This window comes from Aegilops tauschii, chromosome 6 (genome assembly GCF_002575655.3).
Source record: "Aegilops tauschii subsp. strangulata cultivar AL8/78 chromosome 6, Aet v6.0, whole genome shotgun sequence".
In the NCBI taxonomy this organism is placed as follows: domain Eukaryota; kingdom Viridiplantae; phylum Streptophyta; class Magnoliopsida; order Poales; family Poaceae; genus Aegilops; species Aegilops tauschii.
The window spans coordinates 120,749,978-120,822,066 of NC_053040.3; the positions used below are offsets into that span (position 1 = coordinate 120,749,978).

Consider the following 72,089-nt stretch of genomic DNA (forward strand, 5'->3'; position numbering starts at 1 on the left):
GGGACATGACTCTCTTGTGTCTTGTATGAATTGTTTTTTTACACGTTAAGTTTGTTCTGCCGAACAAGGAATCCGCACCTTGTTATCCCGAAATTTTCAAGCTCGAATATCTTTTGTCTCACCTGCTTTGAAACTCCCGCTTCTTCAACCCGCGCCGCGCCTTGTTATCCCGAAATTTGGACGCGCGCGAGAACTCCCTCCTCATCCGAAATCGCTCCCATAGCCCAGACACGCGAAATCCCCCTTCTACCCCTCAACCGGAAATGAAGCTCCACGTCGCGGTGTCAAAACCGGTGGGGGTACGCTGGTAACTTACCCTACATTTCAGACAAGCACGTCCCTAAGCTTGGCTCCCCCTCCCCCTTCGCCCCCCCCCCCATTCGTACACCGAGGCCGCCAAAACCCGCGAAACCCCACGCTCCTCCGTCGGCCTCCCGACCGCCGCCCAGCCGGAGACTCTTCCCCGACTACGTCGTCCACCGCCACAGCTCGCCGTCCCTCATCCATCGCATCGGATGAGGATCCGTTGTCGATCTCGTCGTCCCGCCGGATCAGCCGCCCCGTCCTCCACCTCCAAGGAGCTGCCCCGACGTTCGCCTCGTCTATCGCGCCACCTCAATCCCCACAGCGCCATCTTGACCTGCCCCACCGGAACCGCAGCACCCTCACCAATTCCTCTGATGAAGCCGAGGCCAACTCGGCGCCACCAAGGAGGTTCTGCACTCACCACTGCATTTTATCTTTTATTCGATCTCACGGGGCTGCCGGTGCTCGATACCGAGCAGACATGGCGTGTCTCCATCGATGGCGCCGTCGCCGGCCACATCATCCACGGCGTCTCTCCCCCATGTCGTTGCTTCCTCGGCGGCGACTTCCACAACGGCACTAGCTGCAGCTGCTCTGGCTCTCGATCCCATTGCGGCTCTGTTCTTGCTGTCGGCCACGCTGCTGCACTGCTCCTGCTTTCGTTCGTGCTGCTGCTCTGCTCTTGCTCTCGCTTGCGCTGCTGCTGCTGCTGCACGACCTCCGGCAGCTACAGGAGTTGCTGCTTTAGCACTCGCTCGCGGTGCTACTGCACGACTTGCTCTCTGCTAGTGCGTTCCTTGCTCGAGCGTCTGTTGATTTAGATCACTGCTTCTCTGCTACTAGTGCTCGAACGCCCTAAACATCTATTGCAATGCTCTGTTACTAGTTCAACCAGTTTTGACAGTAAAATTCAGTTTCGACTGTGAAGTTCATTTTCTTCAGTTAAGTTCAGAGTGAACAGTACTTACAACATCTGTCGGAGCGGCCGTGGCGCGGCTGATGCATTTTACATCTAGCACTTTTTGGTGATGTATTTTACATCATCTATTGCAGATGATATTAGGGTCCCACTTCAGATTAACGTTGTCTGTCTTGTCATGCTTCAGCCTCGTCGCCGTACACCTTAGCGGAGCTTCTCCAACGACGGAACCGTCCATCACAGCGGAGCAGTACCCTCGGCGCCGTTTCCAGAGGCCTCGGATCTTCTTCCCCACCTCCGAAAGTCACACCAGCATCATCACCATCCTCCACGTCCAACCCAATGATGCTGAGGTCCACAAGGCTATGCCAAAGAGGTTGTACACTCGTCGCATCACTTTGTTTCTCCATTCCTCTGTTCTTCCAATTCATGTGAGCCAAACACCCAGGTTGACTGAAATCCTATGTTTCCAAATGCTCTGTTTTGCACGTGCATTCCTATCCTATTCCTGTGTTTTTCCTGTCCCTGCATTTATAGAATCCTCCCATTCTAAGGAGCCCTTACAGATTTACTTCATTTTCAGATAGGCGTCAAAGAAAACTCTGTGTGTTATGTCCTGCTCCTGTCGTGCCGTCATCCACCCCACCTGAGGTGCACCATCGACAGAAGCGTTCACTGCAGCAGAGATCTCCCCTGTAGACTTCCTTTCGCCGCCTCAGATCATCTTCCCTGTTGCTGGCAGCCACGCCAACTGCATTACCATCATCGACTGAGCAGATGAACCTGAGGACTACATAGTTCCGGAAGAGAGGTCGCAGTCTTTCGTGTTTGCTTACGTTATACATCGGTTATTATTACCTGCTACTTTATCGTTCAATCTTGAGTTTTGAATTGCCCATGGGTCTCATATCGAGCCAGCAACGAATAGTATCTGTCTACTATCTGGTTCATCTGGGGTCTTCTATGTGGTTCATGTTGGGTGGGCAACAAACAATAGATGATCCATTGTCTATCTTTTTAAACTGAAGCTATAATCTACCTGCTATCATTAGTTTTGGATCCATCCACTCGTTTGCTACCATCAGTCTTGATTTTCGCATGCACCCCTTAGGCCTTACAAAATCTAACTATTTTTTTTATTATGCATGTCAGATGTTGTACACAATCGTACTGAACATGTAGAGAAAAAGAGAAGACCGTTGCGTGCGAATATAATGTCATGCAGACGCCGCTCCATGGTGGGCGAAGTGACCCCCCCCCCTCCTGCATTTCCAGATTGTATTCCAGAGGAAGATAACTGTTCAGATGGAGATTCAGAAGGAGTCGACCACGCCTGTTTACCACCTGAGGTGTTTGCTCTAACCTGGCATGTTGATGTTGGTCATATCATGCATATGGCGCCTTGCATTGCTTACATTATACATCTTATATGTCATCAGCTTAGTTTAGATTTGCTATGTGTGAATGCCACCTGTTTGGTTTCTATATCATACTCCCACCATTCCTAAATATTTGTCTTTTTAGAGATTTCAACAAGTGACTACATACGAAACAAAATGAGTGAATCTACACTCTAAAATATGTCTATATACATCCGTATGTGGTAGTCCATTTGAAAACTCTAAAAAGACAAATATTTAGGAACGGAGGGAGTATATGGGAATTACGCAATGCCATCTTCTTTAGCCAGGCATCATATACGTGAATCATGCAATGCCATCCTGTTTAGCCAGTCATCGTATATGTGAATTGTATTGTGCCATATTTTTTTCCATAATGTATTCCATTTGTCAACAATGTTTATACATTCATCTACTCTTCCTGTGCATCAGCCATTTGAGTCGGTCATGGGAAAATCTGGAGTGAAAACAAGGTCTTCTGAGAAGTCAGTGCTACCTGTCGATGCAGATTTCTTGCTGGTTACACATAGCTCCTCAGAGGAGGATTCAGAGAGAGATGACCAGTCGTATTCCCCCCCCCCCCCGAGGTGCATGCTCTAACTTGGCTGGGTTATATTGCTCATATCATGCATATGGTGTCTTGCATTGCCATGCCATCTGCTTAGATTAGACATGCTTTGTGTGAATGCCTCATGTTTGCTTTCTATATCAGATATGTGAATTATGCAATGCCATGTTTTTCAGCCAGTTATCATATATGTGAATTATGCACCGCCATGGAGCCAGGCATCATATGTGTGAATTATCTCATGCCATATTTTTTTATTACATATTCCATTTGTCGACAATCTGTGTATATTGAACTACTCTTCATGTGTATCAGCCATTTGAGCCGGTTATGGAAAAATCTGGAGTGAAAACAAGGTCTTCAGAGCAGGCAATGGTACCTATTAAAGCATATATCTCGATGGTTACAGGTAGCTCTCCAGAGGAGGATTCAGAGACAGATGACCAGTCCTATATCCCACCTGAGGTGTATGCTCTAAGTTGCAATGTTTATATTTCTCATATGGTGCATATGGTGTCTTGCATTGCTTAGTTTAGACATCATATGCACAATATTGAATTCTATCTGCTTAGTTTAGAGATCATACATGCGAGTGCCAGCTGCTTAGTATATGAATCAATTATGTCAATTATATCATGCCATCATGTATACTTAGACAACATGTATGTGAATTATTTCATCCCAACCTATTTTAGAAAGACATCATATAGTTTTGTCATGTCATCCTGTTTAGGTACTCATCATATGTTGAATTATGTCATTATATCCTGTTAAGTTATCCATCATATATCTGAAACTGTGTCATGCTATCCTGTTTAGTTACGCATCATATATGTGAAATTGTGTCATGCTGTCCTGTTTGGTTAGACAACATATATGTGAATTACCACATTTGTCTATCATACAATGTCTGTACGTTCAATTTCTTTTCTTGTTTATCAGCCATTTGAATTGGAGGGGGTGATGGCAGTATCTAAGGGAGCAAAAACCCGTTCTTCACAAAAGACAGTGCTACCCGTCGATGCAGATAGAACCATGGTTGTACTGGCCCACAAACTAGCCCCACCACACATAATCGAGACTCTTCCAGATTGCACACTTACACCGTTGGGCAGAGACCAGCTACAACCCATCTAACCGCAACCCCAGCGGATAGTAACCCACTTATAGTTGACAAAGCACCATGTCCACCACAGAGTACCCCCACACGAGCAGTTTGTAAAGCTACTGCAGTGCCCAAAGCACGAAGACCACCACAGCTAACCCAAACTCCACGTTTAAAGCAGAAGAGCAACTGTTCTCGGGTCAGATTCCATAGCTATGGTCCATACCCCTTTGCTGTTGCATCACTGTATTTACTCATACCAACTACTTTTGAATTTGAAGGATCCAATTGAAACTCCAATGGCGCAACAGGTATGTTTTAAACCTATTTCTTTAACTGGATTGTTGTTCTAACTTCTTGCTCTATGTTGATTTCAGTTTAAGTTGTATAAACAGTTATGTTCTCATGTGATGCACATTACAAGTGCTGCCAATGCTGTGTAGTTTCTCACACTTATATTCTGTCTATGCTGTTGTGTCTTAAAAATATATGAGTTGAACTGTGTCTCTATCTTGATTAGGGAACATAAACTAGAATGATATGGACAATACAGTGACCATAGTACATAGATATATGTTTGTTTCATGCTGTTATCCTGTCCACCTTACTACTGAACCGGTTTACCAAAATGAGTTTCGTATACTACAAGCTAAACCTGTGATGTGTCTGCTTGTTTCTCTTGTAGTATGCAAATAGAATATTGGAGAAGAGCACCCCACTATGCAATGGTAGAGAAAGTAATGCAGATAAGGTTCAAGATAGTGAGACAACCCTATTGGTCTCCAAGAAGGTGATAAAAACGATCTTGTAGACAGTGAGAAAACCCCACAGTCCTGCGTTGATGTAGTGTTCGAGTTACTGGCCAGTACCGCTGGCACAAGCTCTTCGAACTCGCTGCCTGAATCACTTCGGCTTCTTCAGTCTCAGCTACAAGCTGAAAGGCATCAGTCTGCTGTGCTCCGGCAAGAAGCCGAAGGACTGAGGAAGTCCCTGCAGAATTCAGATGCATACTTTCTTGTGCAACAGCAAGCGCTGGAGGATTTAAGCGCCAAACAAGAGAAAGTTAATAAGCTTGCTAAGCATCTTGCCAGCATTATGGGTACCCAGGATATTGTTTCTTGAACTCTTCTGAAGTGGTTTCAGTTATGGACTTGTTTTGCTGCGGCGTTTATATGCTGCTTTGTTCCCTATATTTGCACTGGTGGCGAACTTTGATGCCCAGTGGATGTAATATGTGTAATAGCCGTGATAGCCTAGCATAAGTTGCTTGCTTATTTATTTCCTTGTTGTCTTGGTTATTTGTTTGCTTGTAGTCAGTGCAGTTCTTTTCCCGCGGTTTGCTAGTGGCTGCAATAACCTATTTTTTAAAACTAGGCCACAATAACCATGGGCTAATATTTACTGTAGTGACACTGGGCCTCCTACGGGCCGTAGAAACAGTGGGCCTTCTACGGGTCATAGAAACAGTAGGCCTTCTATGGGCCGTAGAAACAATGGGCCTTCTACGGGCCGTATCATCAATGGGCCTTATACGGGCCGTATGATCGATTAGCCAAACATGGGCCAATAACAGGCCGCATTATGGCCGTAAACGGGCTAGAGTTCGAATCGTCCGTTCATGGACCGACCATAACGGGCCATCGTTAATAGGCCGTATTTGATGACGCTATGAAAACGGCCCAACATATTAACGGACCACAAACGGGCCGACTGTAACCACGGGCTAAATTTGGCCCACAAGCAGAAAATGACAGTAACGGGCCGTAAGTAAACGAATGCTGGAAATGAGCCCAAGAATAAATGGGCTCTGAGAAGGCCGAAAGATAACATGGGCTGGAAACGGCCCAACGGAATAACGGGCCGTTAATGGGTATAAAGTGATACACTGTTCATTACGGGTTAGTTTCACCACAGGCCGTTAATGGGTGTAAAGTGATACACTGTTCATTACGGGCCAGTTTCACCACGGGCCGTTAATAGGCCAAGAGTTACATAGGGCCTCATATGGGCCGAAAGACGTCATGGGCCAGAAGTGAAAACGGGCTGGAATCATATTGGATGGCCCAGATGACGCTACTGGGCCTAATTCGGATAGGGCGTAATGGGCCTTGGGTTAGCGGGCTGTAAATGGGCTATATGCGAACAGGCCGTTAACAGGCTTTCCATGGGCCGGGCCGCCACCTTTTGACCAAGTCAAACGGGCCGGCCTTTTCACAGGAATGGGCCTCTGTTGGGCCGTGCCACGTGTCGACGTATCATAGGCGCCTTCTGTCGAATGAGTGGATGACATCTGTCCCAATGATGAGCTGACACGTGTTTCCTCCAGCCAATGATGATTTTACACGTGGAAAATCCCCATTGGTCGGGGCTGTTAACGGGTTATCGGATCCAAAACCCGACCCGATAGCTTAACGGTGTTCCGTTACGGTGGATGCCACGTGTCGGTCACCCTTGACGAAAGCACTTCTATGACGCGCGATTTATCATCATGGAAGTGGACACTTCGATGATGATAATTTTGGTAATGTCATGGAACACTTCTACGACAGCACAGGTATGACTATCTTGATTCTGTCATAAATTTGTCATGGATGTACATGCATGACAAAAAACGCGACCTACTGTGACAAACACGTATCATCACGGAAGTGTATTTTTTTGTAGTGCAACACAGAAAACCCGTCAAGCAAGCCGGAAAGTAAGATTTTCTCACCCTCTAGCTCACTTGGATCCAAACTTTCTTTTGAAGAAACAGCAACATGAAGCTCGCCGCACGACCCGGCATAGCGGCAACGTGATCACCTCTGCCGGTTTACCAAACACTCCACTTCGCAAACGCCGTCCAGAGGTCTTACATATTTCTGACATACTTTACCCCAAGGCGGGTTATTTTCGACAACCTCTTAACCCGTCTGATTCAAACTATCAGGGGACCTCTCATTCCTCCTCTGGCGAGTCAACAGGAACACAAATTCTAACCCTCAAAATTGTTCCTGGGTAAACATATTATTTTGACTCCTTATGTCTTATACTTGATCATTATACTGACCTGATCTATACTTATCATTTTCAGGGCCCAAGCCAGAGCCAGTAAAAAGGCCAAACTGAATAAACCGACTGATGACAGCATTCCAACTGATCCGGAACAAACCTCGGAACAGTCTAATCCAAATACTGAAGCTATTCTTGATGATCCGCCACCGCAAGATCATGAAACCTTAGTTGAACATATGAAAGTTGATCCGATGATTCATGTTGATAAACCGCCGAGCCCAACTAAAGCTGCTGATGATAAAACTGACGATGTTGTAGTCACTGGTGTCAACTATACAGCCCCATGCAACCCCACTGCTCTGTCAAAACATAACGCCAAAGAAGAATTTTCTGCTGTTGACAAAGGCAAGTGGAAAGTAGACTTGGAAAGCTATGCCCACCTCAGCGCCCAAGATATTCATTCTGGGTTTTTAAACCGTTTGTACACAAGCCGTGACTATGAAGCCGGTTTACTTAATCTGATGAAGGATCGATATGAGGTAAGTGTTGTTAACTCTGCATGAATATTCTTCCCTTAGCCGCCAAGTTTATTGGACATAAAAGAATAGAATGTTATGTAAACTTCCAAGAACCCTGTAGATGAACTCCAGTAGCCCCCAAGGTCCGATTTATACTGTCAATATGAATCGGGGCTTGTAGAATAACAACTCTTCAATTTTGACTGTGTAGCCCCCAAGGGCCGGTTTATGCTTTCAAGATGAACCGGGACTTTAGAATAACAACTCTTCAATTTTGCCTGCGTAGCCCCCAAGGGCCGGTTTATGCTTTCAAGATGAACCGAGACTTTAGAATAACAACTCTTCAATTTTTCCTGCGTAGCCCCCAAGGGCCGGTTTATGCTTTCAAGATGAACCGGGACTTTAGAATAACAACTCTTCAATTTTGCCTGTGTAGCCCCTAAGGGTCGACTTAACAAATATGTTAAGTTGGGACTAATTATGCTGTAAGGCTCAAAATTCTTGTTTAGGACCTTTGTAAACCGGTTAACCACCGAACTGATAGTGGAAGAAAAATCCATAGCCTTAACTGGAGCAAATATGCATTAGCCCCCAAGTGCCAAGAATAATACTTGTATTGAGCTTGGGACTTGTAAAAACTTTTGATAAGAAGCAATAGACATTAGCCCCAAGTGCCAAGTATATTACTTGTTATGTGCTTGGGACTTTGAATATGCACTGTCATCTCATAAATTGCTTATCTCTTGCAGGCTGAGCTTATCAAGAAGGAATCCCAAATCACGGACCTTCAAGAAAATATCAAATCGCAACAAGCAGAGACTTCCAAGGCCAAGGATGAACTGACCAGTGCCTTAGCAGCAATGGAAAAACCGAAGGAAAGCTTCAAAAATGAACGGGCAATTTGGGATACAAAAAAATCAACTCTGCTGAAGAGGGCTGAGGACGCTGAAGCGGCCCTTAGTCTGGTAGCGGAGGAGCTGACTGGCTTGAAACAGCAAATAAATGCCATGACTGCTGCCGTTTTTGGTAAATAGCTTCTTCATAAGCTTTAAACATGTATTATCTCAATAAACTGCCAGTTTGCAAACGTTTTTGATGATGTAGGAACCCGCATTGCTCATCTTGGCTCAGATATGCGGCAAAAACTGAAAGCCGCCTATACACTTATAGAGCAATTATATACCGGCGTACAACGGGTTATCTGCACAACTTCCCATAACAAACCGCCCCCAACTTTGATCAAGGAGACGTTGGAAAGGCTGACGATGATGCCTGCCCGGTTTGAAGAACAAAAGAAATCAGCTGCCAGGGTGGGTGCTCTTACTGCACTAACTCGGGCCAAAGCATGGATATCTGATCTTGATCCAGCCGATTTGGCAAACGGCTACCCGAGCATAAAGGAGGATGGATCAGACTTTAATACTGATGACCTCGGAGCCCTGACAAGGGAAATGCGCCCATTGGCTAGCAAATTGGCTGAAGAGACCGATCTTTCATATTATCAGTCGATTTATGATGCCAACAACAAGAGAGTTAAAGCGCCAACTTATGATGCTCCAAATCTTATTCCTCCAATCCGTAAGCATACCTATGCCCCCGATGTTGATCCCTCCACACTTATAAGTGATGAAGCGCTATTCAAAGCCTTAACTGGGATCGATTGGACAACCATTGACTTCCAGCCACTGGGTAGAGAAGAGGAAGATGAACCGACGCTGGATGATCCACACACAACCTTCAAGTCAGCCAGGCCAAGATTCATAAACCGGGGGCCAGTTTAGCATCTGCTTTCTACAATACTTTGTTGAAAACAATTATTCTTTTGGGCACCAAACGCCTTGTAATAGGCTAGTTTAAACTCTTGATCTGCTATGCCATCGCGCATATTTTGCTTTGCATGACACTGATGATTCGCCATGTTAAGATATGCCACGTATGCTTATGATATTAGCAATGTTGAATCTGTTCCTACATACAACAGATTAAAAGTGTCCTGGCGGTTTACCGCTGGACGGGTCATAACGCCCAATATAAAGCCATGGGAAACTAAAATAGTTTATAACCAAGGTTGGCCTTAATTATAACCATACATAATTGAAAATATACCATACCTGTTATATTTGATAACACTGGTGGTTTACCAAACCAGTGTAGTAAGGGTGATAACCCAAATTTTGAGCACTGGTAATTATCATATATTGCCGGTTGATGAACAAGCCAGGCCGGGTTAATAAACACCGGATATTATTTTATCTCATACTGGCGACTTATAGTCAAAAACCAGACCGGGTTAATAAACACCGGTGAATTGTAATCATAAAGCATTATAAACCTCATTGGATAAACCTTAAAAAATCTGTTGAACAAAAACAAACAAAAAATGAGGCTTTTCATAGGCTGCCAGGCCGAAAATCGAGTGCTTTCACAGGCTGCACAGGCCACTGAGTTAAACCTATATAGAAACCTTATAAGCCGGACCTCACACAACCAATCGTCGTTTTAACTTTGACAAGTTCAGGGTCTGTATAAGATTGACTTGTCAAAAGTACGGCGGGTCGTTCCAGGATTACCTGGGCGGTGGCAGACTTAAAAAGGCAGGATAACCCAGGGTTTTAGGTGAATACACCTGGCTTCCAAGCCTGGCTTTTAAGCCTATTACAAGGGTTATACAAACTCTTTGTTCTTTAGAACAAGGAGCCCCCGAGCAATATTTTTGAGTTGTGCTCAAGGGGCACCTATGTTTGAGCTGTGCTTTTGCAACAGACTCTCTTTGGTCCCTTTAACCGGGGTAGCAAGCCCCCAAGATTTTTTTTTCAATTGGCTTGTAAGCTGGTTCAAAGGGTAATCATAACTTTGCCCATAAGCCGGAAGCCCCCATGTAATCAAAGACTCATTAAGAAAAAACGACAGAGGCCCTACTTTAGCAGGGATGGCGGTTTATTATACTGATCATAATATATACATTGTCAAAAATATGTACATCAGAAGAGCCAGTAGCTCAAGTATAGTAGGGCCGAAGATGAGCAATATTCCACGGCCGGTGGGTCTCCTCCTCCGACTTACGTGAGTCTTTGTGCTCTCGAACGTCGATAAGATAGTATGACCCATTGTTCAGATTCTTGCTCACCACAAAGGGTCCTTCCCAAGGTGGGGATAACTTGTGCGTATCAGTCTGATCCTGGATAAGCCGGAGCACCAGATCGCCTTCTTGGAAAGTTCTGGTTTTAACCCGACGGTTGTGGTAACGGCGCGGATCTTGCTAGTAAATCACCGAACGAGCCACCGCGATGTCACGCTCCTCATCTAACAGGTCAAGTGCTTCCTGACGTGCTTTTTCATTATCAGCTTCAACATAAGCCGCCACGCGGGGCGAGTCATGAAAAATGTCACTAGGGAGAACCGCCTCTCCTCCGTAAACCATGAAGAAAGGCGTGTAACCCGTAGACCTGTTGGGGTGGTATTAATGCTACATAACACGGAAGGTAAATCCTCCACCCAACAACCCGGCGTCCTTTGCAGGGGAACCATAAGCCGGGGCTTGATGCCTCTCAAGATTTCTTGATTGTCTCTCTCAGCTTGACCATTAGATTGGGGGTGAGCCACTGACGATACATCAAGCCGGATGTGCTCACGTTGACAAAATTCTTTCATAGCACCCTTGGATAGATTAGTGCCATTATCAGTTATGATACTGTGGGGAAAGCCAAAACGGAAAATCACCCTTTTCATGAACTGAACCGCCGTCGCCGCGTCACATTTACTGACCGGCTTTGCCTCGACCCACTTTGTAAATTTGTCAACCGCCACAAGGAGGTGTGTCTTTTTGTCTTTGGACCTTTTGAAAGGTCCAACCATATCTAGCCCCCAGACTGTAAATGGCCAAGTAATTAGAATCATCCTCAATTCTTGAGCCGGCACATGGGCGCGTCGTGAAAACTTCTGACAACCATCACATTTACTGACCAGATCCTCAACATCAGCATGAGCCGTCAGCCAATAAAATCCATGACGAAAAGCTTTAGCCACAAGAGACTTTGAACCGACATGATGACCACAGTCTCCTTCATGAATCTCACGCAAGATCTCACGACCCTCTTCTGGAGGAACACAACGTTGAAAAGCCCCTATAACACTGCAGTGATGCCGCTCTCCATTGACAATTTTCATTGACTTAGACCGCCAGGTTATCTGCCTGGCTAAGGTTTCATCCTCAGGTAACTCGCCCCGGGTCATATAAGCCAAATAAGGGGCTGTCCAATCAGGAATAGCATGAATGGCCGCCACCAACTGAGCTTCCGAGTCAGGAATGGCCAAATCCTCCTCTGTAGGTAACTTGACCGACGGGTTATGCAAAATGTCAAGAAAGACATTAGGCAGCACCGGTTTACGTTGAGAACCCAACCGGCTTAAGGCATCAGCCGCTTATTTTTTCTCTGATCAACATGCTCAACTTGATAACCCTTGAAGTGACCAGCAATAACGTCCACCTCTCGTCAAGCCGCCATGAGTGGGTCCTTAGAATCCCAAGTACCAGAGACTTGTTGAGCCACCAAATCTGAGTCACCAAAGCACCTTACCCGGCTTAAGTTCATCTCCTTAGCCATCCGAAGACCGTGGGGCAAGGCCTCATATTCAGCTGCATTGTTAGTGCAAGGGAACATCAAACAGAGAACATAACAAAATTTATCACCTCGAGGGGAAGCGAGCACAACTCCAGCCGCCGAGCCCTCCAATTGCCTGGACCCATCAAAGTGAATAGTCCAATACGTGTTATCTGGCTTTTCCTCAGGCATCTGCAGCTCTTCCAGTCATTGATGAAATCCACCAGCGCTTGAGACTTGATGGTTGTGCGGGGCACATACTTCAAACCATGAGGTCCAAGCTCAATGGCCCACTTGGCTATCCGACCTGTAGCTTCTCTGTTTTGAATAATATCCCCTAAGGGAGTAGAACTAACCACAGTGATGGGATGACCCAAAAAATATTGCTTAAGCTTCCGACTGGCCACAAACACCCCATATACAAGCTTCTGCCAATGCGGATACCTCTGCTTGGACTCGATCAACACCTCACTGATGTAGTAAACCGGCCTCTGAACCGTGTACTCTTTGCCTGCCTCCTTCTGTTCCACCATAATGGCTACGCTGACAGCCCGGGCATTAGCAGACACATATAACAATAACGGCTCTTTATCAATAGGAGCAGCAAGAACGGGCGACTCAGCCAACTGTTTCTTCAGATCCTCAAATGCTTGATTAGCAGCATCACTCCAAACAAAGTGATCCGTCTTCTTCATCATCTGATAAAGAGGAATAGCCTTCTCACCTAGCCGGCTTATGAATCGGCTCAGAGCCGTAATACGACCCGCCAGACGCTGAACATCATTAACACATGCCAGTTTAGCTAATGAAGTAATGGCCTTGATCTTCTCCGGGTTAGCTTCAATCCCTCTGTTGGAGACCAGGAAACCCAAGAGCTTGCTTGCTGGTACTCCAAAGATACATTTGGCCGGGTTAAGCATCATATTGTAGACCCGGAGATTGTCAAACATCTCCTTCAAATCATCAATCAGGGTATCCTTCTCTCTTGACTTCACATGCCATCTACATAAGCATGAACATTGCGCCCAATCTGATTATGAAGACAATTCTGCACACATCGCTGGTAAGTCGCTTAGGCACTCTTGAGCCCAAAAGGCATAGACACATAGCAGAAGGCTCCAAAGGGAGTTATAAAAGATGTCTTCTCCTGGTCCTTAACTGCCATCTTGATCTGATGATAACCAGAATAAGCATCCAAAAAACTCAAACGCTCACAACCCGCCGTAGCATCAATAATCTGATCGATACGAGGGAGAGAAAAAGGATCAGCCGGACAAGCCTTATTTAAATCCGTGTAGTCCACACACATACGCCAAGTGTCGTTCTTCTTAAGTACTAGCACCGGGTTAGCCAACCACTCAGGATGAAAAACTTCAACAATAAACCCAGCTGCCAAGAGCCGGGCTACCTCTTCACCAAAGGCCTTACGCCTTTCTTCATTAAAACGACGAAGGAACTACTTGACCGATTTAAACTTAGGATCAATATTAAGAGTGTGCTCAGCGAGTTCCCTCGGTACACCTGGCATGTCAGAAGGCTTCCATGCAAAGATGTCCCGGTTCTCACGGATGAACTCGATGACTGCGCTTTCCTATTTCGGATCCAGATTAGCACTGATGCTGAACTGCTTGGATGAATCGCCAGCAACGAAATCAACCATCTTAGTATCATCTGCCGACTTAAACTTCAAGGCCGGGTCATGCTCTGTGGTTGGCTTTTTCAAAGATGTCATGTCAGCCGGGTCAACATTATCTTTGTAAAAATTTAACTCCTATGTTGCACAAACCGCCTCAGCATATGCTGCATCACCTTCCTCGCACTCCAAAGAGATCTTCCGGCTTCTGTGCACAGTGATAGTTCCCTTGTGACCCGGCATCTTGAGCTGTAGGTAAACATAACAAGGCCTGGCCATGAACTTAGCATAAGCCGGCCATCCAAACAGAGCATGATAAGGGCTCTTGATTTTCACCACTTCAAAGGGCAACGTCTCCGACCTAGAGTCATGATCATCTCCAAAAGCAACTTCCAAAGCTATCTTACCAACTGGGTACGCCGATTTACCAGGCACCACGCCGTGGAAAACAGTGTTCGACGGGTTAAGATTTTTATCTGTCAACCCCATGCGACGGGAAGTTTCATAATAAAGGATATTGATGCTGCTCCCTCCGTCCATGAGTACCTTGGTGAACTTATACCCTCCAACCTGAGGTGCGACCACCAATGCTAAGTGACCCGGATTATCAACCCGGGGCGGGTGATCTTCCCGAGTCCACACAATGGGCTGCTCAGACGAGCGCAAGTAACGGGGAACTGCCGGTTTAACAGCGTTCACCGCCCTTTTATGAAGCTTCTGATCCTGTTTGCATAAACTTGTGGTGAAAATGTGGTACTTCCCACTATTCAACTGCTTTGGGTTACTCTGATACCCAGATTGTTGCTCTTGATTCCCCTGACCTGATTGTTGATGGTAGCCACCCTGATTGCCTTGATTGCCTTGATTACCTTGGAATCCAGAGCTAGAGCCGCCACCGCCAGAACCCAGTTGTTAAGGCATATCTCTCTAGATGTAGTTTTGGTGATTGATGACAACATGTTTGCGGACTAATCGTGTGCTTTGAGCATTTCAGAGATTCATCATTTGGCACGAAACGATTTCTTTCCCCTCGGAGTGTCATTCAAGACGGTGTAGCTCTTTCGCTTCTTTTCTGGTGAACTATTTTCGTAGGAGTCACCGTACTATCAAGAGGGGGTCCGTTTTGGTAAGGCTAGGGTGGAATCAACACGTACACATCCTCTTTACACCCTCTGAGCCTTTCCGCTTCTTTGGAGGTCTCTTTCCCCCTTCTTTGGGCTGAGTTTGGTCCCAGCGGTAGTACCGCTTAGGAGTCACAGGCGGAAGTACCGCTCCACAGCGGTAGTACCGCCAGTGGGTCCTCAGCAGTAGTACCGCTGCGGTACCAGGCCTCTACCGCATCGACTCGAGGGGTCTTTTTCGTGTCGGATTGTGTGGTACTTCGCAGCGGCAGTAGAGCGGCAGTGCCGCTCATGAGCGGTAGTACCGCCCTACCACCGCGGCAGTACCGCCCGAGTCTGTATCTCCCTTGCCCTCCAATCTCCACGGTAGTATCGTCGGGGCAGCGGTAGTACCGCTGTTCTCAGCGGTAGTACCGCTGCCTTATGCGGTAGTACCGCCCTCTGCGGGGCTGTTGTGGGGGGTAACGGTTGGATTGTTCCCCCCACTATATAAGGAGGTCTTCTTCCCCATAGTTGACCTACCTCTTCCCCCAAAAGCTCCATTGTTGCTCCAAGCTCCATTTTTGCCCGATCTCTCTCCCTAGCCAATCAAACTTGTTGATTTGCTCGGGATTGGTTGAGAAGGCCCCGATCTACACTTCCACCAAGAGAAATTTGATTCCCCCCACTTATCCCCAGCGGATCTTGTTACTTTTGGGATTGGTTGAGGTCACCGCGAAGCCATAGTCCATTGTGGTGAAGCTTTGTGGTGTCGTTGGGAGCCTCCAATTAAGTTGTGGAGATTGCCCCAACCTTGTTTGTAAAGGTCCGGTCGCCGCCTTCAAGGGCACCAATGGTGTAATCACGGCATCTCGCATTGTGTGAGGGCGTGAGGAGAATACGGTGGCCCTAGTGGCTTCTTGGGGAGCATTGTGCCTCCACACCGCTCCAACGGAGACGTACTTCCCCTCAAAAGGAAGGAACTTCGGTAACACATCCTCGTCTTCACCAGCTCCACTCTTGGTTATCTTGTCCCTTTACTTTCGCAAGCTTACTTGTGTTAAATACCTTGCTTGCTTGTGTGCTTGTTGTCATTGCATCATATAGGTTGCTCACTTAGTTGCATATCTAGACAACCTACATTGATGCAAAGTTTAAATTGGTAAAGAAAAGCTAAAAATTGTTAGTTGCCTATTCACCCCCCCTCTAGTCAACTATATCGATCCTTTCAATTGGTATTAGAGCCTCGTCTCTTTATTAAGGACTTTACCGTCCGAAGAGTATGGTTGACGTCGTAGACGGTGTGGAGGAGCACTCCGGTGCGAATCCGGTCTCTTCTACGGGAGATGGGGGTACCGCGGTTTCTCGTGAGGAATTCAATATGGCATTGGACACATTGAAAACCTCCATGACGATCGAGGTCGAAAGCATGTTTAATAAATTTCTCGAAGGGCTTAAACTTTCCACCGCACCGTTGAAAGTGGGTGATCCCGCTAACAAGGTGACGGATGCTACCTCCGACAAGGGGGAAGCTACTAGCGAGAAAGCTCCTTCTTCTAGTGGTAAAAATGGCACCGGTATCTTTGCCCATGTGGAACCTCCACTTGTCTATGGTGGACCGCTTCCTTCCACTCATTTGAATCATGCCGGCCCGGCCCCTAAGATCGAGAAGAATGTGGAATTTGATTCTTGGGTCTATCGTTTTAAGCGCCATTTAAATCAAGTGAACACTAATCTTTGGAGAATCATTGAAGAAGGTTTCTATCCGCATGACCAAAGCAACTTCACTCCTAGAGAAGTCGTGGACCATCAATTCAATGAGAATGCTCTCTTCATCATCCAAGAAGCAATCCCACCCGAAGATCTTCCTCATCTCCGGCCCTACACCATTGCCAAAGATGCTTGGCAACAAGTGGTTTCCCTCTATCGGGGAAGCGCAAGCATTCAACGCTCCAACTATGAAGTGGTGCAAGATGAAGCCGATGAGTTTGCAATGAAAGAAGATGAAGAACCTCGTGAGCTTTATCGGAGAGTAACCAAACTCGCGGTCTCTCTCCGAGATCATGGAAGTAAGGAAACGGATGACAATTGGATCAAGCGCAAATTCCTCAAGGCAATGATAACCTACCACAAAGCCATGTCCTCCGTCATTCGTCAAAGGCCGGACTTCCACACCTTGTCCTCAAGTGAAGTGTTGGATGAGTTCGTTGCTATGAGCATCTTGGACAAGACCGCCGACAATGCGGTTCTTCGCTCTCAAAGAGTGAAGAAGCCCAACCTTGCTCTAAAGGCCAAGGTTAGTATGGAGGAAGAGGATGAAGAGGAAGAAGAGGAGAGAAACCTCGAAGATACGAAGTATGCCTATCATGAACACATGGCTCTTGCTTCAAGGCAATTTTGGAGCAAGAAGAACTCAAGGCCAAACTTCAACAAGAACAATTCAAGTGGTGCAAAGGGCAAGCAACGAGTGAGGACTTGCTTCAATTGTGGCTATGTGAGCCACTTTGTTGCGGAGTGCCCTCACGAGAAGAGGGAAGACAATGGTGGCAAGCTCATCCGAAAGGACAAGGCCAAGTCGTTCCCCAACAAGAGCAACTTCACCAAGAAGACTCCTCCCAAGGCATTGGTGGTACAAGAAGAGTACAATGAGGATGATGACGATGATGAATATGGTGAGTCGGTTGCCATGGCCTCCGTTGCCATTGAGATGACTCCACGGATGTCTCTCTTCGACTCACCCAATGAGAACATCACCGCCAAGTGCCTCATGGCTAAAGCCACCAACAAGGTAACCCCCAACATCAAAACTACCATCATTAATCATCCTTCTTCAACGGATAGCATTGATGAACATGAGGGGACAAATGTGGAGGAGAATGAGTTTGAGACCTTTATGGGTAAACTCAAGGGTAAATCCAAGAAGCACTTCGTTGCTCTCTTGGAACAACTTGGTGAAGCCAATGACATGATCGAGGCTCACGAAGATACCATCTCTAAGATGGAGGGGCATAGTCGCGACTATGCCAATAAGATTTCGGATCTTTCCAATGCTCTTGACGAAGAGCGTGGTCTTCGTTTGGCTCTTGAGGAGTCACACAACGATGATCATGCTAAGTTAAAGAAAAATCTTGATCATGCTCTTGTTGTTTCTCGTGTGCTAAACTCCGAGAAGGCAAAGCTTGGGGTTGATCTTGCTAGACTCAAAGAGGAGTTTGACATTCTCGACAAGGCTCACAAAGTCTTGAAGGGTGTTCATGCTAGCCTCAAGGAGTCTCATGATCAACTCCAAGTGAAGCTAACTAAGGAGAAAGCCACCTTTCTTCATATGGTGTTAATTGATAATGCAAATGCTACTAACCCTTGTTGTGAGCATGTGCATCTTGTTGAGGAGAATGCTAAGTTGAAGGAGCAACTTGAGAAAGGCCTTGTGTCATGCATACAAGGTGAGAAGAACCTCAACGACCTTTTGAGCAATCAAAAGGAAGTTGTGGCCAAGGAGGGGATTGGGTTCGCACCCAAGCCCAAGAACAAGAAGAAGAATGACAAGACCAAACGACCTCCTCCTCTCAAGCAAACTTTTGTGAAGGAGGGAGAGGGTGCTTCCAAGGAGAAGAAGAACAATGCGAAGGGTGGTGGTGTCAAGAAGGGCAAATCCACCCCTTCCAACAAAGCCGGCGACTTTAATCCTTCTTATGTGCTATGCCGTGCTAGTGATGGCATGTTTATGCCAAATTTGTTGGTTCTCCTCATGAGTATATTGAATGGTCTATTTGGGTTCCTAAGACCCTTGTTACTAACATCAAAGGACCCATTACAAAATGGGTACCTAAAACCAAGCATTGATCTCTTGTAGGTGTTTGCTTCCGGTGGGGGATCATGGTTGCTCGATAGTGGAGCTACAAATCATATGACCGGAAGCAAGGACTTGGTGGTGGACGTGCACAAGATTCCATCTATGCCCACCAATGTCGAGTGGGGTGATGCCTCGTCTTCTAAGGTATTGGGACTCGGCAAAGTAGTCATTTCTCATGATCTCATGATCGAGAAAGTCATGCTTGTTGAGTCCCTTGCATACAATTTACTTTCTGTTCGTCAACTTGCAATCATGGGTTTTGCCACCTTCTTTGATATTGATATCGTGGCCCTCTTGTGGAGCAAGACTCTTAAAGTAGCCTTTGTTGGGCATGTCGAGAACGGTCTCTATGTGATTAACTTTTCGAAGCGACCCACTAAGACCGCGACATGCCTAATGGCTAAAGTTGACGTGGGATGGCTTTGGCATCGCCGTTTAGCCCATGTCAATATGAGATCTTTGCAAAGTCTTCTCAAGGGGGACCATGTCCGTGGACTAACGAACGTTAGTTTTGCTAAAGATCGTGCTTGCAGTGCTTGTATCGAAGGAAAGCTTCATGAGAAGGCTCACCCTCCCACAACTCTCATTTACTCGAAGAGGCCTTTGGAGCTCCTTCATTTGGATCTCTTTGGGCCTCCATCCTTTGATAGTCTTGGGGGTAGAAAGTATTGCTTGGTGATTGTGGATGACTATTCAAGATACGCTTGGGTGTATTTCTTCAAGAGGAAGAGTGAGACCCAACAAACCGTCATTGACTTTGCAAATGAAGCCCAACGTCAACACAATGCAAATATCTTGATAATAAGAAGTGATAACGGCACCGAGTTCAAGAACTACACCTTGGATGAGTTTCTTAGTGATGAGGGGATCAAGCATCAATATTCCGCACCTTACACCCCTCAACAAAACGGTGTTGCGGAGAGGAAGAACCGGACGTTGATGGATGCCGCAAGGACCATGATGGCGGAGTTCAAGTCTCCATACAACTTTTGGGGTGAAGCCATCAACACCGCGTGTCATGCATCCAATCGGCTCTACCTCCGCAAGGGCTTGAACAAGACTCCATATGAGATACTCACCGGTAACAAGCCCAACCTCAAGTACTTTCGGGTGTTCGGGTGTAAGTGTTTCATTCTCAAGAAAGGTGTTCGGTTGTCTAAATTTGAGGCTAGAGCATATGAGGGCATATTTGTTGGTTATGCTACAAACTCTCATGCTTACCGTGTCCTCAATAAATCCACGGGACTTATTGAGGAGACGTGTAACGTGGAGTTTGATGAGAATAACGGCTCCCAAGTGGAGCAAAGTGGCACTTGTGATGTAGGTGATGAAATTCCTCCTCAAGCCATAAGAAGAATGGGTGTTGGTTTTATCCTACCCATTGAGGAACCCCTTGTGGCCAAAGTAGAAGGACAATGCTCCACTCAAGTGGAGCCATCACCAACCCAAGGCCCACACGCTTCCGAAGAACAAAGTGAAGGCCCTCAACCTCATGAACAAGACCAAGGGCAAGATCATGCTCAAGATGGTGGAGACACACCAAGTGATGCCCAAGGTCAAGTTCTCTCCTCCGAGCAAGTTCAAGATCAAGAACAAGCTCAAGACGGCGCTCAAGATGATCAAGTGACCACTCCTCAACTCACCACCAAGGAGGAATTGGAGCGCGGTGCCGCCAAGATTGCTTCCAAGCTCTCCACCAAGGGTCATCTCATGAAGAATGTGCTTGGAAGCATTCAAAAGGGGGTAAGCACTCGTAGACAATTGGCAAACTATTGTGAACATCACGCGTTTGTCTCTTGTGTGGAACCCCAAAAGGTATATGAAGCTCTCGAAGATCCGGATTGACTCAATGCCATGCATGAAGAACTCAACAACTTCGAGTACAACAAGGTGTGGAGATTAGTGCCAAGGCCAACGGGGAACCACAATGTCATTGGAACCAAGTGGATATTCAAGAACAAGCAAGATGCTCATGGGACCATCATCCGCAACAAGGCACGATTGGTGGCACAAGGCTACTCCCAAGTCGAGGGTATCGACTATGGTGAAACCTTTGCTTCCGTTGCTCGCCTTGAATCTATTCGTTTGTTGATTGCTTATGCTTCTCATCACAACTTTAAGTCGCAACAAATGGATGTGAAGAGTGCTTTTCTTAATGGTCCTCTTAAATGAGTTGGTGTATGTCAAGCAACCCCTCGGGTTCGAGGATCCCTACTTTCCCGATCATGTGTATCAACTCGATAAGGCACTCTATGGCCTTAAACAAGCCCCACGTGCGTGGTATGACCACCTTACCGAGTTGTTACAAGATCGTGGATTTGAAGTTGGGCTAATCGACCCCACTCTTTTTTACTAAGAAGGTCAAAGGGGAGTTGTTTGTGTGCCAACTATATGTTGATGACATTATCTTTGGTTCCCCTAACAAAGCTTTCAATGAGGAATTTGCCGCACTCATGACCTCAAAGTTCAAGATGTCTTCCATGGGAGAGTTGAAGTTCTTTCTCGGTTTTGAAGTAAAGCAAAGAAGAGAAGGAACCTTCATCAACCAAGCCAAATACACTCAAGACATGCTCAAGAGATTCAAGCTAAGTGATGTCAAGCCGGCGTCCACTCCAATGCCCACCAAGTGCCAACTTGACATCGATCCCAATGGTAAAGCGGTGGATCAAAAGGTATATCGCTCCATGATTGGTTCATTACTTTACCTTTGTGCATCTAGACCGGATATCATGTTGAGTGTGGGAATTTGTGCACGTTTTCAAGCCGCACCTAAGGAATGCCACTTTGTGGCGGTCAAGCGAATCTTTCGATATTTGGCTCATACCCCAAACTTTGGCTTATGGTACCCAAGAGGAGCAAACTTCAAGCTTGTAGGGTATTCGGACTCGGATTGGGCGGGAGACAAAGTGGATAGGAAGTCCACTTCCGGAGGGTGCCAATTCCTTGGTTGCTCTTTGGTAAGTTGGTCTTCTAAAAAGCAAAGTTGTGTGTCTCTCTCGTCCACCGAAGCGGAGTATGTGGCGGCCGGGAATTGTTGTGCACAACTCTTATGGATGAGGCAAACTTTAAAGGATTACGGTGTCATTTGTGACAAAGTGCCTCTTTGGTGTGACAATGAAAGTGCCATCAAGATTTCTCTCAACCCGGTGCAACACTTCAAGACGAAGCATATTGAGATTCGGTATCACTTCATCCGGGATCATATTAGGCGAGGGGAGATCAAGCTCAACTATGTCAACACTCATGATAACCTTGCAGATATTTTCACGAAGCCGTTGGATGAAGCAAGATTTCGCGAGTTAAGGCATGAGCTAAATATCATTGATTCGAGCAATGTTGCTTGAACACTTGCACTCCCCACCATACTCGACTTGTTATCTTGTTTAGGTGTAGGCATGGACATAGGGGGAGTGTTGTTCTCTTAATGAACTCTCCCTCCCCTTATTATTCATAAATTGATCAACTCTTTCACATTAGCCATTTTTGATGGTACTTGTGCTTCAAAGACGAGTTTTGGTCATGGGCCCAAGGATAATTCTTCGCCGTGCCATACCAATTGACTCAAACATAGGTGGCCTCGGCCACCGCCCTCTCTTGAAGAGGTGTGTGGTTCTTGTCCTCTCGCTGGTGTTTTTGTTTTTTGTTGCTTTGTGTTTGCTCTCTCTTCTTGCCGTTTGTTTTTCTTTTCTTTTTGAGCTAAGCCTTTTGTGTCTAGTATTTGGAGTCTTGGCTGGGCGGTACTACCGCTGGTGGTGCGCGGTACTACCGCTTATGTTGACAAGCGGTACTACCGCCCCCCCGAGCAGTACTACCGCTGGGGGGCGGGACCAGGGGGTTATGTCGGGGCAGGGGAGGTTTCTCCTCCCCCATACCCATTCGCACCGCCCCCTTGTCCCTCTTCCTCTCTCCAACCTCGCCTCGCCGCGGAAGGGCTCCGGCGGGCCGCCGTCTCCGGGCCTTCCCTCTCCATTCCCTTTGGTGGAGTCGATCCCCACCTCGTCCTCTTGCCATGGATGCCGGTATTGCCCTCGTTCCTTCTCTCTTTTTGTCTAGTTCTCAGATCTAGCGTTTTTGGGGCAATAGTGGTTGCATCTCTAGATTTTTGGCTAAATCTCGGCTTGAGTAGTTTGGAGAAGGCGTCTAGACTGTGTGGATTAAGTTTTGGTAGGAGTATTTTTGAATTTGGCAGTCCGGTAGTGCCGGATCTGACCACGACAGTAGGAACTGCCGTTTCCCAGTCTTGAGCGGTACTACCGCTCCCGCTGGAGTGGTACTACCGCTCCCGCTGGAGTGGTACTACCGCTTGTGCGGTACTGCCGCCTATGGCCAGCGGTACTACCGCTGCCTGCCAGATTCCATTATTTTCCTACCATTGTTTGATCCATGTTGTTTTGTTTGGAAGCTTACGCTCTTTCTTTCGTGTTGGTTCTTCTGTTCGTGTGTTTGGTTCCAGGTGATGAACATCCTGAGCAGCAAGTCCGCCGTGTCAACCCCGGTCGTGCAACATCAAAGCGCTACCGCACCTCTAAGTCAGTAGGTGCTTCCTCGAGTGCGGCACCTCCGCCTCCACACCAGAAGAAACTTGCCAACGGGCCAAAGCCAAGGGGCAAGACTGTGACTGAGTTGTCTGCTAAGGAGTTCTGGGAAAGGCGTCGCCGCAACCCCTATGCGGAAGACCAAGAACCCAATTTTGTCAACTGCCCGTTCTGGAACCGCTTTCAGTTTGCCATCTACTTTGATGTGATCAAGGCCAAGAAGAATCTCTATGTTGATGTTTGATCCATCGACACGGATGCCATGGAAAAGGATCCTGAATACTTTGGTGAAGCTCTTCAGATGTGTGCTCAGCTAAACATTCTCAGAATCATGCAGTTCAACAAGGACTTTGATGCAGATTTGGTGGCTCAATTCTATGCTACTGTCCATCTTGGCACTGATGAAGAAAGGAATCTGACCTGGATGACAAATGGCAAGTTACTGTCGGTCAAGTGGAAGGCCTTCATGGAGTTACTTCAGGTGGAAGATCGCGGTCTTGAGACTCCTGTCGGCTTTCGCCCTCACCACAACGTCAACTCCACTCACAAGCAAGCCCTCTGGCCCTACTGCACTGTGAAGGTTCGCCCTGTGACTAAGAAGGAAACCTATGAGTTGTCTACCTACCTGGACATCCTTCATCGTGTCTTTCGAGAGACCCTCTTTCCTCGCATCAGGAATCTGGATATGGTCCACTCCTATCTCGTGGATATGCTTCTCTTCTGCCAGCATGCGAAGGAAGCAAACACTGGCGAGTCCCTGGACATTTCTCATGTTATGTGGTCTGAACTTCTCACTGCCATTTCTGAGCGCAAGTGCCCGATCTATGGTCCGTTCATCATGCTGCTCATTGAGAAGGCCTGGGCACGTGTCCATCCCCAGGTGATGCTAGAAACTGGAGAATTGGTTTCTCATGAGATCAAGCGTCTGAGGAAGAAGGACAGTTGGGGCGTCCCAGCCCCTAAATCCGGGGGTCCATCTACTGCTGCTGACATGGAGACCGAGGACGGGGCTGAGACCGATGATGACGATGAGGATTATGAGCCTTCTGGGACAGAGCCCTCTTGGGCAAAGAAGATCAAGCGCAAGATGAAGAAGCTCTTCTGCATGGAGTCTCGTGGTCAGTACATGACTCATGTGGCTGAGAAGAAGGCCAGGGGGCGTCACAAGGAGCTCATGCGTCAGCTGGGTGCGACCGTTGTCAGTGGGTCTGAGGGCCAGATCACTGAGGAAGAGGAGTGGATTCAGCAGCACTGTCCGTGGACCGATTCCGACACCGAGCAGTTCCCGACTGAAGATGGCAGTGCAGATGACCCTGCCAGGATGTGATGAGAGAGCTCCTCAGTTTGCCTTCACCTGGAGCCGTAGCGTTGCTCTTTGCCCTTTTGGTGTCTCGATGCCAAAGGGGGAGAGAGCTTAGGGATTTGTTGGGATTTGTGCTTTATGGTGTCGGCGTTTTCTTTGTTGTGTCGTTGTGTTTTCTCGCCATTTGCCCTGTTTGGTTGTGTGCCAGTGAGACCTAAGTTCCAGATATATGGTGTAAGACATATGCTACCTTATCTTTATCTATGTCTTTCTAGTACTTTGGTATCTTATGAGTTGCTTGTCTATCCTGTTATATTACATGCTCTCATGTATCCTATGCTTAGGTTGTTGGACTATAAAATATAGGGGGAGTGTTGATCCTAATGTGTGTGTCCTACATTCCAAAGGCACTACTAACTAGATGCACACATTCACGGGGAGCCCGTCTATATTTTGTAGTTCTAAGTATCTTTACTTTCATGGTTTATCCTTGTGCAAATCCCTGGTTGTCATCAATCCACCAAAAAGGGGGAGATTGTTAAGGCATATCTCTCTAGATGTAGTTTTGGTGACTGATGACAACATGTTTGCGGACTAATCGTGTGCTTTGAGCATTTCAGAGATTCATCATTTGGCACGAGACGATTTCTTTCCCCTCGGAGTGTCGTTCAAGACGGTGTAGCTCTTTCGCTTCTTTTCTGGTGGACTAGTTTCGTAGGAGTCACCGTACTATCAAGAGGGGGTCCGTTTTGGTAAGGCTAGGGTGGAATCAACACGTACACATCCTCTTTACACCCTCTGAGCCTTTCCGCTTCTTTGGAGGTCTCTTTCCCCCTTCTTTGGGCTGGGTATGGTCCCAGCGGTAGTACCGCGGTACCCAGCGGTAGTACCGCTTAGGAGTCACAGGCGGCAGTACCGCTCCACAGCGGTAGTACCGCCGGTGGGTCCTCAGCAGTAGTACCGCTGCGGTACCAGGCCTCTACCGCATCGACTCGAGGGGTCTTTTTCGTGTCGGATTGTGCGGTACTTCGCAGTGGCAGTGCCGCTCATGAGCAGTAGTACCGCCCTACCACCGCGGCAGTACCGCCCGAGTCCGTATCTCCCTTGCCCTCCAATCTCCACGGTAGTACCGTCGGGGGAGCGGTAGTACCGCTGTTCTCAGCGGTAGTACCGCTGCCTTATGCGGTAGTACCGCCCTCTGCGGGGCTGTTGTGGGGGTAACGGTTGGATTGTTCCCCCCACTATATAAGGAGGTCTTCTTCCCAATAGTTGACCTACCTCTTCCCCCAAAAGCTCCATTGTTGCTCCAAGCTCCATTTTCGCCCGATCTCTCTCCCTAGCCAATCAAACTTGTTGATTTGCTCGGGATTGGTTGAGAAGGCCCCGATCTACACTTCCACCAAGAGAAATTTGATTCCCCCCACTTATCCCTAGCGGATCTTGTTACTCTTGGGTGTTTGAGCACCCTAGACGGTTGAGGTCACCGCGGAGCCATAGTCCATTGTGGTGAAGCTTTGTGGTGTCGTTGGGAGCCTCCAATTAAGTTGTGGAGATTGCCCCAACCTTGTTTGTAAAGGTCCGGTCGCCGCCTTCAAGGGCACCAATAGTGGAATCACGGCATCTCGCATTGTGTGAGGGCGTGAGGAGAATACGGTGGCCCTAGTGGCTTCTTGGGGAGCATTGTGCCTCCACACCGCTCCAACGGAGACGTACTTCCCCTCAAAAGGAAGGAACTTCGGTAACACATCCTCGTCTTCACCGGCTCCACTCTTGGTTATCTTGTCCCTTTACTTTCGCAAGCTTACTTGTGTTAAATCCCTTGCTTGCTTGTGTGCTTGTTGTCATTGCATCATATAGGTTGCTCACTTAGTTGCATATCTAGACAACCTACTTTGATGCAAAGTTTAAATTGGTAAAGAAAAGCTAAAAATTGTTAGTTGCCTATTCACCCCCCCTCTAGTCAACTATATCGATCCTTTCACCAGTCCATGAGAGCCGGATCCTGAGCCACCACCCGGCCCATGACTGTGTTGAAAAAGATTGGAATTTTTGAACTCCTTCATAATGAAGCAATCCTTCCAGAGGTGCCCAGATGGTCTTTCTCGCGTCCCATGTCTTGGGCAGGGCTGATTTAGCAGCTGCTCAAGATTGAGGCCTGACCCTCTAGTCTATGGGGGCGGTTTACCCTTACGACGCTGACCATTATTCTGCGTATTGGTGTTAGCCACAAAGTCCAAACTATTATCAGCTTAGCGCTTACTGTTGTTTCCATGGCTCGTCGGGTTATGCTGCTGCCCCCTGGTGTTGCTGCTCTTCCTTCCCTTTCCCGGCTTTTCATCATCAGACTCGCGGTCCTTGGTACCATTAGAGTCAGCATACTTAACTAGAGCCACCATGAGTGTCCCCATGTCATTGCAGTGACGTTTGAGCCGCCCTAACTTTTGCTTCAGGGGCGTGAAACGACAATTGTTCTCCAACATTAAGACTGCTGAATCGGCATTGATATAATCCGACGAGTGCACGATTGTTGAGACCCGGTGCACCCAATGGGTTGTCGACTCACCCTCTTCTTGGACACATGAAGCTAAATCCACAATTGACATGGGCCACTTGCACGTATTTTTAAAATTCTGGATAAACCGGGCTTTTAACTCGGCCCATGATCCAACAGAATTGGCTGGCAACCCCTTCAACCAAGTACGAGCCGTCCCTTCCAACATCATGGTGAAGTACTTAGCACATGCAGCATCATCAACATCCAGTAGTTCCATCGCCATCTCATAACTCTCAACCCACGTTTCAGGGGGTAAGTCAGCAGTGTAATTGGGCACCTTACGGGGACCTTTGAAATCCTTGGGTAATCGTACGTTACGTAGAGCCGGAGCCAAACACGGCACACCCAAAGTCCTGAAAGTCACACCTGTCTCCACTGAAGTTGTCGGACGAACCGGGGAGTGCTGATGAGGTGCATATTGAGCCGCCAGCTCAGCCTCTCGACGTGCTCTTCCTTGATCCACGGCGTTCTGGGCATTAACCCCACCACCTGCCAGGTTATGTCCAGGGGGCGGGTTACGGTTCCGTCCACTGCTTGACACGGGTGGTCCTCAATATGCGTGCTATAACTCCGGCTTGGGCATGGGGTTGAATGAATCCTTTCACGACTGTAAGAATAAGCCTGCTGCTGAACCAATGCCGTCTGAAGAAGCTCTCCAGCCCTTCGCATCTCAACTGCTGCTGGAGACTCGCCTTCAACTGGGAGAGCCGCCAATCGTGAAGCGGCAGCAATCATGTTATCCAGGGGGTTAGAATAATGACCCGGTGGCGTCGGCACGTGCTGTGGTGGGATATTGTCTTGACGAGGCGGGTCCATCGTGTGCGGCTGGACCGGCGCTCCCGTTCCAGACGTTTCAACCCGGTTTACCACTGGCTGGTTACTGGTCCCTGCTCCGGGCGTGTTAAAGAGATTTCTCGCCTCGTAAACCGGAGGCAGGCGAGTCTGATGCCTTCTCCTCATGACTTTATTTGAAGCGTTCTGATCTAGCATGAAGTGGAAAGACTCTGATTGAATCCGCTGCGCCTGAACATCCAAAGCGGCCCGCTCCGCGGCCATCCTAGTGTTTTCTGTGTTCAGCTCTTCCTTGGCCTGTGCTATCTCATCCCGCAACTTTGCGACCGCCGCGTTATGCTGATCCTGATATGCCGGATTAACCACCGTTGTTAACAACGCTATCAGCTTATCCAACAAGTCGGTTAAGACCTGAGCCGGCGGGCGCACAGGGCCTCCTGCCCAGGCGGCCGTTGCCGCTGCTGACCCGGAAATCATCTCTGCTGCAGTCGACGAGTGTTGTACGGGTTGTGTTCCGGCCATGAAGATCGCGACCCTGTTCGGCGGCTTATAGGGGTCCGGAATACTGTCCCCACCGGAACAGCCCCCAAGCCGGCGGTCTTGCAGTTGATACAATGACTCGGTCTCACCGGTAGATGACTCGCCATCAGAATAGACAACCGTCTCGTTACCATATGCCGATCTATCCTCAAATTCCACTCCATGGATGAATCCCACAAAAGCACGACTCTTGGCGGGCTGAACTCGGGCGGGTCTTGCCGATGAAGGTAAAGGCCTGGTTCGCCGATCTTGCCGATGAAGACGTGGATTCCGCTAAAGGGGACCCGGTACCCGTACTCAATTGAGCCGGCCTCGGGGGCCCAGCCTGCGTCGTCGATGTAGAGCTTGCCGCGACGACTCTTGGTCATCCGGCCCACAGCGTATCCCTTGATCCCTTCGAAGCTGCCCTTTAAGAACGTCAAACCACCATGCGCTCGCCCCACGGTGGGCGCCAACTGTCGTGGGTTTGTCACGGCAGATGTCCTAGTGTGAGGACTTAGTCGTGGAGCCATCGCAATGAGATTAGCTTAAAGGGGTTAATCGGGACAAAGGACACAGGGAGTTTATACTGGTTCGGCCCCTTGCGGTGAAGGTAAAGGCCTAATCCAGTTTGAGGTGGTATTGCTAGGGTTTCGATGACCAGGGAGCGAATACGCTTAGCCTGGCTCTCGATCTGTTGTTTCTTGTCCCTAAACCGCCGCCGGGTCGTCCCTTTATATACAGGGGTTGACGCCTGGCGGTTCACAGAATCCTGGCCGGCTCATAAACGTGTCCGGCTCGGTATCCACACTTTCCTATCTTACAGTACAAGTCATACACCTATGGCGGTTTACGTCTATGGGCCCTAACCCGCCTTTGGGCTTTGGGCCTTCTTACTAAGTCTCCTTCGTAAGTCGCCATCTTCTATGTCTTCATGGGCTTCAATACTGGTAGATCATCATGAGCATAACCCGGCCCCTCCTGGGCGGTTTATACTCAATAGTTATATCCCCAACAACCATCGACGACTCCGGCCACAACCGGAGTACGACTTTCGCCGGTCGTCTCACCTACACAGTTCGAGCCCAGGATCCGCCAGCCTACACACCAAGCCACTACCCCTGCCTCCACGGCAAACCGCACATCCTCGGCAAGCTCGACATGCTTCCAACCTTGCATCCGCGTCACCCACTGGACGGAGGATGCAACCCCGCAGCGGTGCCATTCTTCTCCCATCGGAAGGATGCAACCAAGCAGGACGCCATTCGTCTCCTCGAGGATGCAACGCCTACAGGCCATTCATCTCTAGACGAAGGATGCAACAGCCGCAACAACGCCATTCCTCTCCCTCCAGCCACCACCATCTCGTCCTCCCACCCGCAGCAGCCCCAAGCTTTCTGAACCCCCATCAGGAGGATGCAACACCGAGCAGGGTGCCATTCATCTCCCACATCACCTCACGGATGGCTTGTGGCCGGACCACATCACAGGGCGAGCCACCTCCAGACCCCCAGCCACCCGGGCCAACGGCTGCCGTCGCAACCTGCCTTGGGCCAGCGCGAGCAGGCACACACGAACCCCAGTAGAGAAGCATAGTGACCTCGGCCCTCTTGACCTAGATCTGACGCAGATCGGGCCTGCGCCGCCGCAGACCACCAGCGCCCTCTGCTCATGGGCCTCGCCACGCCGCCCTTGCTCCTCCGCTGCCGAGCACCGCCATCCGCCCGCCGCGCCCGCCGACGCCTGCGCGCCGCGCCCTCCCGCTCCAGCTCGCCGCGTGCGCCGCGCCCCCGCTCCTCTCCTTGGCCGAGCGGCCCCACGCAGCCCTGGCCTCGCGAGAGGGAAAAAAGTGAGGCCCCGCCGCCGCCCGGGCTTTGCCCGGAGGCGCTTGCCGCCGGCTGTGACGGAAGGGGGAGATCTGGGAGGGAGGCTGATGTGGCGGCGAGGGCTTTGCCCGGGTCGCCCGTGAGGAGGGCGACACTAGCGAAGGCGTGTGTCAGAATTGGTTGGTTGCGCATCTTTTGAACGCCGCCGATGCACCTCTGGGGCCACCGTCAAGGCATGCTCTGACGTGAGCAACCTACGGGGGAGCTCACGTTCTGCCAGCCTTGGTCTACGGTTGCTTTTTTTTTAAAGATTTTCAACGGTTGCTTTTTCTTTAGGCCTGTTCTAGGGTTGCTATTTTTTTTTTAGAATCTGTTCTAGGGTTGTTGTTTTTTTTGAGAGGTTGTTCTAGGGTTGCTAGGTTCGCCCCCCGTGTGAGGCGCGCGATAGCTCACAGTGACAGGCCGTTGGCCTCCAGCCTCCCGCGGCCCATCCCGCTCGTCGCGGAGAGCACGGACTGTGAATTATCTTTATCTTTTGAGATCAATAGCCCACCTCAACTAGCCAGGCCTGTAATACGGTCTGCGTCCGACCCTAAAACACAAGGGCCGTATCGAATTAGTTTTCTTGAGCCCGACGAAGATCGCCCACCCCTATACATTCGCCAGCGCTCCACCCGTCCAACCCCAACCCTTCACCAAACCCTCCTCGCAGCGCCGCCGCCGCCACGCCCTCCCAGATCCCAGATCCCATCTCCTCTCTTCCGCATCCTCCACCCCACCCCCATCCTTATCGCCGCGCCCCGCGCCTGAGCGCCTCCCGGCAGCCGCCGCGCCCGTTTCCCCCAGACCCCGTCGTCGACGACGCCGACTGCCTTCCGCGGCTTCCCCCGTCCTCGAGCCCTCCACCTCAGTCGAGCCGCGTCTCCTTCTGCTGGATCTCGTCCGGATGACGGGCGCCGTCTGTTGGGGAGCCCGGCGGCTCTGTGGTGTTCAAGCAGGAACCTCATGCTACCGGCAGCATGTTGCGCTTGCTTGAACATCCCAGAGCCACCGGCGTGCCAAAATTCACGCAGAAGGAGACCCCTCGAGGAGAGATCCGCCAAGCTGGAGTACCTGAACGTCTTCTTCAAGTACTCCACTTTTTTTTCTCGCGGAGAAAAAGGTGGAATACTTGAAGAAGATTTTCAGGTCGTCCATTAGAAAGCTCACCATATTACCCCCAAGATCTTGCTGCATCCCGCAGAGGTGAGGCCCGCTATCTTCAGTTCTGCACTGTAGGCTGTTGTGTATCCTCAACGTGTTTTATGTTTTGCTGCCGGTTCATTCAAGTTCAAGTCAGGCATCTGCTTTCGGGCAGAAGTTTGTTCACGGTGATGGGCTCTAGGTCTAGGTTTGATGATTTATCTGCCCTGATAATTGTAATCCTTAATCCTTATAGTTATTCAGTAGGGATGAAAGCATGGCAAAATTATGGATGATATCCTAACCTTATTTGTGTTTTCAAGTACGGTTACTCGTGCGTAGAATTATGCATTAAAATATATATGTAAAAATGAAAATATGATTCTAATTGGAATGCTAGGTTTGAAGATTACATATGGAGGTTGGTAGCACAACTCTTTAAGTCGAAGTGTGATTCATTTGAAGCTGTTGCGCCCATGGTAATTACTTATATCTGTATCGCACTGACCAGTGGACATCTTGTTACCCTTGCCTGTTTGAGACATGCCTCTATCAGTTTGGTATTTGTGCTTATGCCAGTACTTGCTGTAGATTCTCCCTAACTGAATGGTTTGTTCACTTTATTTTTTATTCTGATTTGATATCCGTTTCTCATTTTTTACATGTTCTTTCTGTTTGCATCATCAGCTGGTTAGGAAGTTTTGAGCGGTGATGACATTTATGTGGACTAGAGTTTCTGATACTGCCTCTTCAGCAGTACTTTTGAAGACAAACCCTTGGCTGTCTGAGCTCCCCCCATTGCATTTATATCTTTTGATTAGTTCATGTATTCTTTTGTTTATTACCAATTCTCAGGATGATTTATCAATTCTTATGGTGTAATTGCTTGGACTTTTGGTTGTTGTGTTGTGATCTTTTTGGTGTTTTTCATTGGGCCTGATGCCATGTCTCAGGTAGCTACGGCTTTGACCGGAGATCCTACATTGTGCCATTAGAGAGATGTTGGACGTTTCACATTTGATAGGAACCTGTGGACATGATTTAGTCGGTACACAGAACCGTTTTTTGTGATTACACTGCTGATTTTAAATTGGAGGAAATCAATGGCGATGATGATAAAACATAGGCTTGTTTCTCAAAACATTCGCAGTTGCCGCCTAAGAGCTTTCGCCCCGCCAGGCTTGAGAGCTAATGCTGCTAATTCCTTCCTTGGATGTCTGAGCCATGTTGATTTTACTCATTTGAATATTTTTGTCTCTGCTTTATCTTCTTGATTTAACAGGATATTATGTTATTGTACTTGCTTTGCATACTTTGCTTATCTTTAATTGGGTAAAATCAATGGCGATGATGATAAAATTTAGGCTTGTTTCTTGAAACATTCGCAGTTGCCGCCTAAGAGCTTTCGCCCTGCCAGGCTTGAGAGCTAATGCTGCTAATTCCTTCCTTGGATGTCTGAGCCATGCTGATTTTACTCATTTTAATATTTTCTGTCTCTGTTTTATCTTCCTGGTTTAAGAGGATGTGTTTGTGATTATACTTGCTTTGCAAACTTACCATAATATATTTTCACTGTACTTATTTGGAATTGGGGGAAATCAATGGTGATGATGATAAAACTTAGGCTTGTTTCTCAAAACATTTGCAGTTGCCGCCTAAGAGCTTTCGCCCCGCCAGGCTTGAGAGCTAATGCTGCTAATTCCTTCCTTGGATGTCTGAGCCATGTTAATTTACCTGATTTAATGTTTTTTTTGGCGTCTGACTTCATGATACTGGTTTTGATCTGATATTTATGTTTTGAGGTTCATATGGCATTTTGAGATATTTCAGCCTCTTTGGAATGTTGGATTCTGAAACGTATGATAAAGCTAAGTCTTGTTTTCAAAACATTCACAGTTTCTACCTAAGTATGTTTCAAAACGCTCATTGGTGTTAACATGATTTGTGTTGCATCCTTTAGTATCTTCATTGAAGAGAACCAGAGGTTTGTTTGTTTTTCAGGAGGACGGTGAAGATTGATATTTGGTCTCGTTCGTCGTAATTGGCATTTTTTTTGCCTTGCCGACCATACTGCTATATCACCACCCATATTCTGAGTCCTCCAGTTACATGTTTTCCTTTTGGTTTCGATTCATATCCATTTTGTTTGATGTTTGGTGGCTGATGATTAGGAAACTAAAGTACTCCCTCCGTTCGCAAATATAAGTCTTTCTAGAGATTCCAACAAGTGACTACATAAGCAAAATGAGTGAATCTACACTCTAAAATATGTCTACATACATCCGACCGAGGGAGTATAGAAAAAGAATTGTCTCATTTCTTATCTGTGTATAAGACCAATGATCCATATTTTTATGTTGTTTTAAAAGTGTTCTTACCTATGATGAGTTGCGAACTGTATTGCCTACATTGTTTGAACAATCTGTGAGAAGCTTATGCAGCGTCTGAGGATGAATAAGAAAAGGAACAAAATCTTTCAAAATGGATCAACTTTTTTTAATTGCTATTTTATTTTTCGTTTTGGTAATGCCGGATTATGATTACTATTTTTATACTACTAAATTAGTTTCTCCAAAATGATTTATTCGATAAAGTGGCCCGACAAATTCGCCATTGTAGCATTCTTGCTTTACCTTCTGCTGGTCCATGTGTTGTCATGTCTCTTTGACTTTGAGCCAGTGGCTGGTCTGCATACCAAACTTTCTGAATTTGATTCTGGCCTGCAGGTCGATCTTGTCCTTCCACTTCTTGTCTGAGAGCTGTAATTTTCTTTTTGTGTTTGTTTTACAACGCTGGAGTGTATTACCAGGTGACTGGAACAATCAAACATGTGTGTAAGGAAACGGATCACAATTTTTTCATTGTCTTTGCTATTATTTTGGCTTTTACCACATATGCATCCGGGAGGAGAAACTTCGTGCAGTCAAGGATACTTTGCTAAGTCTTGGGCCGGTTTGGCACCGCCCGCGCAGCCACGTGATTGGCCCACCCCACCGTTGTTTCACCCTATCCTCCTATAAGCATCTTCCTCCTCTCGCAACACCATTCTGCTCTCTCCTCTTTACCTCCACTCCTCCCCATGTGAGAGATGGCCATGGTGATTCCTTCCGACTGCCTACATAGACGGTGACGAGGGGTGCTGCCGCAACCACTACGGCCACATGTTGTAACCAATCGATGAAGAGCTCAATTCTCAAGTAGTCGTGCTCAAATCTTCTCAGCGAGGAGCACATTACTATGAATAATGACGGAGAGGGACATTAAAGGGGAAAACTGAGCAAAGAGATGTAAAAATATATTATAAAAGTTTTTCACTTCTACTTCGTTTTCTTGTTTAGATTCATTACTTCAGTGATTGAACATGGGCATCGCACTTTCCAAGCAACCCTCCAATGAAGGAAGTGCAATTGAAACAATCAAGAACGGAAAAATAATTAGACTCCCTCAATTGTTTGGATTGGAATTAGACTCCTCTACTCTAGTCGTCCTCTTCTATTCTGGGCGGCTGCACGGTGAGAGGCGGAGTATAGATTAACGATTTGCTCATTTGAGAACTGAATCATTTATCTGAAAAAAACTTTCAGGTTAATAGGTAGGAAGTTTGATTGGAATAAATATAAATTATTTTCTTATTTCTATTTTATAATTGACCAATATGAACTTCAAGAATTTCATGTTGGACTCGGTAAAGGCTTGGGCTACTTTTCATTATAAAACTGATAAACTAAAGATGGATTGTTTTGCTAGCAATTCTTGAGCGAGCGTGGATTCTATAAGCTGGGCACACATTGCTCAGGATCATGCTGCTAAGATTGTTTGAGCGGACGGGGGACTGATCAGATGGACGAGCAGTGAATACAAATTAAGAGCATCTCCAACAGGGGCACAAAAATTCTGCGCCATAAAATAGTTTTAGTGCGTTACTATAGCACTTTTTAGTGCGCCAGATCCAACATTGCTTTAGTAGATGCCAAAAACGTGCATTCAACGTGTTTGAAAAAACACGCAGTATAAATTGTGAAGCGCGCGCAATCCGGCGCCTCAAATTTGCAACTTTTAATAGCGTTTTTTAGCGCATGCCCAACCTTTTTTTACGCGCGCATTGTTTTACAGTTTTTGTAGCTGTCTGGCGTCCAAAAATCCTGGATTTTTGCGCGCAGCCAATTTTTGGGCTCTTGTTGAAGATGCTCTCATGTTATGCACGCCCAAAACAATGAGCTTTAAGAACTGATGATGTGATGTTTTTCACTTCGGCATTATCCAGAATAGCAATGGCCATTTATGTACTGATTTTAATTCTTGAATTACCGAAAACTAGTTCTTTCTGAATTAATATGTATTGTGCATGTACTCCAGATATTTATCGATCATGTAGATAAACACTAATTTCAATACGATATGTTAGCAGGCGTGTGACACCACGTGAAGCGCTACTAAGTCTAGATCTAGCAGTGTGTAAGACATAGAATACACACTCCTAATTGTGCATTAAGATTAAATTTTCTAAAAATATGAGAATAGTGCAAAAATACCTAAAGTTGGGCATGTAGGAGTGTAAGACTTAGAAATGATCTAGCAGTGTAAGACTTAGAAGTGATCTTTAACAATAATACAAACTTGTCTGGTCACGGAAAAATGAAACTACACTCAAATCGAACACACTTTTCCCTTTGAAAACACGTCCGTCCATTTGATTTGTAAACTATATATGTGAAAATTTTGGATAACACTTAACACCAGGTTGAAGTGGTCATGTAACCATGGCACAAGTAGTTTTTATTTTTGACAGCTCATTTCCCACTTCCTACAATGTCAATATAATAAATCACTCTAGCAACGTGTACGTGTACTGGAAACGCTACTAAGCACGATCTAGCGGTGTGTCCCATTAACGAAACGTTGCTCATTGTGCATTAAGATCAAGTTCACTAAAAATATGAGAATAGCCATAAAAATACCCAAAATTGGGCATATAACTAGAAATGATCTCTAACATTAACACAAACTTGTATGGTAACAGAAAAATGAAACTATGCCCTACCTCTCTCAAACCGAGCACACTTCCCCCTTCAAAAACACGCTCGTCCATTCAATTTGTACACAACATATGTGAAAACACTTAGATAATACTCCCTCCGTCCGAGAAAACTTGTCCCAAGCTTGTTCCTCAAATGGATGTATCTACCACTAACTTGATGCTACATACATTCATTTGAGGGACAAGTTTTTCCGGATGGAGGGAGTACTTTCTAAAATTAACACCATATAGAAGTGGTCAGGTAATGAGACCATGGGAATGTAGTTTTTATTTTTAACAACTCATTTTTCACTTCCTACAATGTCAATATAATAGATCTATCTAGCAGCGCTTGCATGTATGGTAAACGCTACTAAGTGACTGATGATGTAGTAGCTTGCCTAGCAGAACACGCTACTAACTGTGCATTAAGATAAATTTCTCTAGAAAACCCCGAAAAGTGGTCATGTAATAAGACCATGGCAAAATCAATACCTAGTTTAATTTCACATTATATGTAATTAAAATATTAATATAAAAATAGCGGTCGACACGCTGCTAAGTTAGCAATGTATTCTCGCTCACGCGCTGCTAAGTTTAGATATACAGACCGCCACGACGCGAGATTGGGGAATAACTCCCCCAAACCACGCACACACTCTCTCCTTGTCACTTCAGCTCCCTCACTCTCCCGAAACACGAGCTCTCTCTCCCTCTCACTGCCGACATCGGCGTCCTCTCCAGACGTGGTCGATCTGATCGTCCGACAGATCCATCTCGTCGCCGTCGTCCTTGTCAGCCCAACATCAGGTATGCTTCCTAGCCCATCCATTTGTACATGTATGCACAATATATGTAGCTTGGTTTAGTTGGATTCCATATAGATTAGTTAGTTTATTTGTATTGAGGAAAGGAGAGAAAGAGAGAAGAGAGAAAGAGAAGAAAGAAGAGAGAAAAATGAGAAAACAGAACAAAAAAGAGAAAATGGGAAAACAGAACAGAGAAGAGAGAACTAAAGTAACAAAAAGAAGAGAAGATAGAAAAGAGAGAGAGAGATGAGATATAGAGAGAAGAGATAAAGAGAGAATAGAGATGTGTGTACTAAATTAGTTATATATTTGTATAATGTAGGTTAGCATAGAATTTGTATTTGTATAATGTAGGTTAGCGTAGAACTAATCTAGGTTGTTGGTTATATATTAGTTATATATATATACACATATATTTGTATTTTTGAGTATATTCTCTCTATTTAAGTAGTTAGAAGAGAAAAGAGAAGGTGGGTAAACAAAACATAGAAGAGAGAAAAGTAAGAGAAAGAGAGAAGAGAAAAGGATAAAAGTGAGAAGAGAGAGGTTGTCAAAAAAGAGAGAAAGAGAGAAGCTAAGATAGAAGAGAAGAGAGAGAGAGAAAAAAGGAAACGGAACAGAGAAGAGAGAAAAGAGAAAAAAGAAAAGGAAAGAAGAGAAAAAGAGAGGAGAGAAGGTAAGATAGAATAGAGAAAGAGAGAGAGAGAGATTGAGAGAGGGAGGGAGAGAGAGAAAACAGAAGAGAGAAAAGTGAGAAATAGAAGAGTTGGTAGATGGAAGTAGTTCCATATGGAGTACTCCCTGGTTTTCAGGGTGGCAAACTATTTATGACAATCTTATAATCCACCAGCCACCTTACTCTTATCCAGCTGTTGTTAGTGATCTTTGGCTTCCTAATCAGAAAACTTGGAACATCAATCTTGTCAGTGCTTTGTTCAATCCTAATACTGTACAAGCTATACTGCAAACTCTTGTTGTTAACACTGTTGGACATGACATGTTGGTTTGGAAGCTAACCCCTGCAGGTGACCACTCTTCGAAAAGTGCCTACAAGCACTACTTTAGTAATCTACGACTAACAGCAAACCAGTAGCCAAAATCTGTTCCACCGCAGACTCTAAATCTTCTTAATCAGGTTTGGAAAGACAAATGCATGGAGCCAAGAGTTCAAACTTTCGCATGGAGACTTCTTCGTGGAGAACTTTCAACGGGTAAGTGAGCAAGTAAGTTCTCCAGACATATTAGTGAAAATTGTACTAGATGTGGCAACGAGGAGGATGAAATGCACATGCTTTTTCTATGCCCTTGCTCAAAAGCTACTTGGTTTTCCTTTCCCTGGTATATTAGAACAGAAGTTTTAGCTGAACATAATCATTCCATTCCACAAATGCTTAAGGTTTTACTGGATTCTGCTCATCCCCATATCAACGTAACTAGTGTATATACACTTTCTTATGGTGTCTTTGGAAAGCACGAAATGATTCCCTGTTTGATAGAAAATTTTGTAAACCATCACAGGTATACCCGGTGGCAAATGCGATCTTACAAGCCCCAAAACTAGAAGATGAGATGGCAGGAACTGTTGTTGTACAACAATCATCAACCACACAAGACCCATCTTTAGTTACATGACAAGGAATTTTCTGTGATGCGGCATGGACAAATGAGGATAATATGCAACCATCGCCAGCAGGTATCGGTGTCATCATCCAACTCGGAGAAAATGGTCATTGTCAGGAGCTGCAGGTTTCAGCTATGTCTACTCCGGTGTCATCTGCTCTCCAAGCTGAAGCGTACGGGCTTCTATTTGCTACAATGTTAACAGGAACTCTTCACATCCCGGAACCACACTACTACACGGATTGCTCCGTACTCACATCGGCAGCGGGGGCGAGCTCCATCTTTCAAGTCACAAGTCACTGGAACATAAGGCTCATTCTTGCTTCTATACAGGAGTCGCCATCTTTTATCCACACGAGAGTAGCACACATCAACATGTGTTTCAATGTCAAAGCACATCATCAAGCTAAGTTAGCGATCAAAATTAAAAATAGGACTCTAGCTTTTCGTTGCCTCTCTTCAGATGCATGATCTTGTATTGCGAGAGATGTCCTCGCCATGTCTAGTGTGAGACCTTTCACACTACTCTCTGTAAAATGTTGCTAATGGAATAAAATCTTTTGTTGTTCAAAAAAGAAGAAGAAGAAGAAGAAGAAGAAAGAGAGAGAGAGAGAGAGGGAGTGAGAGAGAAGAGAAGAGAAGAGAAAAAAGAGAAGCTAAATAGAGAAGAGAGAACAGAGAGAAAGATAAAGCTAGAGAAGAGAGATATATCCCATATATATGTGTTAATTCGTTTTTTTATGCCTAGCTAGATTGTTAATGAGATATCCCATAGAGAAAATACATCCTACCACATGGGGGTAGTTGCTTTCATGTCCCATATACTAGTATATATATACTACTTTATCATTTTAAATATGTTCAGATACTATATCTAAGATATTTCAAAGCAAGTTACACAAAAAAATTGCATGTGAGCCCATAGTTTTTGTTATATTTGTGAAATACGTAAATATTTGTACGTAAAAGGAGTATGCTCAGAATATGGTACATACTACCTAAAATTATACTCCATCCATTCCAAAATGTAGTGCGCACGTGCTTCCCAAGGTTCAACTTTGACCATAAATTTAACCAACGAGACCAATTACGGTGGGAGCAAAAATTATATAATTGAAAACTTCGTTTAAATACGAATTCATTGGTATAATTTTTGTTCCCGCCGCAGTCGATCTCGTTGGTTAAATTTATATGGAAACCAAGGACGCGCTATATTATGGAACGGAGGGAGTATATATACTATTCTGTTACTAGTAACAGAACATTATTCTGTTAAGTCCCCGATCCATTTTGCATGAGCCGGTGCTATCGATGTGGCAGAAAAAGCCCACCCACTCCCCAGCTTCTCCCTCCCATCCCCGCCGGCTCCACCCCTTGCTTCCACCAGCCGTCGGCGCCGCCCCTTGCTCCCACGCACCGCCGACCCCTACCTCCTTGCTCCCACGCGCCGCCGGCCCCTGCCTCCTTGCTTCCAAGCGCCGCCGGCTCCGCCCCCTGCTTCCACCCGTCGCCGGCCCCTGCTCCCACGCGTCGCCGGCCCCTGCCTCCCTGCTTCCACCCACCGTCAGCTCCGCCCCCTGCTTCCACCGGCCGCCGACGCCGCCCCTCTGCTTCCACCGCGCCACCGGCCCGCCTCCCCGTTGCTTCCACCGGAGCGCCGCCCCCTGCTTCTGATGGATTATAGATGGGCTTAGGCCTATATAAGACAATAATCCCTGGTTAATCTCTAAGGCCCATGCATGTGTACGGCAAGTGGTGGTAAGTGTGGGAAGTTTAGTCCCATACTGCTACAGTAAGAAGAGTGAGACCTCTTTGTAAGGGCTGCTCTACCACTTGCTATTAGGAGCTTGGGAATAGAAGTTGTACATGCGCGCTCCTCTTCCTCCGCCGCCCGCCTCGCCTCGCCACGTCACGACGCGCGCTCGCGCCGCGGGTTGTGGGAATGAGCCGAGCCGAAGCTTATTTTTGCCGCTCAGGAATGATTAATTAATTGTTAATTAATTAACGAGTCGCTTATGGAAGCGCCACTGTCCGAGACGTTGGACCGTGGGCTGTTCGCGGACTCGGTCGTGGGCCTGGCCTAGCCCATCTACCTGATGGCCTATATAAGAAGGCGTTGGGCAGTGGAGTGAACCCTAACTCAGTTCACTCACTCCCTCTCGCACAACCCTAGCTGTCATCTACTGTTTCTCTCACTGTGCTGCTTCCGGCGATCCCATCCCGACAACCGTGTGCACGGTTGGTCGGGAGAGCAGGTGCCTCCTGAACCCTGTCGTTCGAGATCCTACCCGGGAGAACGGCAATAAGGTTTTTGGGGAGCGTCTCGACGCGACTGCTCCCGATCCGTCCCCGTCTCCGTCCACCTCTGCTTCCACTACTTCCCCTGCATCGACTCCATGGCTGACGACGAAGCCGCCAAGAAGAAGGCCTCGGTCGATGCTGAGGCTGCCGCTGCCGCCGTCGCGGCCAACTGGAGGGTATGACTCGTTCATCCCCTATTTGCTCGTTCATGTGATGGCCATATATATGTTGTTCATAGATGTTTCGGTTCTATGTACCGTACGTGCTCACATGCTTAGGTATCGATATGAGATGCATACCGTATTTGCCGTGCTTATTGTTTACTTGTGGATTAGATTAATCGAAAAAGTGCTAATATTTCCAACAATCCAAAAACCTTATTTTAGGCACTTTTCGACTCATGGCTTCACCGCTACTCTGAAACCGAAAAAGTTTACTGGAACGCATTTTAAGCGTTGGCAGACGAGGACTACCTTGTGGCTCACAGCAATGAACGTGTTCTGGGTTGGTAGTGTCTCTCCCACGGTAACGATTGCTCCTGAACAGGAGAATGCGTTTAGGGAGGCAACCACCATCTTTGTGGGAGTCGTTCTTACTGTGATCTGAGACAAGCTAGTCGACGCATATCTCCATATGCGCGTTGCCAAGAATTTGTGGGATGCGCTCGAAGCTAAGTTCGGCGCAACCGATGCTGGAAGCGAGTTGTATGCTATGGAGCAGTTCCATGATTACAAAATGGTTGATAACCGTTCTGTATTGGACCAGGCCCATGAGATACAATGCATCGCTAAGGAGCTGGAGCTCCTGAAGTGTGAGTTACCGGACAAGTTTGTCGCGGGTTGCATTATTGCAAAATTCCCTCCTGGATGGAGGAACTTTGCTACTTCTCTCAAGCACTTGAGACGTGAATTCTCTGTTGAGGATGTCATTGGTCATCTAAGTGTTGAGCAGAACTTGAGAGCAAAGGACTCACACGTGAAAGGGGCAGAGGGTTCTTCTAGCGCCAATGTGGTGCGAAAGAACTTCCATAAGTTCAAGGGAAAGAACTCTGTCCAGCAGAATACTACCTTCAAGAAGAAGGGTAAGAAGAAAGACAAAAAGATAGACGGCTACTTTACTTGTGGTTCAGAGGAACATTGGGCAAACAAGTGCCCGAACAAGTATAAGAAGCCAGGACAGGACGCCAAGTCTGTCAATGTCACTTTGAGCAACAATGATGGGGCATCTGGGTATGGTAATCTGTTTACCGTATTTTCAGTTTGTCAGTCCACCGATTGTGGGTTGACACTGGGGCCAATATTCATGTGTGTGCTGATGTGTCTTTGTTTTCTTCTTACCAGGTCACATGATATTGTTCCGTCCTAACGGGGAATGGCTTGCATGCTTCTGTTCATGGTGTTGGCACGATGGATTTGAAGTTTACTTCGGGAAAGATCGTGCAACTGAAGAACGTGCAACATGTCCCCGCTGAAAGGATCGATATAGTTGACTAGAGGGGGGGGGGTGAATAGGCAACTAACAATTTTTAGCTTTTCTTTACCAATTTAAACTTTGCATCAAAGTAGGTTGTCTAGATATGCAACTAGGTGAGCAACCTATATGATGCACCAACAATAAGCACACATGCAAGCAAGAGATAAAGCACAAATAAGCTTGCACAAGTAAAGGCACGAGATAACCAAGAGCGGAGCCGGTGAAGACGAGGATGTGTTACCGAAGTTCCTTCCCTTTGAGAGGAAGTACGTCTCCGTTGGAGCGGTGTGGAGGCACAATGCTCCCCAAGAAGCCACTAGGGCCACCGTATTCTCCTCACGCCCTCACACAATGCGAGATGCCGTGATTCCACTATTGGTGCCCTTGGAGGCGGCGACCGAACCTTTACAAACAAGGTTGGGGCAATCTCCACAACTTGATTGGAGGCTCCCAACGATACCACGAAGCTTCACCACAATGGACTATGCCTCCGCGGTGACCTCAACCGTCTAGGGTGCTCAAACACCCAAGAGTAACAAGATCCACAAGGGATTAGTGGGGGGATTCAAATTTCTCTTGGTGGAAGTGTAGATCGGGGCCTTCTCAACCAATCCCTAGAGAATCAACAAGTTTGATTGGCTAGGGAAGGAGATCGGGCGAAAATGGAGCTTGGAGCAACAATGGAGCTTGGAGGTGAAAGAGGCAGTCAACTAGAGGAGGAAGACACCCCTTATATAGTGGAAGAACAAATCCAACCGTTATCCACCAACTCAGCCTGCGCAGTGCGGTACTACCGCACCTGAGGCGCGGTACTACCACAGGGGCACGCGGTACTACCGCAGGGCCCCGCGGTACTACCGCCCACGCAACAGAGATCAGAACAGCCAAAAATGCACTAAAGCAGAGGGCGGTAGTACTGCTGGCGCGGTACTACCGCTCCCCCTTGTGGTACTACTGCAAGGCAGGAGCTGTCCAGGGATGGGAAGGCCCGGATATAAAAAATTACATCCGTGGCTACTTCCACAGAGTTGGAGTCGATGCAAAAACCCGACGCGGTAGTACCGTAGGCCAGCAGCGGTACTACCGCGCGAGGCGCGGATGTAAAAAATTACATCCGCCCCTTACTGCCGCGTACTTGCGAAACTAAGTCAAAGACCACGGTACTACCGCCCACGCGAAGCGGTACTACCGTGGGCCCTTGCGGTACTACCGCACCAGCGGGCGGTACTACCGCAAGGTCCTGCGGTACTACCGCATGCCCTAGTTCAGCAAGTAAGAGCAATATTTGCATAGACAAGGAAAACATAGGACACTCCAAAGGCTAGAGGAAAGGAGGTGCAAAGGAAGATGTGTACGTGATGAATCCACCCAACCTTTCCAACGCGGACCCCCTCTTAATAGTACGGCTTCCCTACGACTCAATACCACCGAAAAGAAACGAAGAGAAACGCCGTCTTCTATAGCCTTCGAGGGGAACCAAATCATCTTGTGCCTAGTCAATATATCTGAAATATTCGATGCACATGATTAGTCCGCAAAAGCATTGTCATCAATCACCAAAACCAACTAAGGGATAAAAATGCCCTTACAATCTCCCCCTTTTTGGTGGATTGATGACAACACGGGATTTGTACGAGGGTATAACGCAAAGAGCAAGGGCAAACCCCAAGTCTCTAAAATATGGACGGGCTCCCCCTAGATGTGTGCTATCTCGATGAGTGCTTTGGACTGCACGACACACATACTAGGATCAACACTCCCCCTATATTTTATAGACATGGCAAATCTTGCAATAAGGCTAAAGCTAAGCAAGATAGACATGAGCATAGTGTAATAAGCACAAGATAGAATAAGCTCACTACGGTACGATAGAGTGCATATGTCTTACACCATATGATCGAAGGTCTCCCAAAGCAAACCAAAGCAAACGAAATAAACGAAGTTCAACTGACCCAAACACGACACAACTCGCAAATCCTACACTCTCTCCCCCTTTGGCATCGAGACGCCAAAAAGGCAGAGAGGACACCTACAGCAATAGTGGTGGCTCAAGCGGAGTAGTCACTTGCACGCTCCCCGTCAGACTCTGCAGCTGGGATGGACTCCTCCTCAGACTCGGTCCACCGATAACCCTGCTTGTGCATCCATTCTGCCTCTGGGGTGATGTTCACCTCTGACCCGCTAGAAATGTTCTCGCCAAAGGTCCTGAAAATCCGCTTGTCGCGGCGGCGAGTCTCCTTGGAAGCCACATGGGTCTGGTACTGCCCCTTTGCCTGCATACAGAACAACATCTTCATCTTGTTCTTCAGTCGCTTAGCCCAAGAAGGCTCAGAGGTGGGAGGGATGTAACCCTCAGAGCTGTCCTCGTCTGCTGCCTCCTCCTCATCCGCATCTGCATCCACGTCCATGGCAGCCGCAGTATCAGCACGAGAGGTAGTGTTGGCCCACTGAGGCTTGATACGGAGGTTGATGGGCTCATGCCGGATCCAACCAGGGGCCTCAAACTCATCCTGAGGGTAGACCCGCTCCCAAGTAGCCGAGATCAACTGAAACAAATAAGGTCCATAGATGGGGACCTTGCGGTTGTAGACCGCAAACCGAAGCTCATGCCACATGATATGTGAGACATCAAGTGGTAGTGTCTGAGAGTTGCGAGCATCTTCACACAAGAGCATCATATCCACAAGATAGGCATGCACCTTGTCCTTGTCCCCAATGCGTGGGAAGAGAGTGTTGCGGAAGATCCGGTGCATGATGTCAAGAAAGGAATTGAGTACCCAAGATGACTTGCCATTGGAGAGCCTCTTCTCCACATAGAAGGGCATAAGCTTGTTCTTGTTGGCAGACTCGGGATTGGCATGAGGGCGAACACCTTGGGGTGTGGCGAGCCCCTCATCCGGAACCCCAAGCAAAGTCATGAATTCCTTCCAAGTAGCAGTCAGCTGCCGACCATTGGTCATCCAAGTCATGGTCCTTTCCTCATTGGGATGAAAATGCACTGAGGCAAAGAACTGAGCAAGGATCTCAGGATCATAGTCTTTGTGGAATGAGATGATATGCTCAATGCCAAATTGCTCCACTAGGTCTAAAGCCTCACCAAAGTATTCCTGGTGCGCCTCTTTTCGCATGTGATGCATGTTGATCCACTTCACCTCCACATAGGTGTTTTGCTTGGCCTTGATGACATCCAGATAAATGAGATTCTGCTGCTTGGTCCAGAATAGCTCATTCCCTCGAAAGTTGGCATGAGGGTTTCCGTACGGATTGATCTTCCTCCGAGCGATGAACTCAGCAAGCGGTATCTCATCCATACCCATGGCGGGTTCCTTCTCTTTGGTGGCAGTGGTCTTGGTTCTGCGTTGGGGGGCATTGGAGCCCTCTGCTGCCTCTGTGTTGCGCATACGCTTGGATCCCGTGTCACGGCTTGGATTGGAGCGGTGAGCCGGAGCACCTGAGCCACCACCTAAAACACACACCACAAAACAAACACGCACGAAACGCGAGAAGGATCAATGCAAAGACCACAGCAAAGCAGGAGAAACAAGTAGACATGGCACATGAGAAGTGCCACAAGAGGGATTTGAGACAACGGTAGTATCGTGTGTTGTGCCACGTGCGGTAGTACAGCTCCAAGGAGCGGTAGTACCATAGGCGCGGTAGTACCGTAGGCGCGGTAGTACCGCACTAGCAGGGCGGTAGTACCGGACGTATGGTAGTACCGCACCTGAAGAGCGGTAGTACCGCACGGTGCAGATCTGAAACGACCATGGAGATCTGAGCACAACCGTGTCAACATGCGGTACTACGGTCGATCAAATCCATCACGGGACAACTATAGCAAGTACCATCACTACACAAAACTACTCTCCTACATCCTACTCTCGCATAGATTTGGCCTAAAATCTCAAGAACAACTTGCATCTCCCCAAAACCTAAAAACAACAAGGCGAACAATAAAAAGGGAGGGATTGGGGAGAAACCTTGTTCCATGGCAAGAGGGAGTGGTGGGGAACGATTCCACCGGTCGGAATCCGAGGAGAGCGGCCGGAGATGGAGATCCGGCGCCGTTCTTGAGAGAGAGAGAGAGAGACGGAGTGGGGAGAGAGACGAATGGGTATGGGGGAGTTAGAACTCCCCCTGCCAGTGTTTAACCCCCCACACGCCCTCGACCGCATGGTAGTACCGCACGTCATTGCGGTACTACCGCCCCGGGCCGAAGTACCGCACCATGACTTTAGTACCGCTCCCCCAGGCGCAAGTAAAAAATTACTGCCGCGTTGGGTGCGGAAGTACCGTGCGCTCCTCACGCGGTAGTACCGCACGTCATTGCGGTAGTAGCGCCCGGGCGGAAGTACCGCACCTAGGCCGTAGTACCGCTCTCCCAGGCGGCAGTAAAAAATTACTGCCACGCTGGGTGCGGAAGTACCGCGCCCCCCCTTGCGGTAGTACCGTGGCAGGCTGCGGTAGTACCGTGGGCTCAAGAAAAAAACAGTTTCAACCAAAAGAGATAACACCGAAGCACGGAACCTTCAAGCGAGAGACCACACCAAAGAGCTAACACACTGGACACCACAAGCACGAGCTCGGCACGAAGATAGAGAGGCAAGGACCAACACAGACCAAAAACGAGACACAAACTCTCCAAGGAGAGGGCGGTGGCCGGAGCCACCTATGTTTGAGTCAATTGGTATGGCACCCCGAAGAATTATCCTTGGGCCCATGACCAAAACTCGTCTTTGAAGCACAAGTACCATAAAAAATGGCTAATGTGAAAGAGTTGATCACTTTATGCATAATGGGGGGAGGGAGAGTTCATTGAGAGAACAACACTCCCCCTATGTCCATGCCTACACCTAGATTAGACAACAAGTTGAGTGTGGGGTGTGCAAGGGTTCAAGCAACATTGCTCGAATCAATGATATTTAGCTCATGCCTTAACTCACGAAATCTTGCTTCATCCAAAGGCTTCGTGAAAATATCTGCAAGGTTATCATGGGTGTTGACGTAGTTGAGCTCGATCTCCCCTCGCCTAATGTGATCTCAGATGAAGTGATACCGAATCTCAATATGCTTCGTCTTGAAGTGTTGCACGGGGTTGAGAGAAATCTTGATGGCACTTTCATTATCACACCAAAGAGGCACTTTGTCACAAATGACACCGTAATCCTTTAAAGTTTGCCTCATCCATAAGAGTTGTGCACAACAACTACCGGCCGCCACATACTCCACTTCGGTGGACGAGAGAGACACACAACTTTGCTTTTTAGAAGACCAACTTACCAAAGAGCAACCAAGGAATTGGCCCCCTCCGGAAGTGGACTTCCTATCCACTTTTTCTCCCGCCCAATCGGAGTCCGAATACCCTACAAGCTTGAAGTTTTCTCCTCTTGGGTACCATAAGCCAAAGTTTGGGGTATGAGCCAAATATCGAAAGATTCGCTTGACCGCCACAAAGTGGCTTTCCTTAGGTGCGGCTTGAAACCGTGCACAAATTTCCACACTCAACATGACATCCGGTCTAGATGCACAAAGGTAAAGCAAGGAACCAATCATGGAGCGATATACCTTTTGATCCACCACTTTAGCATTGGGATCGATGTCAAGTTGGCACTTGGTGGGCATTGGAGTGGACGCCGGCTTGACATCACTTAGCTTGAATCTCTTGAGCATGTCTTGAGTGTATTTGGCTTGGTTGATGAAGGTTCCTTCTCTTCTTTGCTTCACTTCGAAACCGAGAAAGAACTTCAACTCTCCCATGGAAGACATCTTGAACTTTGAGGTCATGAGTGCGGCAAATTCCTCATTGAAAGCTTTGTTAGGGGAACCAAAGATAATGTCATCAACATATAGTTGGCATACAAACAACTCCCCTTTGACCTTCTTAGTAAAAAGAGTAGGGTCGATTAGCCCAACTTCAAACCCACGATCTTGTAACAACTCGGTAAGGTGGTCATACCACGCACGTGGGGCTTGTTTAAGGCCATAGAGTGCCTTATCGAGTTGATACACATGATTGGGAAAGTAGGGATCCTCGAACCCAGGGGGTTGGATGACATAAACCAACTCATTAATAGGACCATTAAGAAAAGCACTCTTCACATCCATTTGTTGCAACTTAAAGTTGTGATGAGAAGCATAAGCAATCAACAAACGAATAGATTCAAGGCGAGCAACGGGAGCAAAGGTTTCACCGTAGTCGATACCCTCGACTTGGGAGTAGCCTTGTGCCACCAATCGTGCCTTGTTGCGAATGATGGTCCCATGAGCATCTTGCTTGTTCTTGAATATCCACTTGGTTCCAATGACATTGTGGTTCCCCGTTGGCCTCGGCACTAATCTCCACACCTTGTTGTACTCGAAGTTGTTGAGTTCTTCATGCATGGCATTAAGCCAATCCGTATCTTCGAGTGCTTCATATACCTTTTGGGGTTCAACACAAGAGACAAACGCGTGATGTTCACAATAGTTTGCCAATTGTCTACGAGTGCTTACCCCCTTTTGAATGCTTCCAAGCACATTCTTCATGAGATGACCCTTGGTGGAGAGCTTGGATGCAATCTTGGCGGCACGACGCTCCAATTCCTCCTCGGTGGTGAGTTGAGGAGCGGTCACTTGATCATCTTGAGTGCCGTCTTGAGCTTGTTCTTGATCTTGAACTTGCTCGGAGGAGAGAACTTGACCTTGGGCATCACTTGGTGTGTCAACACCGTCTTGAGCATGATCTTGCCCTTGGTCTTGTTCATGAGGTTGAGGGCCTTCACTTTGTTCTTCGGAAGCGTGTGGGCCTTGGGTTGGTGATGGCTCCACTTGAGTGGAGCATTGTCCTTCTCCTTCGGCCACAAGGGGTTCCTCAATGGGTAGTATAAAATCAACACCCATTCTTCTTATGGCTTGAGGAGGAATTTCATCACCTACATCACAAGTGCCACTTTGCTCCACTTGGGAGCCGTTATTCTCATCAAACTCCACGTTACACGTCTCCTCAATAAGTCCTGTGGATTTATTGAGGACACGTTAAGCATGAGAGTTTGTAGCATAACCAACGAATATGCCCTCATAAGCTCTAGCCTCAAATTTAGACAACCGAACACCTTTCTTGAGAATGAAACACTTACACCCGAACACCCGAAAGTACTTAAGGTTAGGCTTGTTACCGGTGAGTATCTCATATGGAGTCTTGTTCAAGCCCTTGCGGAGGTAGAGCCGATTGGATGCATAACATGCGGTGTTGATGGCTTCGTCCCAAAAGTTGTATGGAGACTTGAACTCCGCCATCATGGTCCTTGCCGCATCCATCAACGTCCGGTTCTTCCTCTCCGCAACACCGTTTTGTTGAGGGGTGTAAGGTGCGGAATATTGATGCTTGATCCCCTCATCACTAAGAAACTCATCCAAGGTGTAGTTCTTGAACTCGGTGCCGTTGTCACTTCTTATTGTCAAGATCTTTGCATTGTGTTGACGTTGGGCTTCATTCGCAAAGTCAATGACGGTTTGTTGGGTCTCGCTCTTCCTCTTGAAGAAATACACCCAAGTGTATCTTGAATAGTCATCCACAATCACCAAGCAATACTTCCTACCCCCAAGACTATCAAAGGATGGAGGCCCAAAGAGAACCAAATGAAGGAGCTCCAAAGGCCTCTTCGAGTAAATGATAGTCGTGGGAGGGTGAGCCGTCTCATGTAGCTTTCCTTCGATACAAGCACTGCAAGCACGATCTTTAGAAAAACTAACATTCGTTAGTCCACGGACATGGTCCCCCTTGAGAAGACTTTGCAAAGATCTCATATTGACATGGCCTAAGCGGCGATGCCAAAGCCATCCCACGTCAACTTTAACCATTAGGCATGTCGCGGTCTTAGTGGGTCGCTCCGAAAAGTTAATCACATAGAGACCGTTCTCGACATGCCCAACAAAGGCTACTTTAAGAGTCTTGCTCCACAAGAGGGCCACGGTATCAATATCAAAGAAAGTGGCAAAGCCCATGATTGCAAGTTGACGAACGGAAAGTAAATTGTATGCAAGGGACTCAACAAGCATGACCTTATCAATCGTGAGATCATGAGAAATGACAACTTTGCCGAGTCCCAATACCTTAGAAGACAAGGCATCACCCCACTCGACATTGGTGGGCATAGATGGAATCTTGTGCACGTCCACCACCAAGTCCTTGCTTCCGGTTATATGATTTGTAGCTCCACTATCGAGCAACCATGATCCCCCACCGGAAGCAAACACCTACAAGAGATCAATGCTTGGTTTTAGGTACCCATTTTGTAATGGGTCCTTTGATGTTAGTAACAAGGGTCTTAGGAACCCAAATAGACCATTCAATATACTCATGAGGAGAACCAACAAATTTGGCATAAACATGCCCATCACTAGCACGGCATAACACATAAGAAGGATTAAAGTCGTCGGCTTTGTTGGAAGGGGTGGCATTGCCCTTCTTGACACCGCCACCCTTCGCATTGTTCTTCTTCTCCTTGGAAGCACCCTCTCCCTCCTTCACAAAAGATTAAAGTCGCCGGCTTGAGAGGAGGAGGTCGTTTGGTCTTGTCATTCTTCTTCTTGTTCTTGGGCTTGGGTGCGAACCCAATCCCCTCCTTGGCCACAACTTCCTTTTGATTGCTCAAAAGGTCGTTGAGGTTCTTCTCACCTTGTATGCATGACACAAGGCCTTTCTCAAGTTGCTCCTTCAACTTAGCATTCTCCTCAACAAGATGCACATGCTCACAACAAGGGTTAGTAGCATTTGCATTATCAATTAACACCATATGAAGAAAGGTGGCTTTCTCCTTAGTTAGCTTCACTTGGAGTTGATCATGAGACTCCTTGAGGCTAGCATGAACACCCTTCAAGACTTTGTGAGCCTTGTCGAGAATGTCAAACTCCTCTTTGAGTCTAGCAAGATCAACCCCAAGCTTTGCCTTCTCGGAGTTTAGCACACGAGAAACAACAAGAGCATGATCAAGATTTTTCTTTAACTTAGCATGATCATCGTTGTGTGACTCCTCAAGAGCCAAACGAAGACCACGCTCTTCGTCAAGAGCATTGGAAAGATCCGAAATCTTATTGGCATAGTCGCGACTATGCCCCTCCATCTTAGAGATGGTATCTTCGTGAGCCTCGATCATGTCATTGGCTTCACCAAGTTGTTCCAAGAGAGCAACGAAGTGCTTCTTGGATTTACCCTTGAGTTTACCCATAAAGGTCTCAAACTCATTCTCCTCCACATTTGTCCCCTCATGTTCATCAATGCTATCCGTTGAAGAAGGATGATTAATGATGGTAGTTTTGATGTTGGGGGTTACCTTGTTGGTGGCTTTAGCCATGAGGCACTTGGCGGTGATGTTCTCATTGGGTGAGTCGAAGAGAGACATCCGTGGAGTCATCTCAATGGCAACGGAGGCCATGGCAACCGACTCACCATATTCATCATCGTCATCATCCTCATTGTACTCTTCTTGTACCACCAATGCCTTGGGAGGAGTCTTCTTGGTGAAGTTGCTCTTGTTGGGGAACGACTTGGCCTTGTCCTTTCGGATGAGCTTGCCACCATTGTCTTCCCTCTTCTCGTGAGGGCACTCCGCAACAAAGTGGCTCACATAGCCACAATTGAAGCAAGTCCTCACTCGTTGCTTGCCCTTTGCACCACTTGAATTGTTCTTGTTGAAGTTTGGCCTTGAGTTCTTCTTGCTCCAAAATTGCCTTGAAGCAAGAGCCATGTGTTCATGATAGGCATACTTCGTATCTTCGAGGTTTCTCTCCTCTTCTTCCTCTTCATCCTCTTCCTCCATACTAACCTTGGCCTTTAGAGCAAGGTTGGGCTTCTTCACTCTTTGAGAGCGAAGAACCGCATTGTCGGCGGTCTTGTCCAAGATGCTCATAGCAACGAACTCATCCAACACTTCACTTGAGGACAAGGTGTGGAAGTCCGGCCTTTGACGAATGACGGAGGACATGGCTTTGTGGTAGGTTATCATTGCCTTGAGGAATTTGCGCTTGATCCAATTGTCATCCGTTTCCTTACTTCCATGATCTCGGAGAGAGACCGCGAGTTTGGTTACTCTCCGATAAAGCTCACGAGGTTCTTCATCTTCTTTCATTGCAAACTCATCGGCTTCATCTTGCACCACTTCATAGTTGGAGCGTTGAATGCTTGCGCTTCCCCGATAGAGGGAAACCACTTGTTGCCAAGCATCTTTGGCAATGGTGTAGGGCCGGAGATGAGGAAGATCTTCGGGTGGGATTGCTTCTTGGATGATGAAGAGAGCATTCTCATTGAATTGATGGTCCACGACTTCTCTAGGAGTGAAGTTGCTGTGGTCATGCGGATAGAAACCTTCTTCAATGATTCTCCAAAGGTTAGTGTTCACATGATTTAAATGACGATTAAAACGATAGACCCAAGAATCAAATTCCACATTCTTCTCGATCTTAGGGGCCGGGCCAGCATGATTCAAATGAGTGGAAGGAAGCGGTCCACCATAGACAAGTGGAGGTTCCACATGGGCAAAGATGCCGGTGCCATTTTTACCACTAGAAGAAGGAGCTTTCTCGCTAGTAGCTTCCCCCTTGTCGGAGGTAGCATCCGTCACCTTGTTAGCGGGATCACCCACTTTCAACGGTGCGGTGGAAAGTTTAAGCCCTTCGAGAAATTTATTAAACATGCTTTCGACCTCGGTCGTCATGGAGGTTTTCAATGTGTCCAATGCCATATTGAATTCCTCACGAGAAACCGCGGTACCCCCATCTCCCGTAGACGATACCAGATTCGCACCGGAGTGCTCCTCCACACCGTCTACGACGTCAACCATACTCTTCGGACGGTAAAGTCCTTAATAAAGAGACGAGGCTCTGATACCAATTGAAAGGATCGATATAGTTGACTAGAGGGGGGGGGGAATAGGCAACTAACAATTTTTAGCTTTTCTTTACCAATTTAAACTTTGCATCAAAGTAGGTTGTCTAGATATGCAACTAGGTGAGCAACCTATATGATGCACCAACAATAAGCACACATGCAAGCAAGAGATAAAGCACAAATAAGCTTGCACAAGTAAAGGCACGAGATAACCAAGAGTGGAGCCGGTGAAGACGAGGATGTGTTACCGAAGTTCCTTCCCTTTGAGAGGAAGTACGTCTCCGTTGGAGCGGTGTGGAGGCACAATGCTCCCTAAGAAGCCACTAGGGCCACCGTATTCTCCTCACGCCCTCACACAATGCGAGATGCCGTGATTCCACTATTGGTGCCCTTGGAGGCGGCGACCGAACCTTTACAAACAAGGTTGGGGCAATCTCCACAACTTAATTGGAGGCTTCCAACGATACCACGAAGCTTCACCACAATGGACTATGGCTCCGCGGTGACCTCAACCATCTAGGGTGCTCAAACACCCAAGAGTAACAAGATCCACAAGGGATTAGTTGGGGGATTCAAATTTCTCTTGGTGGAAGTGTAGATCGGGGCCTTCTCAACCAATCCCTAGAGAATCAACAAGTTTGATTGGCTAGGGAAGGAGATCGGGCGAAAATGGAGCTTGGAGCAACAATGGAGCTTGGAGGTGAAAGATGTAGTCAACTAGAGGAGGAAGACACCCCTTATATAGTGGAATAACAAATCCAACCGTTATCCACCAACTCAGCCTGCGCAGCGCGGTACTACCGCACCTGAGGCGCGGTACTACCGCAGGGGCACGCGGTACTACCGCACGGCCCCGCGGTACTACCGCCCACGCAGCAGAGACCAGAACAACCAAAAATGCACTAAAGCAGAGGGCGGTAGTACTGCTGGCGCGGTACTACCGCTCCCCCTTGCGGTACTACCGCAAGGCAGGAGCTGTCCAGGGATGGGAAGGCCCGGATATAAAAAATTACATCCGTGGCTACTTCCGCAGAGTAGGAGTCGATGCAAAAACCCGACGCGGTAGTACCGTAGGCCAGCAGCGGTACTACCGCGTGAGGTGCGGATGTAAAAAATTACATCCGCCCCTTACTGCCGCGTACTTGCGGAACTAAGTCAGAGACCATGGTACTACCGTGGGCCCTTGCGGTACTACCGCACCAGCGGGCGGTACTACCGCATGCCCTAGTTCAGCAAGTAAGATAAATATTTGCATAGACAAGGAAAACATAGGATACTCCAAAGGCTGGAGGAAAGGAGGTGCAAAGGAAGATGTGTACGTGATGAATCCACCCAACCTTTCCAACGCGGACCCCCTCTTAATAGTACGGCTTCCCTACGACTCAATACCACCGAAAAGAAACAAAGAGAAACGCCGTCCTCTATAGCCTTCGAGGGGAACCAAATCATCTTGTGCCTAGTCAATATATCTGAAATATTCGATGCACATGATTAGTCCGCAAAAGCATTGTCATCAATCACCAAAACTAACTAAGGGATAAAAATGCCCTTACACCCGCCATCAAGAAGAATCTCGTTAGTGGCTCCCTTCTATGTAAAGAAGGGTTTAAGTTAGAATTTTAGTCCAACAAAGTAGTCGTATCTCGGTATGGACTATTCATTGGAAAAGGATATGATTGTGGTGGTTTGTTCCGCCTTTCCCTGGAGGATTTCTATAATAAAGTTGTGAATCAAATTCATTCTAATGTGAACGAATGTGAGGTTTGGCATTCACGTCTTTGTCACATAAATTTCGGTTGTATGACGTGGCTAGCTAAGATGAATCTAATCCCGAGTTTCACTTTAGCCAAAGGCTCTAAGTGTTGGGGAACGTAGTAATTTCAAAAAATTTCCTACGCACACGCAAGATCATGGTGATGCATAGCAACGAGAGGGGAGAGTGTTGTCCACGTACCCTCGTAGACCGCAACGGAAGCGTTATCACAACGCGGTTGATGTAGTCGTACGTCTTCACGATCCGACCGATCAAGTACCGAATGTACGGCACCTCCGAGTTCTACACACGTTCAGCTCGATGACGTCCCTCGAACTCCGATCCAGCCGAGTGTTGAGGGATAGTTTCGTCAGCACGACGGTGTGGTGACGATGATGATGTTCCACCGACGCAGGGCTTCGCCTAAGCTCCGCAACGGTATTATCGAGGTGTAATATGGTGAAGGGGGCACCGCACACGGCTAAGAGATCTCAAGGATCAATTGTTGTGTCTCTGGGGTGCCCCCTGCCCCCGTATATAAAGGAGCAAGGGGGAGGCAGCCGGCCAAGGGGAGAGGCGCGCCATAGGGGGGAGTCCTACTCCCACCGGGAGTAGGACTCCTCCTTTCCTTGTGGGAGTAGGAGAAGGGAAGGGGGAAGGAGAAAGAAGGAAGGGTGCGCCCCCCTTCCCTAGTCCAATTCGGACCAGACCATGGGGAGGGGTGCGGCCACCTTTTGAGGCCTTTCTCTCCTTTCCCGTATGGCCCATTAAGGCCCAATACGAATTCCCGTAACTCTCCGGTACTCCGAAAAATACCCGAATCACTCGGAACCTTTACGAAGTCCGAATATAGTCGTCCAATATATTGATCTTTACGTCTCGACCATTTCGAGACTCCTCGTCATATCCCCGATCTCATCCGGGACTCCGAACTCCTTCGGTACATCAAAACTCAATAAAATTGTCATCGTAACGTTAAGCGTGCGGACCCTACGGGTTCGAGAACTATGTAGACATGACCGAGACACGTCTCCGGTCAATAACCAATAGCGGGACCTGGATGCCCATATTGGCTCCCACATATTCTACAAAGATCTTTATCGGTCAGACCGCATAACAACATACGTTGTTCCCTTTGTCACCGGTATGTTACTTGCCCGAGATTTGATCGTCGGTATCTCGATACCTAGTTCAATCTCATTATCGGCAAGTCTCTTTACTCGTTTAGTAACACATCATCCCGCAACTAACTCATTAGTCACAATGCTTGCAAGGCTTATAGTGATGTGCATTACCGAGTGGGCCCAGAGATACCTCTCCGACAATTGGAGTGACAAATCCTAATCTCGAAATACGCCAACCCAACAAGTACCTTTGGAGACACCTGTAGAGCACCTTTATAATCACCCATTTACGTTGTGACGTTTGGTAGCACACAAAGTGTTCCTCCGGTAAACGGGAGTTGCATAATCTCATAGTCATAGGAACATGTATAAGTCATGAAGAAAGCAATAGCAACATACTAAACGATCGAGTGCTAAGCTAACGGAATGGGTCAAGTCAATCACATCATTCTCCTAATGATGTGATCTCGTTAATCAAATGACAACCCATGTCAATGGCTAGGAAACTTAACCATCTTTGATCAACGAGCTAGTCAAGTAGAGGCATACTAGTGACACTCTGTTTGTCTATGTATTCACACATGTATTATGTTTCCGGTTAATACAATTCTAGCATGAATAATAAACATTTATCATGATATAAGGAAATAAATAATAACTTTATTATTGCCTCTAGGGCATATTTCCTTCACTAAGTGCCATGAGTGTGTGCAAGCAAAGCAACCTCGTAAGCCTCACAAGCCTGCGAAGCAGACACACTTGGCACCACTAGAGCTCATACATTCAGATCTCTGTGAGATGAATGGTGTGTTGACTAAAGGTGGAATGAAATACTTCATGACTTTGATTGGTGATTCCACTAGGTTCTTTTATGTGTATTTGTTAAATACAAAGGATGAGGCTCTACACTACTTTAAAATCTATAAGGCTGAAGTTGAGAACCAACTTGAGAAGAAAATAAAACGAGTCCGGTCTGATCATGGTGGAGAGTACTTTGTAGTGAGTTTGATTTATTCTGTGCGGAACATGGTATTATTCATGAGAGGATGCCTCCCTATTCACCCCAGTCAAACGGGGTTGCCGAACGGAAAAACCATACTCTAACAGATTTGGCTAATGCCATGTTAGATACGTCGGGTTTATCCAAGGCATGGGTGGGGGGAGGCTGTATTGACATCATGTCATGTCCTGAATAAAGTTCCCGCGAAGGATAATGAGACTACTCCCTATGAGCAATGGGAAAAGAAAAGAACTAGACTCTCTTACTTGCGCACTTGGGGCTATTTGGTGACAGTCAATGTGCCGATCCCCAAAAAGCGTAAGCTTGGACCAAAGACTGTGGACTGCGTTAATTTGGGCTACGCCAAGAATAGCGCTGGCTATAGATTTCTAGTGGTGAAATCTGAGGTACCTGACAAGAAGGTCGGCACAATTACATAGTCTAAGGATGCTACATTCTTTGAGGATATTTTCCCCATGAGAGATATGCAAAGCAGTTCTAGACTGGAATCTAATGAGACTCCTGAACCTGCCATTCCGATGGAATACTATGAACACAAAAGTGATTAAAGCTCCACGGAGGATGAAGAGGAAGCTCCTGTCAAGAGCAAGAGACAAAGGACTGCAAAGTCTTTTGGTGATGATTTCCTCATGTACCTCGTGGATGATGACACTCCTAGTTCCATTTCAAAAGCTTATGCATCTCCGGATGTTGACTACTGGAAGGACGCGGTCCGTAGCGAGATGGATTCCATCTTGGCTAACGGGACATGGGAGATCACTGATCGTCCTTATGGTTGTCAACCATTGGGATGTAAGTGGGTGTTCAAAAGGAAGCTTAGGCCCGATGGTACTGTTGAGAAGTACAAGGCTAGGCTTGTGGCCAAGGGTTATACCCAGAAAGAAGAAGAGGATTTCTTTGATACTTACTCACCTGTGGCTAGACTGACAACCATTCGAGTGTTACTTGCTTTGGCTGCCTCGCATGGTCTTCTTGTTCATCAAATGGACGTTAAGACAACTTTCCTTAACGGAGAGCTAGACAAGGAAATTTACATGCAACAAACAAATGGCTTTGTAGTAAATGGTCAGGAAAGAAAGGTGTGTAAGTTAGTGAAATCTTTGTATGGCCTGAAATAAGCACCTAAGCAATGGCATGAGAAGTTTAATAGAACTTTGACATCTGCTGGCTTTGTTGTTAATGAAGCTAACAAATGTGTATACTATCGCTGTGGTGGGGGCGAAGGAGTTATACTGTGTCTGTATGTCGATGACATACTGATATTTGGGACCCACCTCAAGGTCATTGAGGAGGTCAAGGCTTTCCTATCTCATAACTTTGAGATGAAAGACCTGGGCATGGCTGATGTTATCTTGATCAAGCTACTGAGAAATACTAAGGGTGGAATTACACTTTTGCAATCCCACTATGTTGAGAAGATTTTGGGCCGTTTTGGATATTCGGACTGCAAACCTTCTGCATCACCATATGATCCCAGCATGCGGATTCGAAAGTTTGAAGGCACGACTGTAGATCAATTGAGATATTCTCAAGTGGTTGGTTCACTGATGTACCTAGCCTGTGCTACTCGTCCTGATATCTCATTTGCTGTGTGCAAACTGAGCCAGTTTGTTTCCAATCTGGGAGATGTGCATTGGCATGCTGTTTGAGCGAGTGATGCGCTATTTGCAAGGTACTGTGAACTATGGAATTCACTATTCTGGGTACCTGACGGTACTTGAGGGGTATAGTGATTCGAATTGGATATCTGATGCTGATGAGATGAAAGCCACAAATGGATATGTCTTCACACTTGGTGGTGGTGCTGTTTCCTGGAAGTCTTGCAAGCAGACGATCTTAACGAGATCGACTATGGAAGCAGAACTCACAGCATTAGACACATCATGCGTGGAAGTAGAATGGCTTCGAGAATTTTTGATGGATTTGCCAGTGGTTGATAAACCAGTCCCTACTGTCCTTATGAACTATGACAATCAAACGGTGATTGCCAAGGCTAAGAGTTCAAAGGACAATATGAAATCCACAAAGCACATAAGAAGAAGATTAAAATCTGTCAGAAAATCAAGAAACTCCGGAGTTATAGCATTGGATTATATCCAGATGGCTACAAATCTGGCAGACCCTTTTACGAAAGGGCTATCACAGATTGTGATAGAAAATGTATCAAGGGAGATGGGTATGAGACCCACGTAAGTTGCCATGGGGGTAACCCAACCTATGTGATCAGAGATCCCGTGAATTAGGACCTGGGAAAACAATCCAGCGGTCAACTGAGGAGAGTATCCTTAATCAACCCACTCGTTGGAGATGCAATAATACTCTCAATTCTGTAAGGCAGGCTGACTTTTGTCTTAATGTGTTTCAAAGCTTACGTAAGCAAGATGCTAATCTACAGAGCATTCTTTGGAGGAACACACCTATGTGAGCCCGACTGCTGGTCACAGTCTATGAGATTGGGTGATCTCTAGAAAGCTCATGAGAAGGTATAGAGTATGACTAATAAGCTCCACCCGTGGGGTTTAGCCTTCGGCAGCCACGTATCAGCTGACAATAGGCGAAACTTCTGCACGCCAAACTGACAATTCAAGGCATAGTTCATTGTTCAGTTGTGAAGAAGTCTAATCCTATTGCTCTAGGTGGAAGTTCAACTTAACAGTCTCCACTGAAAATTTTGGTATATCAAACATTGTTTGGAACAGTTGACAAACTTATGTGCCTCGAGATCTGGTGGGTGATTGATGGATTATAGATGGGCTTAGGCCCATATAAGACAATAATCCCTGGTTAATCTCTAAGGCCCATGCATGTGTACGGCAAGTGGTGGGAAGTGTGGGAATTTTAGTCCCATACTGCTACAGTAAGAAGAGTGAGACCTCTTTATAAGGGCTGCTCTACCACTTGCTATTGGGAGCTTGGGAATAGGAATTGTACACGCGCGCTCCTCTTCCTCCGCCGCCCGCCTCGCCTCGCCTCGTCACGACGCGCGCGCGCCGCTGGTTGCGGGAATGAGCCGAGCTGAAGCTTATTTTTGCCGCTCAGGAATGGTTAATTAATTGTTAGTTAATTAACGAGTCGCTTACGGAAGCGCCCCTGTCCGAGACGTTGGACCATGGGCTGTTCGCGTACTCGGTCATGGGCCTGGCCTAGGCCCATCTACCCGACGGCCTATATAAGAAGGCGCTGGCCAATGGAGTGAACCCTAACTCAGTTCACTCACTCCCTCTCGCACAACCCTAGCCGTCATCTACTGTTCCTCTCACTGTGCTCCTTCCGGCGATCCTATCCCGACGACCGCGTGCACGGTTGGTCCGGAGAGCAGGTGCCTCCGAAACCATGTCGTTCGAGATCCTGCCCGAGAGAACGGCAATAAGGTTTTTGGGGAGCGTCTCAACGCGACTGCTCCCGATCCGTCCCCATCTCCGTCCGCCTCTGCTTCCACTACTTCCCCTACATCGACTCCATGGCTGACGACGAAGCCGCCAAGAAGAAGGCCTCGGCCGATGCCGAGGCTGCCGCTGCCGCCGCCGACCGGAGGGCATGACTTATTCATCCCCTATTTGTTCGTTCATGTGATGGCCGTATATATGCTGTTCATAGATGTTTTGGTTCTTTGTACTGTACGTGCTCACATGCTTAGATATCGGTATGAGCTGCATACCGTATTTGCCATGCTTACTGTTTAATCCTGAATTAGATTAGTCGAAAAAATGCTAATATTTCCAACAGCTTCCACCATGCTGCTGGCCCACCTCCCCGCTGCTTCCACCGCGTCGCCGCCCCGCACACAACCTCCTGGTTGCCGGTCGCGTCGCCGCCCCTTGCCCAACCTCCTAGCCGCCGGCGCCATGGCCGCGCCACCGCTTCGCAAGCCTCCGTCGCTCCCATCTCCTCCTGATCTCGTCATCAAGCTCCCCGACCACTCTCTGCAGTCATAGGCTCCGGCCGCCACTCTGTTTCCCATCTCTCCCAGCTCCGGTCTACCAGCGAACCACCTACACCCATAGCCACAGGTCGCTGACGTGACCCACTTCTTCTGCCGCAGCGTCCCTGATGTCCATCTCCAGCGCGACAACCACCAAGCTGACGTGCCCTCCGTTCACTGCCGCCACCCTGCATCGTTCAACGACACAGCGCCAAGCCGTTCGATGCCGCAGCTCGGGAGGTGCCCATCTCAACCGTTCCACATCTCCCCCTGGACGTTCATGCTCCTCTGGTGTACATTCAGTTCATGTTGTAGCTATGGTCATTCTATTATGATTTTCAGCTCATCTTGTGTGGTTTCTTTCTTCAGCCCCAAGTGGCAAATTTGTTCTGTAGCATATGGTATCATTGAGCTGCACTTGTGTGTACTGTCCCTCTTCCCCTGCCTCCTCAAGCGCCGCTGCTGTCTTGTGCTTGTTGTTCGACAAGTGTTTGTCTTAATGCTTAGAGAAGAGACTTGTTTTCTGTACTAAACTCATTATTAGTTTGGTGTGTATTATCTCGTCAGTTCATGAAAAAACACAGAATAGTTGGGTGCGTGTGCAAAAATATCATAAAATTATGTAAGTTTAGATATATCACCTAAAATAAATTCAAAGAAAAATTATGTAAGTTCAATCTGTGTGCTGCTACAAGTTTGCACTTCTTGTCCAGTCGTACTAGTACTGATGAATAACGAGTTGATTGAAACATGTAGGGGTTGAAGTAAACCCTCACGATATAACTATTACTGATATATGTGCTCCGCCTGCACATTTTTTCGTAAGTTCTAGAATTCATAGAGCTTCAGTCCATCTATGTTGCTTCTGCGATAACTTACTGCCGCTCGTGCTCTCCGCCTCCATCAGCTCCACCTCGCCGGAGCAATCAGTCCAGAGGAGGAGGTGTAGCTGGTCCACCCGATCTCCGACGTCTTATTCCACCTCCAAAAAATTTCTTTTACACATAATTCATACTAACATGTAAGTTATCTCTGAAGCACTCTGTGCAGGAAATTATCTCATGAGTTGTGTGTAGCGTTTGTGCCTGGTGGTGGCCAGTTTTGTGTGCTTCAAACATGCTTCAAATTCTTTTCTAAACAAATTATTAGTATGACAAAAGATTTTTTTTGTTATTTTGCTGCACAACCATGGAAGTTTAGAATACATCAGCAGTCTATGTGCGTCCAGAGAGGTGATTTTTTGTGCTCGACTAATGCAAACCTTTTTTTGTGCTACTTAGTAGTTTATGTAAATGCTAGTGAGATGAATAGCTATAGAAGTGGTTTGTGCTGATAATGCACGGCCCATATTTTTCTTAATGGATACTTCTGCAGAACGCTCGAGCCACAACAGCTCCCAGGCCGTTCACCGTCGGCACCATAGTCCGTTCACCGACGCAACGATGAGGTCTGGCCGTCGTTACCCATGACCGCGCACTCGCATCTCTCCAGCTTCAAGTAGTGTCCTCCTCTAGCTGCAGGTCGCGTTCTCCTCCAGCCGCAGGCCAATGCTATGATGCACATTCAAGGCAGCAAGCACACCACAGGTCGCAGCGCCGCCGTCGACCACATGTGCGCATCCGTGCGATTGATGCGTGTGTGCTTTAGGTATGCATCTCAATGCCTCTGCCCTTCCTCTTTTCATGTAGCATATTCTGAAAAAATTAGATGCTTTCAACTGAATAAAAAATGTGTCACACAAGTTCAGGTATAACTGTTGCATGACTTCAGAAATCTGAACAAACAAAGTTCAAACCAATAGCTAATGTACGTGTGATGTCAAGTTTCTTCTTTCGGTTCAGTTCAATATCTAAAATCTGTTCAGTTTAATTCTTATGCGTCGTTCTGGCAACGCATCACGCAGGCACCGACCTCCTCTGGTTGGGCCACACCACCACCGGCCGGTCCACAATGGTTGCTGGCAGCCGTCCAAGTTGAGAGCTGATGGTAGTTCATGTAAAAAAAGAAGAAGCAAAAAAACAGTGATTCAGTATGTATTATATGTCCAAATTATTTTAATTCAGCACAGGGCTTCCAAACATGGTTCAGTTTCAGCACAAAAGCTCGGTTCAACAAAACCCATGCCGGCTTGGATATATTTTTGTAATCCAACAGATGTGAATGCTAGTCTTCTTACCGACTTACCACTTAATAAGTTATTGGACTGACCAAAACCTTCTGTAGTACTAGTTGACATCTACTATTCAAGATCAATTTTGAGCTATAAGTTCCATTTTTCTTCCTTCCCGTTTTGATACATATTTAGGAATTACCTTTGTTAACTTTGGCATCCCCCGACGCCTCGCGCCCCCGGAGAGGCCACACGCTGAATCCGGTAGGGCAATGCTGTTGACACCGACGCCGTAGTCCTCCGGTGTCACCCTTCCCGTCCCTGTCCAGGTATAGGACTGACACCAGTCCAGCTCTTCCTCGCTTCTCCGTCCAAGCTCCTCGTGCCATGCTTGATGGTCATTTCATCATTATAAAACATAAATTTCTTTCAGTTCTGAACGTGGACAGTTCTAGGAACATTGTTGTGCAGACCAAAAGTGTGTGACGGATGTTCTCTTCACAAATTTTGTGTTTTGGAGTAAATCAACATAGATTGTTGACACGGTAGCTTCTAATTTTTTGCACTGGATTTGGAGATATGAACAATGATTTATTTTGATCAGTATTTGGCTGTGTGATATTTTTGAAACCAGGACGACCTCGTCCTTCGTCTGCTTCTCTTTTCCAGCTGCATCCAGGACGACCTGGACTTGCTGCCACTAGCTGTTGGTGCACCTCTTGTTAGCTCCTAGCTGTTACCGAGTGTGCTTGATGCTACTGCTACAAAGAAGGTAATAAAAGAATATTCACTGCTGCTATTGTCTTGCAAGTTCAGGAATTGGGTCTGATGTTGTGTGGGCATGCATGGTGTGTGCTCTGTGTGTGTTATTTGTGCGAGATGTGAGCTCTGTGATGCTCTAAATAGGAGAATTTGTGTTTATTGAGATACCATATATAGATGGGTACCATTAGTGCTCCCATTTGTATTTGGGCTTATCATAGTTCACAGGGGAGAGCTATTATGTACGGAAGTTCATGTATTGATACCCCCGAAGTCCATGTAGCTCTGCTGCTGTGCTGCCCTCATCGGCCTCGGCTATGTACGTCAGTCCAATCCCGTCGCCCCAGGCCGTTCACTGTCGCAGCGACCAGGCCGTTCATAGAAAATGTTGATTATATTGATACCTAAAACTAGTCTTTGCTCACTTTTGAATTGAAAAAGAAAAGGAGTCTCTCTAATAATAAGTTCATACAAAAAACAGAAACAAAAAAAACATGAAACACAAAAAACCCATGAAATTTGTAGGGAAAACATAATAAGTTCTAAGAAAATAAATATAGAAGTTCATATTTCTAAACGAATGAAGTATTTGGGAACTAAAATGAAGTATTTCAAAGTACAGAACTTCTATTTAGGTTTCTTTGTGTACTTCTAATGTTACTGTGCATGAACTTGTCATTATTTTTACATGTTTTACATGATTATGGTCATTTCGACCTTAACAAATTTCATTTCACCTTGTATGCTTTTTTCCGTTCATTTTACAGGTCGAAGGAGCTCCCTTCAGTTCAATGGATTCAACAAAAAATAATCCCTGCTGCCACTGCATCTTGAGTTCAAGGGATTCCTTAGGGGCCTTCTACACCATCTTGCTAATGATGCCATCGCTGGATGCCACAGCCATGCTCGTCATTCTTGTGCTGCCATTAACATACTGCTCCCTGTTTTACTGATTAGGCTGTTCAATGAGGGGTCGTTCAAAAAGCAGCGGTCAGAAGCTTTCCTTTCGTTTTCTTCCACCTCTGTAATATTTTTTTTCGATTTTGGGGACTGGGTGAGTGGATTTCACCGAGGCCTTCCATGTGCTGATGGGTGTGCTTGCTTAGCACAAAGTTGAATATTCTTGATCAAATGTGATATGTATAACTTAAAGGGAAAAGATGAATTGTGTTTCCTCGTAGCAAAAAATTGATGCTCTATCGGTGCATACTAGTATATCAGTTCCTCATGTATATCTGTCATCAGTTCATAAAAGGCATATAGAAAGTCATTCAAATCTGTGTGTTAAAAACCCAGTTTGGTTTTGTATCAGCTGCTCCGAGGAATGAAGTACATCCATGCAGGTGATTACTGATTAGGCTCCACAAAGGGAAGTGATAATGCTTCATTTGAGTTTTTTCATCTGATGTTGCTGTACTGATTGTTTGCTTACATGATGGTTTTGCAGCAAATGTTTTCCATCAAGATCTGAAGCCCAAGAATATTCTAGCGAATGTTGACTGCAAGCTGAAGATTTGTGATTTTGGACTTGCCCTTGTATCATTTAATGATGGGGCTCCATCATCCATATTCAGAAGTTTGATTTTGTGAAGAAGTATGCAAATTCTCAGTGCAGGTGTGGAGAACCAAAAAGTTCTAATAATGGTGAATCACAAGTTCAAGGACAGTAATCCGGGGGCGTGGGGGCACTGCTGATGGAGGCCGAGTCAAAGTGTCGTGACTGCTGCTGCAGATCTTCATCACGGACTTTGATGGAGATACTCCTCTGGTGGTAATGCTCATCTGCATTTGAATTAACAAAAAAAGTTACATAATTTTAGTTACTCTATACTTATAAGATCTTCAATTCCACGGATATTTGTATTAATGCACTTTGAACTGACGAAAAATTGCAGAGTCCTACTTCCACAAAGATAGGAGTGATATTTGATGGGACATGGCCAGATGCTGATGCTGGACTAGTAAATTTAGTGAAAAACTATTTTGTGCTGAAAGAACAACTATGCTTTGTCGGACAAGCACGACATGAGGTAATGGAAAGCTCCAGACCCACCTACAATGTATTTTGTCCTGAGAAAAAAATACACAAGAGTGCTATGTTTTATCTTTGGTGGTATGGTACTCACAACCTGTTTGATAATATGTCTACAGAGAAATGAATATCTTGTTACAAGTTTCTCTATTGTTAAGTGAAGTTGTACTTATACATGTACTGTTCAATCTCTATGTCGTAGCAGTATAGGCAACAAAATTATAGTCGGATATATGGATTTTATAGTTATGGGATGTCCAAATAAAATAGTATACACGTGTGATGTCGTTTATATGATTTTGTAAAGAAGATCTATATGTGTAAGTTATCTGATAAAAGAAAGAAGAAAATCAACTGGCAAATTTAGGGAAACATGTGTACCTTGAGAAAAGTTCACAAAATAAATGCTAGGAGGTTCATTTCGTGTTCGTTTAAATGTCTTCAGTGCAAGTGTGGATGGCCGGTAAGTTCTACTCAAAAGTTCATATATACTTGCAGAAAACATGATGCTCTTTAGGTGTTTGTTGTTAATGCAGAAAACAGTTTTTAATACCGAAGAACAACCCTAGCGAGAAGTTCATGTTTAGAAAGTTGGTAGGTTCATACAGAGAAACTTAACAAATATTATCCATTTTAGTATTGATCGAGTATCATATATGCTTCAGTTCTAGATACTTTGTTCATTATGATCAGGGATAATACAAAAGCATATCCTTCAGTTCTGCAGATATTTTACAACTTCTCTGAACATGCGTCCACCGACGTGCTCGGTGCCATCCACAACTTCATCGTGTGCGAGCTTCTATTCCAGATCCTCTTCCTCCATGGTCCATGCCCACCGCGACGACCAGGTCTGCAACCGAAACTGAAGCATAGTGTTTTTGGAACCAAACTGAAGCAACGCAACAAGAAGTACAGAAACTTGGGCTGATGTACCTTGTCCTGAAGCTCCTATACCCACTTCTTTGCCTGGATGTAGGAATCTGATAGAAAAAAACAAGGTGTGTCCCTCTACATATTCAAGAGGAAAAATTGATTGCTGAAAAATGCTTGTGTTTATGAAATTTAATTTTGCCATATGTTTCTTATTTTTAGTTCAGTCCAGTATCTAATTTTAGTTCAGTTCAATTATTATTTGGGATTAAGTTCAAGTCAATTCTTATTTTATTTTATCGTCTTGTGCTTCCATCCATTCCGTGGTCTAGAGCAGCTATCGAGGTGTTAATTTGTGTCTTCTGACTTGTGCAGTTTGATTTCTTGGCACACTGTCTTGTCCATGTGTGTGGCATTAATCAACCATCTAAAGGAGAAAGGTGTTCTAGATTAAATTCATCTATTTGTCAGTGCGAGTTATATTCTTTTTTGTTAGGCTTCAAGTTCAACTATGGGTTTGTTTGGACTTGCAAAATTCAGTTGACAACCACTACTGTGCAATGATATGTGTTTGCTATGATTGGTGTTTCCTACCCATTCTGTTACTAGGGTCAATAATGCATATCAATGAACATGCTTTTTGTACCTTGTCATTCCCTACTGTGCAACCATCTTTTTAATGTTCTTGCATACAACATTTTGCATTGCCTTTTCTGTGGACAAGGGCATATACACATGATACTCAGTTCAAAAGTTCGATGACAAAAATATATTCAGTTCAAAAGCATGGAGCTGCTGATGCTGTAGCGATGTTGTGCATGGCCACAAGGATCTAGTTCTCACAGAAAATACATCAGTTCAAAAGAAAAAAGAGTTGTTACAAATCTAAATTTAGATATATCATCAGTACTAGTATCAGCACCATGGCTACCCATTCAAGTAATCACAAAGACCATCATGGATGACGACAGGCCTACAGCAGCTATGGTTTTAGTCAAGTGTTTCAGAAATGTGCAGTGGGTACTACTTTGTATCCTTCACTCTTTGTCAGGGGAAGGTGACTAAAGCTCCATATTGCAATTTCACTAGACTATCCAGATTTCATTTAGTGTTTAAAATTAAATACTTTCTTGTCCAGTCATATACTAGTACTGATGAATATCCAGTTGACATTGTGCTCTGTCATAGGCTTGCCCTTTCTCTCTCCCTTTGGTTCATGGAGCAGCAACTGTTGGCCTGCAGTGCCGCCATCTGAAGACAGGGGAGATGGCCGTAATTCCCTTATGGTAATTAATATGCAGGTGCGGAACCTCCCGAGCGCATGGCAGCCTCCTCCAACCAAGTTGAGCACTGGGCGCTGTCCGAGTAGAGCATTGCGCCCCGTCCAAGTTCCCATCTAATGTTGAACGTTGAATTTTGTCATGTTGAATAATATGCCACTTGAGTGCTATTGACAGTCAGTTACTTCTTCCTTTCATGCTGCACATGTGAACTGAAAAATGTAGAAATGAGAATTTAGTATGTTTTGGAGAGCTTAATTTCCCAAGTGGCAAATTTGATCTGTACCAGTAAGTACATGATTAATATTTTAGGATATGTGTGGTTCCAGTAAGTACATGAGTACTCCCTCCGTCCCAAAATTCTTGTCTTAGATTTGTCTAAATACAGATGTATATAGTTACGTTTTAGTGTTAGATACATCCGTATCTAGACAAATCTAAGACAAGAATTTTGGGACGGAGGGAGTACTATTTAGCATGTTTGATTGCTTCTAAAAACTGAAAATGTCAGCGTGTACTGATGCATTTCAAAAATGTGTTGTGTGTTTCCAGGAGAAGCCATCTGTCAGGTTTTTGGTGGCCAAGTGTTATTGATTTGTGAGAGCTAAACAAATTTCCTATTCAAGTGGAAGCTCCCAAGTATATGATGGATGTGGGAGTTATTTTTTGCATTCACTGTTCAGTGCTTCTCTTTGTGTAATGTTTTATGTTTTTAAGTGCTCGATGAAGATTTATGTTCCTAGTAGTTCATGTATTATTGCGTGAGGAGTTCATGTGTTACTGCCCAGTAAGTAAACTATTAATGACTCTCAAGTGATGAAAAAATCGGCAGTAAACTGATGAAAAAAAATATCATTCAGTTCAACAGTATAAACCATGCAAGTTCGGGACGATGATACAGTAAACCGTTGAAAAGTTACGAGCAAAACTCTATCGAAAAAATATAGTAAAGTCGAGTATGTGAAAGCACACACTCAGCACAAACCCGTACGGAGATCACTTCGAGTACCATGTTTCCAAAACAGAAAAAATAGCACAACCGGCATCACCGTATTCAAAACTACTCCGTGAAAATTATTTCAGTACAAACAAAGACATAGATCAGTACTAGTACTCTGTTTTTTAGACAGGAAAAACAACACGACGTGTCTCACTGTATTCAAAATTACTCTTCAATGGTTGCGAATTGAAGAAAACGTTCAACATGACTAAGTTTCGCATTTTTGATAGCTTTCCAACGATATATTATTTGCCCCATTTCGACAAACTTAAAAAAAAAATCACGTTCGAAATCAAATTTGACCGTATTCGAATTCGGGTTTAAACCGTAAGGAATTAGAAAAACATTTCTATACGAAAAAGTTGTGCATTTTCCATAGCTTTCCAACGCCCTATCATTTGCGTCAATCCGACCAACCGTTTGAAAAAAAAGCGAAAATACGTTTCGTCCAAAATTTCACCATTTTTCAAATTACTTTTAAATCGTATAGTATTTGAAAAAACAATAGATATATGGAAGAAGCGGATTTTCACCCGCTCTGCAATGCCATCTTATTTGCTCAATTTCAACAAACCGTTTGAAATTTGAGTCCAAAATACAATTCACGTTTTCGGTTTTGGAAAAAACAGTTTTTTCAAAACTGCTCTTAAACCGTGATGTTTTTGCTTGTCCATGAGGAGTTGGGGCTCTTGAGGAGAGAGAAAAGGCTGTAGGGACGGAGCCAGAGGGTAGCGGCGACCGGCAAGCTTGCAAGACTGCCGGCCATTGCCTGATGGGGAGTTGGAGACGGCCAGACTGGGCCTTGATGGCAGGTCGAGAGAGAGCATGCGTGGGTGGCGGCTGGGAGTCACGGGTGATTGGATTAGGTTAGGTTTGGGAGTAGTTTTTTTTTGAGGGATAAACCAAGTTTTATTCATCAAAAGCCACAGATAGTGGAATACATCTTTGGTCATGGGGTTGGCCTAGCCAAATGTGACGCCCCGGACCCAAAAAAAATGCATGCTTGGCTAATCTATGTGCCTCAACATTAACGGCACGACCTTCAAAAGTAAAATTACAAACCAAATTTAAAGCTAAGCTATGAACCTCAGCGATGATAGCACCGTTCGCTTCAAGGCTTCCGTTGTTGATAGCTCCAACTGCTCCCTTGGAATCTGATGCAACAATCATACTCTGGATATTAAGATCCTGTGCCAACGCTAGCGCCTCCCTGCAGGCTATTGTCTCCAGAATTTCAGGATCGCCGACACCTGCGACCACAAGAGCTGAACTTCCAAGATATGCTCCCGTTTCATCACGGCAGACAGCTGCCGCTGCACCTCCTGGCCCCTTACGGGAGACAGCATCGACATGAATTTTTGCATGGCCGGCCGGTGGTGATTTGGGGCGTCGGTTGGTTGCAGTGACCACCCGAGCAGGTTTGGGAGTAGTGAACTAGCAATCCAGGGAGCCGGAAGGGAATGGGCGTGCTTACTGGGCCTTCCGCTGCGGCCCAATGCGGAGACAGTGGACATTTTTCTATATATTTTGGTCTATGCAGTCAGTTCAGGTAGCATGGAACACTACCCGATTTTAACCCGATAACCGAATAGTTGTAGAAATAAAACCTGAACCTGAACCCGATATCAGAAATACCCGCCAATACGGTCAAATCGGGTCGGTGCAGGTTCGGTTTTTGGTTTTGGTACCCGAAAGCCCACCCTGAGCAGTGGTGCTTGAGCATTTGCCGGCTTGTGGTCACATGCGGGTTATTTTCAATGACGACACGGATCATCCATGCACCTACTCGACGTCGCGAGAATATGTCGGCCTCATCGTGCCAACGGATGGAAGGAGATCTGTCGTGGGAACGATACCGACAATAATAAGGGATAGGGTAAAGGAGCATGATCTATTGAGATGCAAATGGGTGACACGGTGGTTTTAGCGAGTTTGGGCCTCTCACGGTGGAGATAACAACCCTACGTCTCATGCTCCGGAGAGGCTTTGTTTTATCTGAGTATGTATTCGGAGATTACAATGAGAGAGAGAGAGAGGAACAGATCCCCATGCCAGAGCTAAGTCCTGAGACTAACGACGAGAGAGTAGAGGGAGAAGAATAAGAGAGGAAAAAGCCCCCAAGTCTAGTGGTGGGGGTGGCTTATATAGAGTGCGTCACCCCCTCACCTCCTATGTTACAAAGTGGGGCATTAATGCCATAATGCCAGCTTACTACCAAGCCTTCACTATGAGAATGATGCTTTGACTGCTTTGCTGCCTGCTGGTCTTCGTATTCCCGAGTGAGTCGTACGGTCGAGTGGTGAACTGTCATCCGAGTGGATGGTATGCTGCTTGTCTGAGTGGATAGTATGTCTGTATGAAATTTATCTGGGTCCACATGTTGTGTGGACCCCCTGCTTTATGATATTTCGACCCTTCGT

The 72,089-nt window shown here is 46.5% G+C and overlaps 2 long non-coding RNA genes and 7 other non-coding genes across 9 annotated transcripts; all 9 read left to right on the forward strand.

Annotated features, from left to right (window-relative positions):
* The first annotated feature begins 31,239 nt into the window (after positions 1 to 31,239).
* Positions 31,240 to 35,028, forward strand: LOC120966251 (uncharacterized). The gene is made up of 2 exons (XR_005759614.3): positions 31,240 to 31,771; positions 32,109 to 35,028. It is a non-coding gene; the product is annotated as an uncharacterized lncRNA (long non-coding RNA).
* Positions 32,412 to 32,500, forward strand: LOC120967648 (small nucleolar RNA Z157/R69/R10). Its single transcript, XR_005761372.1, has one exon. It is a non-coding gene; the product is annotated as a small nucleolar RNA Z157/R69/R10 (small nucleolar RNA).
* On the forward strand, positions 32,642 to 32,787 carry LOC120967686 (small nucleolar RNA snoR2/U65). Its single transcript, XR_005761412.1, has one exon. It is a non-coding gene; the product is annotated as a small nucleolar RNA snoR2/U65 (small nucleolar RNA).
* On the forward strand, positions 32,813 to 32,933 carry LOC120967510 (small nucleolar RNA SNORD14). The gene has a single exon (XR_005761262.1). It is a non-coding gene; the product is annotated as a small nucleolar RNA SNORD14 (small nucleolar RNA).
* On the forward strand, positions 33,051 to 33,171 carry LOC120967509 (small nucleolar RNA SNORD14). Its single transcript, XR_005761261.1, has one exon. It is a non-coding gene; the product is annotated as a small nucleolar RNA SNORD14 (small nucleolar RNA).
* LOC120967514 (small nucleolar RNA SNORD14) lies at positions 33,311 to 33,431 on the forward strand. The gene has a single exon (XR_005761265.1). It is a non-coding gene; the product is annotated as a small nucleolar RNA SNORD14 (small nucleolar RNA).
* LOC120967643 (small nucleolar RNA Z43) lies at positions 33,712 to 33,808 on the forward strand. Its single transcript, XR_005761368.1, has one exon. It is a non-coding gene; the product is annotated as a small nucleolar RNA Z43 (small nucleolar RNA).
* On the forward strand, positions 34,081 to 34,162 carry LOC120967577 (small nucleolar RNA SNORD34). The gene has a single exon (XR_005761312.1). It is a non-coding gene; the product is annotated as a small nucleolar RNA SNORD34 (small nucleolar RNA).
* Positions 35,029 to 64,391: 29,363 nt separating the features above from the next.
* Positions 64,392 to 65,696, forward strand: LOC120966252 (uncharacterized). Its single transcript, XR_006665172.2, has 2 exons — positions 64,392 to 64,494; positions 65,252 to 65,696. It is a non-coding gene; the product is annotated as an uncharacterized lncRNA (long non-coding RNA).
* The last annotated feature ends 6,393 nt before the right edge of the window (positions 65,697 to 72,089 follow it).